The 72,089-nt window shown below is 39.3% G+C and overlaps 2 protein-coding genes, 1 long non-coding RNA gene and 1 other non-coding gene across 4 annotated transcripts; 2 read left to right on the top strand and 2 right to left on the bottom strand.

Annotated features, from left to right (window-relative positions):
• The first annotated feature begins 38,393 nt into the window (after positions 1 to 38,393).
• Positions 38,394 to 40,445, top strand: LOC118492159. Its single transcript, XM_035989969.1, has 3 exons — positions 38,394 to 38,631; positions 38,731 to 39,146; positions 40,383 to 40,445. Exons 1-3 carry the CDS (start codon positions 38,409 to 38,411, stop codon positions 40,443 to 40,445), a joined length of 702 nt encoding a protein of 233 aa, XP_035845862.1. The 5' UTR covers positions 38,394 to 38,408.
• Positions 40,446 to 42,377: 1,932 nt separating this feature from the next.
• LOC110941254 lies at positions 42,378 to 44,715 on the top strand. Its single transcript, XM_022182880.2, has 3 exons — positions 42,378 to 42,600; positions 43,385 to 43,785; positions 43,877 to 44,715. The coding sequence occupies exons 2-3, from the start codon at positions 43,393 to 43,395 to the stop codon at positions 44,438 to 44,440; spliced, it is 957 nt and encodes a 318-aa protein (XP_022038572.1). The 5' UTR covers positions 42,378 to 42,600; positions 43,385 to 43,392; the 3' UTR covers positions 44,441 to 44,715.
• Positions 44,716 to 49,313: 4,598 nt separating this feature from the next.
• LOC110939142 lies at positions 49,314 to 50,462 on the bottom strand. Its single transcript, XR_002592004.2, has 5 exons — positions 50,422 to 50,462; positions 50,203 to 50,241; positions 49,972 to 50,037; positions 49,687 to 49,864; positions 49,314 to 49,547 (listed from the first exon to the last, which is right to left on the bottom strand). It is a non-coding gene; the product is annotated as an uncharacterized LOC110939142 (long non-coding RNA).
• A 20,906-nt stretch (positions 50,463 to 71,368) lies between these two features.
• LOC118492793 lies at positions 71,369 to 71,475 on the bottom strand. Its single transcript, XR_004894795.1, has one exon. It is a non-coding gene; the product is annotated as a small nucleolar RNA R71 (small nucleolar RNA).
• Positions 71,476 to 72,089: the final 614 nt, after the last annotated feature.

The raw sequence follows: 72,089 nt of genomic DNA, 5'->3' as shown, positions 1-72,089 counted from the left end.
CCGGCTCGAGCTATCGATACCAAATCCTACGAAGATCAAGCAATGAAAGCAACTTACCCCCAAAACCCTCAAATCGAAAAGCAAACCCAACTTTGATAATTGAAATCCTAGGAAACCTTAATTACGATGCAATAAACAAGCCCGAGCTATCGGTCACCCAATCTACCCACCATTAATTAGCTAATAACCTAGCTCACCCTAATCGTCTTTCGAGTCACAAGATAAGGATGCAAATTTTAATATAGTGATTTTAATTATTAGTCAACTTGGTCAATTTCTCAACACAATATCTAACCCGAAAATCCAAAGATAACCGAATTAAATTAAATTCTAAGTCTAGGGGGAACTTCTTCGTGCCTAAACCGCTGAATTTATTGACTAATAAAATAACCAAAACATACCAACATGCAATATCAAGATCAAAATCAAAGAAAACTTATGTAAATCACATCAAATAACCGAAAACATGTCACAAACGCATTACAATCCTCTAGTTCATCAAAACCTAGGTAGTTATGAAGTTTAGCTACTCATAATATTCAAGAAATCAACGAAACAAGGTCTGAAACAAACTGAATTCATAGTTCAAGACGAAAAGAAACCGAAAAACTAATGTTTTACAAACCGAATACGTCCAAAACTCGAACCGAAAGCTTTTAAGCCTCTTGCACAGCTTCGAGATGCCTCAAATTCGTCCACAAGTGCTTCAAAATCGCCTGCCTTGCGTGAATGTCCCAACCCTAATCGGCTGCAATTGATTTATAATTGTTTTTGCGAAATTCGATAGCCTTACGGACCGTATGAACCTGGCTTTACGGTCCGTGAGGATCTAGGGTTTCTGGGCGCGCGTTTCCCCTTTGCGGACCGTATGGCCTGGTCCTTACGATCCGTAAAGTGTACTATTCAGCAATATTTTTCTTTTATTTCTCGTTTTCCGACACGTCTTTCCGTGTTCCTTTCGCTGCACCATTTTTCTTCTGTTTTCACCGCGAAATTAGCAGGTTCATCATCAACTCCTGCAAATCCATAATTTAAACAAATACGTATCCGAATCGCGAGAAAACCACATACAAACCAATCAAAATGTAAGGAATTCGATACAAAAAATATGTGTAATTATGAACATATCAGCTGCTCCTGGTGCAAGATCAATCTGAAATTCCACTTGACGGTGAGGAGGTAAACCAGGAAGTTCCTCAGGAAACACATCGGCAAATTCGCGTACAACTGGCATATCCTTGATCTTTCTTCCCCTGACGGAGTATCAGTAACAAGTGCTAAAATAGCAGGATACCCCTTTCGTAGACATTTCTGCGCTTGCATAGCTGAGATGATAGCAACCATCGCACCACTGCGATGCCCCTGAACCGATAATGACTCTCCACCAGGGAGAGGAATACGTACAATCTTCTCCTTACGCAGAATCTCAGCTTGGTGCTTAGACAGCCAATCCATACCAACCACTATATCAAAACTACCGAGGGTAACAGGAAGGAGATCAATATCAAACACTTGACCCACAAGATCTAGTTTACACCCAAAATGGACATGTGAAGCTTCAATCATTTTACCATCAGCTAATTCTACTACATGCTTAACTTCTAAAGGTGATGGGGCTAACCCTAATCGTTGACCAAACTCTAGGGACACATAACTCCAATCGGCATCGGAATCAAATAACACAGAAGCAATAAGATTGTTCACAGAAAACGTACCAGTCACGACATTGCCGTCGTTCCTAGCATCACCATCACTGATCGTAAACACCCTTCCACGAGCACCATTGCCTCCATTGTTGTCGTTATTGTTGTTGTTTCCAGCATTGTTGTTGTTGTTCTGGCGGTTGTTGTTGTCGTTAACATTCTGATTCAACTGAGGGCAATCCCGCTTAATGTGGTCCTCATCCCCACACTGGAAACACCCCTTCTTAAAGCCCTGGTTCTGATGGGGTTGTTGCCTTTGATGTCGCTGATACTGCTGATTTTGCTGCTGGTGCTGCTTTGGGTGTGGGGCCCTACAGTCTTTGGCCTCATGGCCCACCTTTTCGCACCTACGGCAAGTCCAGACACACTGTCCATAATGATGATAACCACACTTGTTGCACTGTGGCTTCTTTCCAACATAGGAGCCCTGATTCTGATTGCTGCCCTAGCCTTGGTTAACTGAGGACGACTAACTGAAGCTACGGCTATTGCTGTTGTCAGGCCTTTTCTGAGATTGACTAGCACTGGTTGCCTTATCAGTGTCGTTCCATTTTCGCTTGTTATCACTAGCAGGTGTAGTAGCTGTAGCAGGTGTAGTAGCTGTAGCAGCAGTGGTAGTAGCAGATTTACGAGGCGGTAATGAGCCACGCTTGACCTCTTGGTCAGTAATCTTATGTGCCAAACGAATGATCTGGGGCAGATTGTTAAGGTTTGCAGCAGTGACATACCCCTTTACAGCTGATTCTAGGCCCTTGAGATACAACTCAATTCGTCGATGTGGAGGTCGAGACAGGTTAGGGCACAAAATTGCTAGTTCATGAGATCGTTTCGTGTAAGCCTCGATCTCGGATCCTTCCATTTTCAAATCGTAGAACTCGTTCTCGAGCTTCTGAATCTCATCAGGAGGACAATACTCTTCTCGCGTTAACTCCTTAAAATCATCCCAAGTCGTAGTGTTAGCCATCTAGATGCCCAACATTTGCACCTGGGCATTCCACCAAGTTAAGGCACCATCCTCCAAAATGCCAGTAGCATACTTCACCCGGTCCCCCACGGGACAGTTACACATAGTGTCACACCCCGATTTCCACGTGTTTCACCGGTGGGCCCGATGGGGGATTACCGTGACGTAGTTGGCAACAAGATAGTCAAACCACAATATTTAAATGCACAGCGGAAGCATAAAGATAAATTATATTTCAACCACTGATTGTAATATCCATGTATCACGAGTAGTCGAAACAAATCCACAGGGGATCAAAATAAAATATAAAATATTGTTCGACGGATATTGGCATCCCAAGCTTGCGAGACTCTAACGATGCTAAGGAGTGGCCAGCCTATTACGAGTAGAACCTGCATTAATCTTTTTGGGGAAAATACGTCAGTTTACACTGGTAAATACATTCAACCGACACTTTTGTAAAATGTTTAATAAAATTGATTTGAATGCACATGGCACAAACTCTTTATAACTTGGGATAATTCATAATTAAATCTTGTAAAAGAATTACATGTTCACTATGCGTTCGGTCGCCCGGGTCGTGCCGGGTTAAAGGTTAATAGACACACCACATAGCATAAAACCGTGGCGGGAAAACCAACGGCTATACCTTTATAATTATGGACACATTGTCGGGTGTACGCCTACACCCGCGTGTCAAGGTCGTGGCTATTTCGTAAAATGCTGCCAAGGATATCCGAGACATGGTCATTAAGCTCCCAAAGGCGTAAAGCCAACAAAACCAATTTTTAAACGGGTCACATTGATAATACCCAACTACTAATGAGTTTGGGTCAATTGCCCGACCAAGCGGAATTTTAAATACCGTAACCCAAGCCCGTATAACGGAAAATAAGTTAAAAGTATTTACCTGAGCAAGTAATATCCTTAATAAACAAATGCAAGTTTCTTTTACTGGTCTCCTATTCTGGAACGAAGGTTTAAACAACCTATTAGAATCCTAACGGGTCTTTAATTTAGCCTTAGCTTAGACCGGCCAGTTTCAAAGGATACATACGGTTTAGTCGCGTGAAAGGCGAAAACCGGGAATGGAATGTGGTTTGGACCCAACAAGTTTGAAGACCTGTTTTATATGGGTATAATAACCACACTCTGGATTGAAGTGAAAACGATAAGGTTTGACCCATTTCGGCTAGTTTATGTAAACTAGTTACATAAACCGAACCGTGCGCGTAAAAAGGCGTAACGGGTAACCATAAGAGTCCTACACAAGTTTCCTAAGTCAATATGCTTTAAAGAGGTTGTGGTATCAGTAGGATACCTTCCATAATGCCCGTAACGTGTTTAAATCCATTATATGCCCCGTAGGGGTATTTCGGTCAATTTAAAGATTATAAAAGAGGTTTCTGAGTTCTACAGGAAATCTGAGTTTTCCGAACAGTTTACAAAGTCCAAAATACTCTATTTATTATTTAAAATCAGTAGCAACTGGAATCGGTTCAAAATACCGTGTAGAACTCAAGTTATGTCCGAAAAGGGCATATTCGGTATTTACCGAACCGATGCCATAACCGCAGGTTATGAGCAGGTTAAAAATAATTAAAAATCTTTAAAAATCCCAAAATGTTATTTTACATCAGTGTATAAAAGGTTTGGTGTCGAAATCTGGGTTTAGATAGGCGTTATGCTAATTGCGCCATTTAATTACTAAAGTTTCTGTAATTACGCTATTTAGCATAACTCCTATTCTGGACCTCGGATTGACGTGAAATTTTAGGGACATGCTTAGAAATCAGTAACTAAGGTTATTGTCCTTTCACATATTCAAAATTCTCGTTTTAAAGTAAAAAGGGCGTTACGGTCAACTTTTAAGCATTTAACGGATATGTGCTAAAGACTCGGATAAACAACGAACCTGTCACAGAGGGTTATACCATCATGTAACCTGGTCCTAAGAGAGTCCTAATGCATATCTAACTCATACCATAACGGGTCAGAACTGAAGTCAAAGCAAAAGTCAAAGCTTTGCGACTTTCGGTTCTGAACCGGGTCAAAATAGTAAATGGTCGGATCAAACAAGCTTAGACTAGTTAATATACTTATTATCATGTTATATGAGTGTTAAAACAGGTTACACGCTATCTACATTACCGATTATGCATAAAGTCGCAAAATAGCATTATGTTGACTTTTTCTAAGCAAGTTTGACTCGACATTCGGACAAGTTAGAGTGGGAATCAGAGGGTGCCCTTTTAGGGGTTTAATGCCCACATGATTACCAACATATAACTACTTTTGATTCGACAAACCACTGGACCATTTGTGATTTATGGTAAAGTCAATCGTTAATTACGACGGATTGACTTTTAAGCTAAAACTATGTAAAAACTAAACCACAAAGGTTAGGCATACTTACAGAAGCTTGGTACACGACCAGAGATGTTAGAAGAGAGTTCTTGTGCTTCAGAAAGCTCCAGGAGTGAAGAATGAAGGTGTGGTTACAATGTGCACAACTTATGGCCTTTTATAGTGAAAATTGGTGCATTAGATCATGACAACAAGGTCTATAATTGATCATGGATGTTCAACAACTGTCCCTAAGTGTTAGGGGACGTGTATGGGGCGCCCATGCTGCCATAATTGCATCCAAGGTCGGTTAAAACAACAAACAGTGAACCTTTGCATGTTTTCTGCAACTGGGGCCTTGACGCGGCCCGCGTTAAGGATCAGGCTACCTTTACGCGGGTCGCCTGGATCCTATTGTCAGTAAACGAATCTGCACTGCCCGCGCGGCCCGCGTAAGCTTCCTTGTATCATCGACGCGGCCCATCTGAGGTCTGATTTCCAAGATTTTCAAATCTTTTGCCATTATTACCCTGGCCTTTCGGTTTCGAAGCGGTAACTTTGCGTTTTGGGCCTCGTTTATTTACGAATAAGGGCCTCGTGACTTTTATCCGTGCCGTTAAGTCCCCGGTTAGTTTAATTACTATCCGAAAAGCCCTAACTTTCATTGTTGACGCTTCTAACCCCTCGCATACGAAATTGATCATAACTTTCTCATTTTAAAACGGAACTTCATGAAATTTATATCGTATATTCTAGTGAGCGTAAGTTACTGTTACAAAGCCTCGGGTATGTTAAAGGGTCACTCAGAGGTATAACTTAAACATGTTGCCACAATTAACCCATGTAGTTTGTAATCTCTCACTTTCTTCCGTATTTCGTTCCGTACGATCCATGATTTATTTGTTTGAAGGTACGAGCATCATTTAGGGTTACTATTCAGTATATTTATCCCTCGTTGACATTTTTAACCCTCGAATTTACATACTTTCAATATTTGTCAACTTTAGTCCTTTATTCAGTATTTAACACCACGTGTAAACTCAAGACACGTGTCAATACATTATTGGACGCAAAATTTCGACGTGTTACATCCTCACCCCCTTAAAAGAAATCTCGACCTCGAGATTTATTGGAATAGATGAGGGTACTTCTCCTTCATCGTGGACTCTACCTCCCACGTGTACTCGGGACCTCTACGGGCATCCCATTTTACTTTTACTATTGGTATGTACTTCCTGCGAAGTTTTTTAACCTGTCGATCCTCGATCGACACAGGTTTCTCAACGAATTTTAAGCTCTCGTCGATGTGTACATCTGTATGCGGTATAACCAGTGATTCGTCAGCGAAACACTTCTTCAGGTTACAGATGTGGAACACATTGTGGATACCACTGAGCTCTACCGGTAAGTTTAATTTGTAGGCAACCGATCCGACACGTTCGATTACCTCGAAAGGTCCAATATATCTCGGGCTTAGTTTGCCTTTCTTACCGAATCGCATCACCCCCTTCCAGGGTGATACCTTAAGCAAAACCTTGTCGCCTACTTCGAAATTGAAAGGCTTACGCTTCAAATCCGCGTAGCTCTTCTGCCTGTCCCGGGCAGCTTTCAATCGATCGCGAATTTGGACAATCTTGTCCGTCGTTTCAAAGATAATATCAGGTCCTGTCATTTGGACATCTCCAACTTCTGCCCAACAAACGGGCGTTCTACATTTTCTACCATATAGGGCTTCAAAAGGTGCAGCCTTAATGCTGGTATGGTAGCTATTGTTATAGGAGAATTCGACCAATGGTAGGTGGTTATCCCAACTGCCACCTAAGTCGATCGCACATGCACGAAGCATGTCTTCCAACGTTTGGATTGTACGCTCACTCTGTCCATCTGTCTGAGGGTGGTAAGTCGTACTGAAATTCAAACGTGTACCCAAAGATTGCTGGAAGCTCTTCCAAAAGTGTGACGTGTACCTGGTATCTCTATCAGAGATAATAGACACAGGCACGCCATGAAGGGCTACAATCTTGTCCACAAACAACTGGGCTAATATATCGGAGCTATGAGTCTCCTTTATGGGTAGGAAATGTGCTGACTTAGTCAGTCTATCCACTATTACCCATATTGTATCGTTTCCCTTCTTTGTTTTTGGCAACTTGGTGATGAAATCCATCGTCACCATTTCCCATTTCCACTCGGGAAGTTCAGGCTGTTGTAGCAAGCCTGACGGCTTTTGATGTTCAGCTTTTACTTGCGCACAAGTCAAACACTTTGCTACATAGGTGGCTATAGACTTTTTCAAGCCTATCCACCAAAAGTTTGCCTTCAAGTCCTGGTACATCATATCAGCACCAGGATGAACGGAATATGGGGAACTATGGGCTTCTTGAAGAATAACGTCACGAAGACCTCCATAAACAGGAACCCATATCCTTCCATTCAATCTCAGAATTCTGTCTTTGCCATAGGATAACTGCTCCTCAGTTACCCCTAGCTTTTCGTTTGGATAGTTAGCTTCTAACACAGCTTCTTTCTGTGCAGCTAACAATCGTTCATTCAGACTGTTCTTGATTTCAATGCTCTTGGCATTGATCCTTATTGGTTTCACTCTTTCTTTCCTGCTCAAGGCATCTGCGACTACATTGGCCTTGCCTGGATGGTATCTTATTTCACAGTCATAGTCGTTCAGAGTTTCCATCCAGCGTCGCTGCCTCATATTCAGATCTTTCTGATTGAACATGTGCTGGAGGCTTTTGTGATCAGAATAGATCACAAATTTAATGCCATACAAGTAATGCCTCCAAAGCTTTAGTGCAAACACAACGGAACCCAACTCCAAGTCATGGGTGGTGTAGTTCTTTTCATGCACTTTTAATTGTCGTGAAGCATAGGCAAACTTTGCCTCTCTGCATAAGCACACAACCCATCCTGGTGTGTGATGCATCACAATATACACAAATTCTTCCATTCCTCCCGGCAATGTCAACACTGGAGCATTGCTCAGCTTTTGTTTGAGGATATCAAAAGCTTCTTGCTATTTAGGGCCCCAATTGAACTTTATGCTCTCCCTAGTCAAGGAAGTTAGGGGTGCAGCAATTCTTGAAAAGTTTTCGATGAAGCGTCTGTAGTATCCTGCCAGACCTAGGAAACTGCGAATCTCCGTAGGTGTCTTCGGCTCCTGCCAATTCATGACAGCTTCAACTTTAGCGGGATCCACCTGGATACCACGCTCACTGACTACATGTCCAAGGAACTGGACTTCTCGTAGCCAAAATTCACATTTAGAGAATTTGGCGTAAAGCTTTTCTTGATGAAGCAGTTTGAGAATACATCGAAGATGTTTCTCGTGGTTAGCTTGACTTTTTGAATAGATGAGGATGTCATCGATGAAGACAATGAAAAATTTATCCAAGTAAGGTTTGCATACGCGATTCATGAGATCCATGAATGCGGCAGGTGCATTTGTGAGCCCGAAAGGCATCACTAGGAACTCGAAATGACCATATCGAGTCCTAAACGCAGTTTTGTGCACGTCTTCGTCCTTGACCTTCAATTGATCGTAGCCTGACCGTAGGTCAATCTTGGAAAAATAGCTCGCTCCTTGCAACTAATCAAACAAATCGTCGATCCTGGGCAAAGGATACCTATTCTTGATTGTAACTTTATTCAGCTCACGGTAATTGATGCATAGACGCATCGAACCATCTTTCTTCTTGATGAACAGGATTGGCGCTCCCTAAGGAGATGAACTTGGTCTAACAAAACCTTTGGCTAGCAGATCATCTAGCTGCGTCCTTACTTCTTTCATTTCCATGGGTGCCAATCTATAGGGTGCTCTCGCAATAGGCGCGGCTCCTGGAATGATGTCGATACTGAATTCCACTTGCCTGTCTGGTGGCAGACCAGGCAGTTCTTCCGAGAAAACCTCAGGATAGTCAGAGATGACTGGAATGTCTTCAATTCTGAGTTTCTCCTCACCGATAGTCACCTGTGCCATATAGATGACACATCCTTTCTTCAAACATCTGGATGCCTTTAGCATATATGCATGTGCAGGCAATCCATGTCGAGTATCTCCCTGGATGGTAAGTGGTTCTCCAGACGGAGTCTTGATTACCACTTGTTTCTGGTTGCACACGATTTGCGCTTGGTTATGCGATAACCAATCCATACCCAACACTACGTCGAAACCAGCTAGTTTAAAGGGTAATAGAGATAAAGGAAATGAGTGATTCCTAATGAATATAACATATCCATCTAAAACAGTTGAAACTGTCCCCATAGTCCCATCAACTAGTTCTACTTCATACTTTACACTCAAGGTTTTAACAGGCAATTTTAACAACTCGCAGAACTTATCATCCACAAAGGATTTATCTGCTCCAGAATCAAACAATACTTTTGTGAATACATCATTGATAAGAAACGTACCGGTTATAACGTTGTCGTTCTGGATAGCCTCTTTAATATCCATCTGAAAGACCCTCGCATTGGTCTTTTTCCCATCTTCAGCCTTCTTCACTATCTTCGGGCAGTTAGTCTTGATGTGCCCTTTCTCGTTGCAACTATAGCAAGTTGCATCCTTGAGTTTCTTGCACTCAAGATTCCTATGCTCAGAGGACTTGCATATCCCACAAGCCTTCGGTTGGGATTTCTTTTCAAATCTGCACCTTCCGAAGTGGTGCTTCTGACAAACCTTGTACAAGGGCTTATCGTCCGACTGTCGGTCATTCTTCTTGTTCTCTGACCCCTTCTTGTGGTCACGATTGCCCCGATGCTTCTTGTTAGATCTACGTGAATCATCATCTTCACGTTTCCTCTTCTCATTATCAGCATTTCTCAACGATCTCTGCCTCACTGCATCCAGCGTGAGAGACAGAGATATATCTGCCACGGATCTGAAGGTAGCAGGCCTAGAGGCCTTCACGCTAGCTTTTATTTCTGGGGCCAAACCCCCAATGAAGCGCGTGATCCGTTTGGGTTCCGGTGTTACAAGATACGGAACCAATCTCGACAGAGTGTTGAAAGTCGTGAGATATGCCTGGCAATCCAGGTTCTTCATGACCAACGATAAGAAGTCAGACTCTATCTTCTCAACCTCGTGCTGAGGGCAGTAATTTTCCTTGATGAGAGCAATAAATTCCTCCCACGTCATGCTATACAGAATAGCCTTCCCAGAGGCTTGAACCAGAGATCTCCACCATGCTAGGGCTTCACCCTTGAACGACTGTGATACAAACTTCACTACGTCTCTCTCAGCACAACCACTAATGTCCACAACTGTGTCCATTTCATCTAACCAGGTCATGCAATCTACAGCGCCCTTTTCCCCAGTGAAATCTCGGGGTTTGCAAGAAACGAAATACTTATATGTGCAACCCCTGGTGCGAGGTGCATCATCGACCATTTTCTTCTTAGGGTGGACACTATTCTCATTGGATGAGTGCCTATCGTCGTCCTTTTTAGGCTTAGACGGAGTCGAGGGTGGTTTGCTGTGAGATTTAGAGTGGGTTTTTGGCTTTGAGTGTGGTGTAGATAGGGTTCTGCTTCGGGACTCGGTGTATTCTTCGTACTGTCGATCCAAGGCTGCCTTAACAGCGCCGTCTACTAGAGCTTTCAATTCCGCACGCGTTATATGAATTTGGGCGTTATCATTGTCATCCTCCTTCGAATGACTATTAACTTCATTTGGGTCAGCCATTGCAAACTTGAATCTGCTACAGAAGATAATGACAAAGTTTTATTTAGGAGTTTATTATGGAATTGTCTTTTATGGCAATTCATTAACCATGGTAACCATAGACCATATTTGGTTAATTTGTTACTCACTTTTATTTTTAGGATTTGAATATAACTTATCCTAATTACAAATAATATTGTTAGTGGCACATAAGCCTAGTCACAAGGACGTTTTTATAATATAAGCCGGGATTACAGAGAATCAAGGCATGAAGGTTTGAACCATAGTTCTTTTACCTTTTCTGACAGGGAGTCATAGACTATAACTGCCTTTTGTCTTATATGACAATAAGTATGGCACGTAGGCACCACATCACTAATGGATGTTTAATAAATGATCATCTTTATTGACGATTTAACCCATGATTTACAGATCATTAACTTGGGTTTTCGAATCCTTTGATGGATTCGTATATAAGAATGACGCGTGTGATTTTAACGAATCACATCTGTCAAGAACGTTAACATGTTTACAGAGGTTAACTGGAATCTGAATCTTTTAATTAAGTCTTACCATCTTGGTCGGGTCTTATAATGACACCAGGCTAGGTTTCACTATTAAGATTCTTTATTTAGGCAGATTAATTTAAAAAGGAATGATTTTTGATTCATTTCATATAACAATGTATATAATAACAAGAATGAATTTTTTGTAACATAACATTCCATTAATCATATAATGATTACATACTGCCCTAAACGGGACTTTTTAAATAAACAAATACCTACGCAGAGGTTTACAGAAAACAAGTCCACGCAGGGACCAAATACATAGATAGATGTCCGCACAGGGACTAAAAGATAAGTCCACGCAGGGACTGAAATGCAATTGTCCACACAGGGACTAAACACGATAAATGTCCACGCAGGGACTAAAATACTCAAAACAAATGTCCTCGCAGGGACTTGATTGTAATAGTAAATACTATAGTACATAAAGAGACTAATGATCTCGTTTCTTCCTCCCTTTTAGTAGGTTTTCTAGGCCTTAAGGAATCCACGATTACTTTTACGTTCTTGCTCAAAGTCTCGTTCCACTCGGTTTAGACGGTGGAGGATTTCTTCTTGCTCCGGAGGAGAAAAACGTGGCAGCTGCGACGGTTGCTGAACCGGAGGTCTAGGAGGTGCTGGATACCCATGAGCTGAGTAATCTACTCCCCAAAGGTTTCCATAAGGTCTGTCGGGATGGAGGGCATTGTAATTCGCTGCTACCACGTATGGGTCGGCATCATAACTATAGTTGTAGTGCGTGTGAGTCGGCTGCTCAAACGGGTTGTACGCGGTGGAACCGGCGTGCGCTGGTATCGGATTGTCATATCCGAATGGTGGCAGAGGTGGTGCAACTGGTGCAGAATTCACCTCTGCAGGGTGACCAGAAGGTTCCCCTAACTGTGGTTCTTCAGGCACTGGCGGAAAGTGACTTGCACTCGAGTGGCGAGGGGTGCTAAAGTGGAATTCCCCTCCTCGGATAGACATCCGCGCGCCTGATCTCCTACGCCTTGGCGGATCAGGAGGTGCTGGTTGAACTGGTGGCGGTGGAGGCGGTGGCGGTGGAGGCGGTGGCGTAACTACCACGAAACGCGAATCCTCGGAGGGATCCTGTTGCTGTTGCTGCTCATGAGGCGAGAAGTGGTGAGAAGGTGTGAAGTACCAATAACACTGGTTAAACCTCGCCTGGTAACTGTCGGGACCTTGATAGGGTGTTCCATGAAATGATGACCCATCAGAGATCTCGATAGGGTGGTTGGGAGTACCTCGTGCAGGTTCTATGGGATCCGTGTCTTCATCCATATCTACCGCATTATCTTCGGAGAAATGGTCTTCGGGTCCTAAAGGGTTATAACCTATTGGTTCTTGGACATAATCAGCCGGATTAAATCAGCCTTGAAAGAAAGGAGTAGGATCGCCATAGGAACGGTGCGAAGTAGATCGCTGGAGAGGTATAAACGAAGGTTGAGGGTTACTGGGATTGTTTTTTGAATCTGGTCCAAAAGAGTGACGGTATGAAGATGTCGAACTGTGTGAGGTAGACCGTCTTGCTGGCTTAAAGAGGTTTCTTCTGCGTCTCTGAGGTTTTTCGCTCCTCGTGCTGGAAGGAGCTCGCATGTTCGAAGGTCTGGCCTCGTGATCATTATGAGTAGTGATCGGCCCTTTGCCTCTTCCTTCTCTTCTAATTGCTAGTGGCATATTTCCTGCTTAACAAATCTTTAAATCACAATAGACAATAAAAGACAAACTGGAATAACAAATTCGAATTTGTCCTATGTTCTTGTCTAGACTCAAGTATGTGCAATTGTGTCATTGAGATTAAACACATAAGGATAGTGTTTAATTCACTCAACGTTGGCTCTGATACCAACCTGTCACACCCTGATTTCCACGTGTTTCACCGGTGGGCCCGGTGGGGGATTACCGTGACGTAGTTGGCAACAAGATAGTCAAACCACAATATTTAAATGCACAGCGGAAGCATAAAGATAAATTATATTTCAACCACTGATTGTAATATCCATGTATCACGAGTAGTCAAAACAAATCCACAGGGGATCAAAATAAAATATAAAATATTGTTCGACAGATATTGGCATCCCAAGCTTGCGAGACTCTAACGATGCTAAGGAGTGGCCAGCCTATTACGAGTAGAACCTGCATTAATCTTTTTGGGGAAAATACGTCAGTTTACACTGGTAAATACATTCAACCGACACTTTTGTAAAATGTTTAATAAAATTGATTTGAATGCACATGGCACAAACTCTTTATAACTTGGGATAATTCATAATTAAATCTTGTAAAAGAATTACATGTTCACTATGCGTTCGGTCGCCCGGGTCGTGCCGGGTTAAAGGTTAATAGACACATCACATAGCATAAAACCGTGGCGGGAAAACCAACGGCTATACCTTTATAATTATGGACACATTGTCGGGTGTACGCCTACACCCGCGTGTCAAGGTCGTGGCCATTTCGTAAAATGTTGCCAAGGATATCCGGGACATGGTCATTAAGCTCCCAAAGGCGTAAAGCCAACAAAACCAATTTTTAAACGAGTCACATTGATAATACCCAACTACTAATGAGTTTAGGTCAATTGCCCGACCAAGCGGTATTTTAAATACCGTAACCCAAGCCCGTATAACGGAAAATAAGTTAAAAGTATTTACCTGAGCAAGTAATATCCTTAATAAACAAATGCAAGTTTCTTTTACTGGTCTCCTATTCTGGAACGAAGGTTTAAACAACCTATTAGAATCCTAACGGGTCTTTAATTTAGCCTTAGCTTAGACCGGTCGGTTTCAAAGGATATATACGGTTTAGTCGCGTGAAAGGCGAAAACCGGGAATGGAATGTGGTTTGGACCCAACAAGTTTGAAGACCTATTTTATATGGGTATAATAACCACACTATGGATTTTGAAGTGAAAACGATAAGGTTTGACCCGTTTCGGCTAGTTTATGTAAACTAGTTACATAAACCGAACCGTGCGCGCAAAAAGGCGTAACGGGTAACCGTAAGAGTCCTACACAAGTTTCCTAAGTCAATATGCTTTAAAGAGGTTGTGGTATCAGTAGGATACCTTCCATAATACCCGTAACGAGTTTAAATCCATTATATGCCCCGTAGGGGTATTTCGGTCATTTTAAAGATTATAAAAGAGGTTTCGGGGTTCTACAGGAAATCTGAGTTTTCCGAACAGTTTATAAACTCCAAAATACTCTATTTATTATTTAAAATCAGTAGCAACTGGAATCGGGTCAAAATACCATGTAGAACTCAAGTTATGTCCGAAAAGGGCATATTCGGTATTTACCGAACCGATGCCATAACCGCAGGTTATGAGCAGGTTAAAAATAACTAAAAATCTTTAAAAATCCCAAAGTGTTATTTTACATCAGTGTGTAAAAGATTTGGTGTCGAAATCTGGGTTTAGATAGGCGTTATGCTAATTGCGCCATTTAATTACTAAAGTTTCCGTAATTGCGCTATTTAGCATAACTCCTATTCTGGACCTCGGATTGACGTGAAATTTTAGGGACATGGTTAGAAATCAGTAACTAAGGTTATTGTCCTTTTACATATTCAAAATTCTTGTTTTAAAGTAAAAAGGGCGTTACGGTCAACTTTTAAGCATTTAACGGAAATGTGCTAAAGACTCGGATAAACAACGAACCGGTCACAGAGGGTTATACCATCATGTAACCTGGTCCTAAGAGAGTCCTAATGAATATCTAACTCATACCATAACGGGTCAGAACTGAAGTCAAAGCAAAAGTCAAAGCTTTGCGACTTTTGGTTCCGAACCGGGTCAAAATAGTAAATGGTCGGATCAAACAAGCTTAGACTAGTTAATATACTTATTATCATGTTATATGAGTGTTAAAACAGGTTACACGCTATCTACATTACCGATTATGCATAAAGTCACAAAATAGCATTTTGTTGACTTTTTCTAAGCAAGTTTGACTCGACATTCGGACAAGTTAGAGTGGGAATCAGAGGGTGCCCTTTTAGGGGTTTAATGCCCACATGATTACCAACATATAACTACTTTTGGTTCGACAAACCACTGGACCATTTGTGATTTATCGTAAAGTCAATCGTTAATTACGACGGATTGACTTTTAAGCTAAAACTATGTAAAAACTAAACCACAAAGGGTTAGGCATACTTACAGAAGCTTGGTACATGACCAGAGATGTTAGAAGAGAGTTCTTGTGCTTCAGAAAGCTCCAGGAGTGAAGAATGAAGGTGTGGTTACAATGTGCACAACTTATGGCCTTTTATAGTGAAAATTGGTGCATTAGATCATGACAACAAGGTCTATAATTGATCATGGATGTTCAACAACTGTGCCTGAGTGTTAGGGGACGTGTAGGGGGCGCCCATGCTGCCATAATTGCATCCAAGGTCGGTTAAAACAACAAACAGTGAACCTGTGCATGTTTTCTGCAACTGGGGCCTTGACGCGGCCCGCGTTAAGGATCAGGCTACCTTTACGCGGGTCGCCTGGATCCTATTGTCAGTAAACAAATCTGCACTGCCCGCGCGGCCCGCGTAAGCTTCCTTGTATCATCGACGCGGCCCGCCTGAGGTCTGATTTCCAAGATTTTCAAATCTTTTGCCATTATTACACTGGCCTTTCGGTTTCGAAGGGGTAACTTTGCGTTTTGGGCCTCGTTTATTTACGAATAAGGGCCTCGTGACTTTTACCCGCACCGTTAAGTCTCCGGTTAGTTTAATTACTATCCGAAAAGCCCTAACTTTCATTGTTGACGCTTCTAACCCCTCGCATACGAAATTGATCATAACTTTCTCGTTTTAAAACGGAACTTCGTGAAATTTATATCGTATATTCTAGTGAGCGTAATTTACTGTTACAAAGCCTCCGGTATGTTAAAGGGTCACTCAGAGGTATAACTTAAACATGTTGCCACAATTAACCCCTGTAGTTTGTAATCTCTCACTTTCTTCCGTATTTCGTTCCATACGATCCATGATTTATTTGTTTGAAGGTACGAGCATCATTTAGGGTTACTGTTCAGTATATTTATCCCTAGTTGACATTTTTAACCCTCGAATTTACATACTTTCAATGTTTGTCAACTTTAGTCCTTTATTCAGTATTTAACACCACGTGTAAACTCAAGACATGTGTCAATACATTATTGGACGCAAAATTTCGAGGTGTTACACATAGCAAACACTGATTCAGCCTTCTCAAACCAACGCAGTAACCCCACAGCCCCTTCAGTCCCTCTGAACGCCTGTGGCTTACAATCCATGAATGTCTTGAATGTGCAGGCAGGCGGATTGTTCTGATGCGCTGGCTGACCTAATGGATGAAAGAAAATACAACACGAGGGTAAGAGTTGTGTACGCGACACAAGATTAAAGAGTATTCGGCACATTTCGTACCAGCTTGGTAGGCTGACAAAGCCTCAGCCACACGTGTGTTGATTAAGTTTGTCAGCTCAGCTTGGGTCATCGCGATGTGACCACGTCCATGACCCCATCCACTCATGATTCTATATAAGGAGAGGGAACAAATTTAAGGGTCGAGATAAGGCAGGAGTCAAATATCACGTTGACATCTACAAGCTACATAGTTTACATCAAACAATAGGGCAGAACCCTTCTCACACTCGTTAAGCCTCACTGGGACTCACATGCACCTCACGTTATTATTATGTGTGCACCCATAATAATTAGGCAATTTTCATGCTCATCTCAGTGCCTCTTAACTTACGCTAAAAGTTTCCACCGCATTTAAATAGCAAAACAGTAGGTATTACAGGATTACGAATCACAAAAGTCGAAAAGTAGTGCCACACTATCAAGTCACAATAGTATCTAGTATGTCGTTTAATGCAAGCTGTGAGTGTGTGACTACTAAACAAGTAATGCATAAAGTAAACAGAAGACGAACCTTGCAATCTGGAGCTGAGTATCATGTTCGATTTTCGAAGTTGTTCGGTTATAGTCTGGTTTTATAAAAACGTTTTAAAACCTGGTTCACTATAACCAGTGTCTCTGATACTAAACTGTCACACCCCCAAAATACCACATGCGGTAACCCCCGCTAGGCGTGTGACGTACCAGGATCCAAGCCACCAATCACATTGAACTACGCATAATATTTAAATAAAACATTCCATTCATTTCAAAATATAAATCCAAATCATAAGTTAAATCAAGTAGATATTCAGCGGAAGCATAATGTAAGCTGTAAATCAAATGTTTCAAAACATGTGTTCATAATCAATGAAGCAAGTATCCAAGAGTCTCGACCCATGACCACTCCAGCACTCCCAGATAGCAAGTCCATATCAAGAATCTAACGACCTGCAAGCATGCAGACAAGTGTGTCAGACGACGCTGGTGAGTTCAAAGTTTTGTTAACGCGTTTAGTTACCAGATATGAGTATAAAACAGTTCAATGATTTGATTTGATGTTGTTATTAACTCGATTACCGTAGATGGCTACAAGATTTATTTGCCCAACCCCAATGTCTCTATCAAAACATTGGCCAAGTGGTTAAGGTAATTAGTTCACGCCCGTCCTCCCCGGTACGGTGTGAGGGTGCCAAACCTAATAGCGCTATCAACTAATAACCTCGTTGCCTCCCCGGCAACTAATCGGTAGATGTAAGGGGTCTTATCGATAGAAATAAGTGTAATAACTAACATCCCAATAACCTGACATTCCTCCCCGGAATGTTACCCGATATCCCTCCCTGGGATGCATGCTTGGAAAAAGAGCAGTGAACTCACCTCGGTTTGCCCGGTAAGATTAGTTACTTGTTCACACTTAAACAGTCACGCCCTATGGTATTCATGTATACATGATCAGTTTACATTCACATGGTTCAAGTATAAGTTATGATCATAGTGTGTACACAAGCAACATAGTAGTTATTTACTCATAAAGTTTCCACGATTCACATATACGTTTCACAAAAGTACTTAACAGTTTAAGTGTACTTTTCATGACAACTAAACCATGTTTTCCTCAGTCAATATGTATATTCTTAACAGATAATAACATACTTTCATTACATAGTTACTCATACTCAAACTCAGCATAAACATTCGTTCTATCTGGTTTTCCTATCGACGAAACAAAACATCTTTCGTCGAGTCCGTATTGACGAAACATAACATCTTTCGTCGAGTCCATGTTGACGAAACTTAACATCTTTCGTCGAGTCCATGTTGACGAAACTTGACACCTTTCGTCGAGTCCATGTTGATGAAACATAACATCTTTCGTCGAGGGCCTTCTTGACGAAACACAACACCTTTCGTCAAGGGCCTTCTTCCTCACAGTGCATCATGAACAATAATCACCCTAATCACTTACAGTTCCTAATTAATCATACAACACGTAACAAGGGCATTTAACAATTCAAATATGCATATCACCAATCAATTTATCATTCTGACTGAATCGTTTACATTATGACAACAACCTTAATATGCAACCCTAGCTTCTTATGTAACATACAGGCAACACTAAATCATCACAAACATATCAATCCATATGCACGTACACATTCATGACCTATTTAGCTTGTACATGAAATCATGAATCAACTATCAAACCTTATCATGAAATAATCAGATTCACTATTGTTAACAATCCCTAATCCATACAACATCATAGCGACAAAACCATAATCATCAACAATTAATCCAGTAACAATGATTATACACTAACCTTGATGTGGTATAGATCGGTGGTGCCTAGGGGATGAGAGTCTCGAATGGGAGATGAGGGAATTGTCGTCGCTAAGTTTAGGGAAAGTCTAGGGTTTCAACTGATCAATGGTGCGACTATTATATACACGTTCTAAAAGGGAGTGGGTTGGGCCCTTGCTGGGCTGCGTTTGGGCCATGGGTGACGAAACTTAACACCTTTCGTGGAACCCTTTGGTGGCAAAACACCCATGGAGAAAGACATAATCAACTTATGTTTTCATTAAACACTAATGTTAACTTTAAACACCTAACTTAAACTTTAAATAATAAATCACCAACTATGGATTCTTAATCATTCAAAATAATAAACTGATACAGTACAAGACAAACTACAAAACAGGTGACGCGTAAAGGAAAAGTATCGAAATCTCGGGTTGTCACAATACAAATATGTAAACAAACGTAAATATGAAGAAGTATGTCAATGACCATTTTCAACTTATATTTGTGATGTTTGACATTCAACATTTATATAGTTGGCTACTGCTTTATAGTTACTTTTAAGAGTTTGTTTATTAAAAAATTAATTGCTTCTCAAATATGATATATTAATACTCAAAAGTAAGCAAATGTACCAAAAATTACAAAACTGTGTATTTAAAACTTTTGCAATGTATCCAAACTCCCTTATAAACAAAATTATAATGATAATAATGCTTATCACCACATACAAACAGTCATGAAACTGAAGAAAAGAAATTTAAATTCCAAATCTGGTGATAACAACAATTTTGACACAAAAGGTCCATTAGATTTTATACCATGAAAGACAATCGATTATACGGCCACAAGTTTCACCTCTTCTCGACGTTGCTTTCTAGTTCCCTCTCCAGTGCAAAGAGAAATCGTTGTCACATCATCACCATCCTAATCGTCTTCACATTGTTGAGTTACTTCCTTTAAGGTAAAGTATAGAAAAGGGCAGTTTGAGTTTTAATTGGTTTCTGACTTCATAACATCAAATTGTAAGTTCACCCTAATCGTCTTCACTGTGTCACTTGCATTTGCCTGTAGTAACTTCACCCTTGTCAAAACAGCACGTCACCATACCTAAATCTTATTACAAATTCAAAGTTCTTTCAGCAAAAACAGTGAAAGGTAGCAAAGATGACGACAATGATGATGAAGAGTAAAAGCCAAAAGAAGAAAACGATTTTTTGAAGTGTTACAAAGGCTTTGGATTTTGCTCAAGTTACTTGGGCTGAAGATGAACAACTTCGTGAATATGTTAGGTACTTAAAACCCAATTTCAACATCATCATAGTAAATAGTAAGTAAATGATATGATTAATTCCAAAAGAAAGTTTCCAATTGCTGAGTTGAAGAGTGGATTTCAAAAACAGCCATGATCGAACAGGTACTTTATTTTAACTAACCTTGAGTTTTAAACAATTATATATTAACTTGTAAAAAAAACTCTAAAACATGAAAAATTGTTATCCAAGAGAGTGATGATACATTACCATCATTAATTTCAAACTCATCGTCATCTTCAAACAGTTCTAAGCTTCTTAAGTAGCAACTTTGGGTTGTTTAGTTCTTGCCATTCTTGCTTCACTTCCAAACACCTGGCAAAAGGCAACACAATGTAATAATTTAAACCCTAAATTTCTAACACTAGTTTATACTCCATTAAAATACATAATTTGAGTTTAAATGTAGATTTCAATCAAGTTGAATCATAGTCTCAAGAAATGAAGAATCGAACAAAAGAACATTCATTATGAAACTAACATGATAGCACATTCAACAAAATCGAACCTAGATACAATCTTCATATACTTACCAAGAACAATTAAAAGATCAATTGTCACACCCCAACCAATGGTGGAAACATCAGGGCGGGACGAACAAATCGCTCAAAGCATTATAACACTAATTGTGACAATATAATTAATTCAAATTTCATAAATACTAAACTGTCAAACATTGATCCAAAACACAAATACAGACAAAACAAGTTTCAACATTCTTTACTTAAGTAGGTGTGTTTCTAAGTCCACCCTAACTTGATTCTTGATTCACTGCGACTACCAACCTGCTACATATATTAAAATAATGTCAACAAAAATGTTGGCGAGTATACAAGTTTAATACATAGTATAAATAGTTAAAAAATGTGTAATTGCTCATATCCAACATGAAAAACATATTACAAGTTTCAGATATGCTAAGCTAATGTAATCAATATGTTAACCCAAGTTTCCAATGTGTTAACTGTGCCTTTCCTACATCGTCGCAACGAAGAGGAGGTAAAAGAATCAAACTTAAGAATACCCCAAGTCTCAAGGGTGGTGCGTCACCCCTATAGCGCTATAATTATTAAGCAGGCTAAACACAAGATTCAAATGTTCACATAGCATAAAAGACTCACAAGTATCATGTTTTCATGTTTAATAGTGGACAGAGTATGTTTATAAACAAGTTTCAAGTGTCGTGCGTTTATATAGAATACATGTTGCATCCCAAAGTGTTTAAAGCAAAAAGGGATCGAGTATACTCACAGTGGTTGCGTTTGGAGATTTCTCGAAATAACGCACAAGTAAAGATTGGAGAATTCCAGGAGAATGAACGAGAGCGATTAACCTAGGTATGAAATACCGCACGAGAGGTGATTACTATACGTTTAAATATCCTAATATTTTATGAATTGCATAATAGTGATCTATGTATTAACACGTTATTAATTATTAATGCTATAAAGTAAATAAAAATAGGATTAAGATCAATTGCTAGTTGTTTGCATTCTAAATAAATTGAGGGATTTAATTAATAAAACGAATTTAAAGGTTAGTTATTTTTAGAGTTCAAAAGAGAAAAAAAAGGATATTTGTTTTATAATTTAACATGTTTCGTCTTACGGATTTTTATGAAAAAATGGGCAAAGTTTCCTCTATTTTTGGACGATCCCAACAATCAAGTGTCGATATATTTGTCGAAACTCAACAATTAATCAACAATATAAATGAAATTTTCGTTAAATGCCAAAAGTGTAAATAATTACTAAATGCATCGGTTCGAGGCTTGGTTCGCAAAAAAAAATATGATATTTTTATAAACAATATGAATGAAATTTATGTCGCTAGAATTTTACCGAGTCTCGTGTTTAAACCGTTGTCCAGAGTTGACTAAGCCGTGACCCGAACTGAACCAGTTCAGTTCTGCCATTAACCAAGTTTGACCGGGTCGACCACGTTGACCCGAGTACCAATCTAACCAAGTTGACGGAACCGAGGCCCGAACCTGTCGAACCAAAACACGAGCCATGACCCGAGGCGAACCGATCGACGTGAACCCGAAACCCGAGGCGGAATGAACCAAACTCAAAACAGGACTGAAGTTGTTGACTGTTTTGACCGAACTCGAAACAGGACTGAACCTGTTGACGAGCCTGAACCGGGTGTGAACCGAGACCAGTTGATCACAGGTGAAACACGACAATAATCACCACCACCGCCATGACTCAGCTGCCATCGGTGAACCTTCACCGGAGAAACAAACAGAAAAACGTCTTTGGTCAATTATCTTGAGATCAAAAGAAAGTTTTTCAAAGAAACGAGAAAGTGAGAGGAGTTTACCGAAAGAAATTCGTCAGAAAGGAGGTCACTGCCGTCGCCGGCGTCTATTGCCGTCGCCGACATCCTTTTCTCTCTCTCTCCGCGTCTCTCTTCTCCCGTCTGTGTACGTGTCGCCGTACGCCACCACCGAAATGGTGGTGGTCGGCCGTTCATTCGAACAGAGGTGGAGGATTGGGTGGGGATTTAAGAAGAAGAAAGTGTTCAGCGGGTTGTGGTGCCTGTCGGATGACCCATCGTCGGAGAGCCAGCCGGAATCGGCGCCGGTCGCCGGAGGTGCAAGAGAGAGCAGGGAGATCGTAGGGGGGGCTAGGGTTTTCTGGAGGTATTCATAGTTAGGGTTAAAGGTGGGTTGGGCCCAAGGCCCGTTTCTTGTGTTTTACGAGGCCCGATACGGTTCCGAAGTCCGTTTTTGAGCCCGAACGGCGTGAAAAGTCGTAGTATATTATTTTAATTTGAAAACACGTAAAATGTGTGTCGGAAGTCGTTTTTGTGCGTATGATCGTCGTTCGCTGTAAAATCACGTAAAACGCGTCGTTTGTTATCCTTTTATCCGTTTTTCGATCCGGTTTCAACTACGAATAGTAAAATTTAATTATGAAGCTAAATTGATCATAATATTTCGGTGTATCGGTATTTCGCCCGGTGTCAGTTTGTTATTTACTGTTTAATGTTCAGCAGTTTTCCCACAAATCACCATTCGCGTATTATAAAATCGGATAGAAGTTCCTAGGCCTACCAAGAGTCCATTTAAGTTAGTTTACATCTAGATACGCTACGTATTAAGGTCTTAATGTTTGTTATGCGCGTAATTGCAAACCAAAAAGTACCGGTTTGCGTATAAATACGTATTTGAATGATTGAATACGTGAATATCAATTTGGTATAAAATACGAATTTTATTATGATTAACGCCTCGAAAATAGAATACGAATATGAAGTGCCTAAAATAGAAATACGAAAATACGAGGCGTTACATCAATGATGTATAAAGACATGACCTCTTTGCTGTGAGCAAGCTGGTTGCCATGATAGAACAGGTCTTCGCTGATTTGAAAGCAGAAGTGGCGGACATGCTTTAGGCCAGGATATCTCGATGGCAAACCAAACAACGGAGATGGCGGGATCCTCGTCAAGCGTAGGAACGACCGGTGGTGGTTGCGGTCTGCAACGGTGTCACACCCCTATTTTCCACGTGTCACCGGTGGGCCCGGTGGGGTTCCGTGACGTAGTTGATATCGTCATAGTCAAACAATACAAAATATAAATGCACAGCGGAAGCAAAAGAAAGATTTATTTCAACCAAATAAAATTGTAATATCCAGTATCACAAACAGTTGACATAGATCCACAGGCGGATCAAAACAAAGAGGAGACTTTTTTTCAACAAACTTCATGCATCCTAAGCTTGCGAGACTTTTACTGATGCTAAGGAGTGGCCAGCCTATTACGCGTAGTACCTGCACTTAGCCTTTTTGAAAAATACGTCAGTTTACACTGGTAAATACAATTTAACTGGCTCATTTTGAAAAGATTTAAAAATTGATTTGAATGCCCGCGGCACAAAACTTTTTATAACTTGGGATAACTAATTGCTTATAATCTTGTAAAAGAATTACATGTTTGTTATGCGTTCAGTTTTCCGGGTCGTACCGGGTTAAAGATTAATAGACACACCACATAGTATAGTTCCGCCGCGAGATATCTTCTCGTACCAACTGTTATACTTTATTGATTTTAATGCACTACGGTTGTACGCCTACACCCGTGTGCTAAGGTCAGGGCCATTCTTTGAATGATGCCAAGGATATCCGGGACATGGTTATTAAACCCCCAAAGGCGTTAAACAAACAAAGCAACATTTTCAAACGGGTCATTTGACTGCTCTTAACCACCGACCGGTTAAGGTCAATTACCCGACCAAGCGGTATTTTATATACCGTACCCCAAGCCCGTATAAGGGAAAATAAGTTAAAAGTATTTACCTGAGCAAAGTATAAATCAAATACAGCAAGTGCACGTAGCTTTTACTGGGCTCCTATATCTGGAATGAAGGTTTCAATAACCTATTAGAATCCTAACGGGAATTTTAATTTAGCCTAAGCTTAGACCGGTTAGTTATAAATGAAGATTACGGTTTAATCGCACGCTAAGGCGAAGACCGTTTTAGAATGTGGTTTTGACCCAACAAGCTTGCATACTTGTTTAATATGGGTAACTTAATCACATACTGGACTTTGAGACCGAAATGATATGGTTTGACTTGTTTCGGCTAAAATGGGTAAACTAGTTACATAAGCCGATCCGAATGCGTAAAGTGCGTAATGAGTTACCATAAGAGTCATATACAAGTTTCCTAAGTTAATATGCCTTAAACATGTTGTGATATCAGTAAGATACCTTCCATTATGCCCCAAATGGTTTTAAACCCAAACTATGCCTCATAGGGGCATTTTGGTCATTTTAAAGGGTGTAAAAGAGTTCAGATAATAACCTGAGTTACAGGTCTGAATAAATCAGTAAATATACTCATTTTATTAAGTTATAACAGTAGGGTATTAATCCTATGTGAAATTTATCAATCTTAACCATTCTAGGCACCGAAGGGGTGTCTTGGTAATTTCACAAATGCCTAAAAGGTCAAAACTGGAATTCTGAGTTTAACATATCCTCCTACTGTTAAAATATAAAAATTTACTGCTCATATCAGTAGGTTTCAACCCCATATGCTTAAAAAGGTTCTAGAGCATACTTATGTGCTAAAAACGCTTAAAAGACGATTTGGAGCCATTTCCGGGTTTGGTATAGAAAGCTGATATTTTTAAAATTCTAGAAGGCTCAAAATACTTTATTTAACATATTAGATCAGTAGAAAAAGGTTTAGGGTCAATAGGATTTATAAAACTCATTTTATAGCCCAAAAGGGCAAAACCGGCATTAGCCGAATTAAGCTTAGAACACTAAGTTATGCTCAGCCTAAAATTGAATAAAAATCTTTAAAAATCCCAAAATATTATTATATAACAGTGGGTACAAAGTTTTGTATAAAAATTTGGGTTTAGATAGGCTATATGCAATTTACGCTATTTAATTACTAAAGAAGCTTCTAATTACGCTAATGAGCATAACTCTTAATCTACACCTCAAACTGTTCTCAAATTTTAGGTGCAAGTTTATAAATCAGTAGCTAAGGTGTCTACCCTTTTAAATTTTCAAAAATCAGATTTTAAGGTCATTTGGGCATAATGGTCAACATATAAGCATTTAACGGAAACATGCATGCATAGGATGTCTAATGAACCAAGTTGTACAATCACAGAGGGTTATACTAACATGAATATAGGTCCAAAAGAAGCTCTAAGACAATCCTAATCTTATCGTAAACGGGTCAGAACTGAAAGTCAAAGTAGAAGTCAAACTATGCGACTTTCGGTTCCAAACCGAGCCTAAACTGAAAATTGTCGAGTTGAACATGTTCGGACATGTTCTTACATTACCAACCTATTTTAATGATCAAACATGTTACATGTATCCTACATTGCTAATTATGCATTAATTTGAAAATAAGCATTCTGTTGACTTTTTAAAGTAAGCTTTGACTCGACAATTAACATAGTTAGAGTGGGAATCTGGAAATACCCTTTTAAGGGTTTGTTACCCACATAATTACCTACTCAAATGTATTTTTAATTCGAGATTTGACTAAGTAATTATTAACTAATCTCGAAGTCAAACCTTAATTATGACGGTTTGACTTTTAGCTAATTAACTAAGCTAAAACGAATTTAGAAAGGTTAAGGACATTTACAAGAGTCCTAATTAGGATTAGGGATCACTAGGAAGGTTGCTTGCTGTCCAGAGAGCTCCAGAGAGTAAGTTGTAAACTTTGAAGGTGAATGCACAAAATGGTCACAACTTAGAGCTCCTTATATATTGATTCTAATCTCACAAGATGATGCCAAGCAATCCTACTGATGATATGGGATCATTACAGGTGCCCCCTATGCATGAAATATCATTGGGGCAGCCCCTGGTATGTAAAACAAGAGATTTAAGTCGGTTAACAGCCTTAACAGGCACCTGTCCACATTTTCTGATACTGGCACTCTCACGCGGGTCGCGTAACCCTTAAGGGTTTCTTACGCGGGCCGCCTGGCCAGCTATGACCAGCCAAACAAGTTTCAAACTTTGCACTTTTGGTCCCTGGTCCTTTGTAACGTGGTTTTAAGTCCTATTTTTTCACTTTTGACCTCTTAACCTTATTTTTAAGGGCTTTAGGACTTTTACTAACTTAGTTAAGTCCTTGACTAACTTTGAGATCATCCATAAGGCCTTAGAATTCAATGTTGACGCTTTTAACCCCTCCTACATGAATTTGATCATAACTTTCTCATACGATAACGAAACTTCATGAAATTTTTACCACATATTCTAGTGAGTGTAATTTACCGTTACAAAGCTTCGGGTCTGCTAAAAGGTCACTCAGAGGTATACTTTGCACATGTTGGCACATTTAGACCCTGTAGTTTGTAATTTCTCACTTTCTTTCATATTTGCTTCGTATGATTCATGATTTATTCGTTTGAAGGCATAAACATCTTGTAGGGATATTTTTAAATATAATTATCCATTGTTGACACTTTGGACCCTTATATTCACATAGTTTCCCGTTTGTCAACATTAGTCCCTCTAAAGTATTCTTACACACGTTCAGAGCTTATGACACGTGTTCATACATTATTGGACATAAATTTTCAAGGTGTTACATCCTCATCCTCTTAAAAGAAATCTCGTCCTCAAGATTTACAGAAACAATTGAGGGTATTTCTCTTTCATTGTGGACTCTAACTCCCACGTATACTCGGGACCTCTACGGCATCCCATTTCGCCTTGACAATAGGTACAAGCTTCCTTCGAAGCCTTTTACCTGTCGATCTTCAATCGACACAGGTTTCTCCACAAATTTCAAGCTCTCGTCTATGTGCACATCTGCGTGTGGTATGACTAGCGATTCGTCAGCTAGACATTTCTTCTGATTGCAGACGTGGAATACATTATGAATACCACTGAGCTCTTCAGGTAGGTTTAACTTATAAGCCACTGATCCAATACATTCAATGATCTCGAATGGTCCTATATACCTTGGGCTTAACTTACCTTTCTTACCAAATCGCATCACCCCTTTCCAGGGCGATACTTTGAGCAAAACTTTATCGCCAACCTCAAACTTGAGAGGTTTTCGCCTTTTATCAGCATAGCTCTTCTGCCTATCCCGGGCAGCTTTTAGGCGGTCGCGAATCTGGACAATCTTGTCCGTTGTCTCAAAGACTATATTAGGACCTGATAATTGAGTGTCTCCCACTTCTGCCCAACAGATGGGCGTTCTGCACTTCCTATCATATAATGCCTCAAAAGGTGCAGCCTGAATGCTGGTATGGTAGCTATTGTTGTAGGAGAACTCGACCAAAGGTAGGTGCTTATCCCAGCTACCTCCCAAATCAATCACACATGCACGCAGCATGTCTTCCAAAGTCTGAATAGTATGCTCACTTTGCCCATCCGTCTAATACAGTCGAAGCGGTTTCTATGGTTCCGTCAGCTAATTCCACTTCATATTTCACGCTTAAGGCTTTAATAGGCATTTTCAACAATTCACAAAACTTATCATCTACGAATGATTTATCTGCTCCTGAATCAAATAATACTCTTGCGTAGACATCATTAATAAGAAAAGTACCTGTTATGACATTGTCATCCTGAACAGCTTCCTTTGCATCCATGCGGAAGACCCTAGCATTGGTCTTCTTTCCTTCTTCAGCCTTCTTTGCAAGCTTTGGGCAGTTAGTCCTCAGATGCCCTTTTTCATTACAGTTATAGCATGTGGTATCCTTGATTTTCTTACAATCCAGTGCCTTGTGGTCCAATGACTTGCAAATCCCACACGCTTTTGGCTGGGACTGGGACTTCGACTCATACCTACACCTCCCAAAATGGTGCCTCTTACAAACTTTGCACTTGGGTTTATCACCCGTCTGCTGATCTCCTTTCTTGGATCCCGACCCTTTCTTGTGGTCGTTATTTCCCTTGCGCTTCTTGTCTGAGCGCCGTGAACCATCATCTTCTCGTTTCCTTTTCTCGGCATCCGCAGCTCTCAGCGATCTCTGTCTAACTGTGTCCAGCGTGAGGGACAGAGATATGTCAGCAGCTGATCGGAATGTAGCGGGCCGAGAGGCCTTGACACTTGCTTTTATTTCTGGGGCCAGACCCCCAATAAAACGAGCTATCCTCTTTGGTTCAGGCGTCACGAGGTAAGGAACTAACCTCGACATAGTATTGAAGCTTGTAAGATAAGCCTGGCAATCCAGGTTCTTCATGACCAGGGATAGAAAATCAGATTCTATCTTTTCAACCTCGTGCTGAGGGCAATAGTTCTCCTTGATGAGAGTAACAAATTGATTCCATGACATGTTATACAGCGGAATCTTCCCAGTAGCCTGAATTAATGACCTCCACCAGGCCAGGGCTTCACCTTTAAAAGACTGGGATACAAATTTCACAATATCCCTCTCCGCACAACCACTGATGTCCACTACAGTGTCCATTTCATCCAGCCAAGTCATGCAATCCACTGCCCCCTTCTCCCCAGTAAAATCCTGGGGCTTACAAGATACAAAATATTTATACGTACAGGACTTGGTACGTGGGGCATCATCAAATACTATCTTCTTACGTGAAACACTGTCATGGTTCGAGGAGTTTCTATCATCATCTTTCTTAGACTCATCCTTCTTAGATTTGGGCTGGACAGATGGTGGCTTGCTGTGACCCTCCGAATGAGTCTTTGACTTGGTGTGTAGTGTAGACAGGGTCCTACTCTGAGACTCGGAAGACTCACTATTCTGTCGATCTAAAGCCCTTGTAACAGCGTTATCAACTTGTGCTTGCAACTCTGCACCAGTCAGCTGTATCCTAGCATTGTTGTGGTTCTCCACCGGACGACTATTCACTTCGTCCGACCCCGCCATGTAGCTTCAATTGCTACATAATGACATAATAGGCAAGGTTTTATTTAAAGGCTTTTACAGAGATTTATAATTTATTAACCATGGTTTTAAATAGCCATTTCTGGTTAATTTGGTAATTATTTGTTTATTCAGGACCTTTATTAAAATCCTATATCACATTTAATATTAGCATAAAATTCTAGTCCCAAGGACGGTTATAACCAGGATTTTCACAGAATCGAGGTATGCGGGTCTGAATCACAGTTCATTACCCTTTTTAGACAGTGAGTTGCAGACTTCTACTGTCTCTTAGTCCCAGAGGACGTCAATTATTACCCATAGGCACTTCATCCCCAAAGGATGGTTATATAACTACAGGGAATTTAAATTAACCCAATTTTAAAGATGGCATGTGTGATTTATACTGCATCACAATTTGCCCAACATGCTAACGTACCTACAGATGTTAACAACATTTTGGAATCTTTTGGACAGGTTCTACCATCTTGGCCATGTCTACAATGACACGTGGCTAGGTCTTACCCCTAAGATTCTCTTTTAATATTAACGCAGAACAGTCCTAAGTTGAGATGTTAATTATAGATCTGAATCTAATTATGGAGATACCATCTTGGCCTTGTCTTAAAATGACACATGGCTAGGTCTTGTCCTTTTTAGATTTTGCCATTTTAATACAATGGTAGATCTTTTATAGGAATGTTATTTTCATTTTACTTTGCGTTTTAAGTTTATGCATATACTTAATAATAAACAATTATGAAAATTTAAATTCAACCATTCCATTACTAAATTTAACAAGTACAACAATTGCCCTAAACGGGACTTCTACAAAATAACATGCCCACGCAGGGGCGAAAACAAACAACAAACCCACGCAGGGGTTAACTAAAAGACATGCCCATGCAGGGGCAGAATACTGAAAGACAAGCCCACGCAGGGGCTGAGTACAGAAACAAAAGTCCACGCAGAGACTTGATTACAACTAAATAAAATAAACAACAAGGTCTTCAATGACCGCTTCTTTTGGACTTCCCCTTGAGCAAGTCTGACAGACCCTTGAAGAAGCCTTGACGTTCCCTGCGATCTTCTCGAACCACTTGCTCAACATGGTTCAACCTCTCGAGAACCTCTTGTTGGCGCTCCGACGGAATTAGCTGCGGCTGCGGCGGCTGGTACAGAGGTTGAGGAGGTGGCGGACGCTGGTACCCATAAGTTGGGTAACCAGTGGTCCAAAGACCACCATAGGGTCCCTCTGGGTGACGAGCATTGTAATCCCATGCTTCCTGGTATGGGTCCACGTTGGTATAGTCGTACTGAGTATGAGCCGGCTGCTCAAATGGGTTATACGCCGCTGAACCGGCGTAGGCAGGGATTAGGTTATCAAAACCCACTGGTGGGGCCATAGGCGCAGAGTTGATCTCTGTGATGGGGTTCGATGGTCCCCCTATCTGTGGCTCTTCTTCTTCTTGGAGTGGCAGGTAATGACTGCCACTCGAAGGCTGGGGAGTGCTGATGCGGACTCCCCCTCGCACGGACATCCGTGCGTTTGACCTTCTCCTCCTCGGTGGCTCCGGAGGCAGTTGCTGTTCCACTGGTGGTGGCGGAGTGACTGCCACAAATCGAGAATCCTCAGAAGGATCCTGCTGCTGCTGCTGCTGGTGTGGGGACGAGTGGTGAGAGGGAGTGAAATACCAGTCCCACTGGTTAAACCTCGCCTGATAGTTGTCAGGACCAAGGTAAGGTGATCCATGAAATGATGATCCATCGGATATTTCGATGGGGTGGTTCGGGGTCCCCGTTGCAGGCTGCATGGGATCCGTGTCTTCGTCCATGTCATCAGCGTGATCCCCTGAAAAATGATCCTCAGGTCCTAGTGGGTTAAAACCAACGGGTTCTTGAATGATATTAGTCGGGTTGAACCGGCTTTGAAAAACGGGGGTATGGTCACCAAAGGAATGGTGCGAGTTCGACCTCTGCAACGGTATGAAGGAAGGCAGAGGGTTGTCGGGCTCGTTTTCGGATTGCGGCCCGAAAGAATGCAAATAAGACGGTGAAGAGCTTAAGGAGACTGATCGCCTCCCGGGTTCAACGTAAACCCTCCACGGCTCCTGAGGGCTAGTGCTTATCGTGATAGACGGGGTACGCCGGTGCGAAGGCCCGGCTTCGTGGTCGTGGCTAGTGAAAGGAGCTTTTCCCCGTCCGCGTCTCATCCTTGGTGGCATGGTCAAGCCTGTCAACAAAACAATGATACAACAACAAATATATAATAAAATAAAGACCAAATAAAACAAAGCAAAACAGAGTTTGTCCTGTATTCTTTGTCTAGACTCGGAACTCGAGGAATGTGCATTTATTTAACTGAGATTAAACACAAAAGGCTAGTGTTTAATTCACTTAGTGTTGGCTCTGATACCAACCTGTCACACCCCTATTTTCCACGTGTCACCGGTGGGCCAGTGGGGGTTCCGTGACGTAGTTGATATCGTCATAGTCAAACAATACAAAATATAAATGCACAGCGGAAGCAAAAGAAAGATTTATTTCAACCAAATAAAATTGTAATATCCAGTATCACAAACAGTTGAAATAGATCCACAGGCGGATCCAAACAAAGAGGAGACTTTTTTTCAACAGACTTCACGCATCCTAAGCTTGCGAGACTTTTACTGATGCTAAGGAGTGGCCAGCCTATTACGCGTAGTACCTGCACTTAGCCTTTTTGGAAAATACGTTAGTTTGTACTGGTAAATACAATTTAACTGACTCATTTTGAAAAGGTTTAAAAATTGATTTGAATGCCCGCGGCACAAAACTTTTTATAACTTGGGATAATTAATTGCTTATAATCTTGTAAAAGAATTACATGTTTGTTATGCGTTCAGTTTTCCGGGTCGTACCGGGTTAAAGATTAATAGACACACCACATAGTATAGTTCCGCCGCGAGATTTCTTCTCGTACCGACTGTTATACTTTATTGATTTTAATGCACTACGGGTGTACGCCTACACCCGTGTGCTAAGGTCGTGGCCATTCTTTGAATGATGCCAAGGATATCCGGGACATGGTCATTAAACCCCCAAAGGCGTTAAACAAACAAAACAACATTTTCAAACGGGCCATTTGACTGCTCTTAACCACCGACCGGTTAAGGTCAATTACCCGACCAATCGGTATTTTATATACCGTACCCCAAGCCCGTATAAGGGAAAATAAGTTAAAAGTATTTACCTGAGCAAAGTATAAATCAAATACAGCAAGTGCACGTAGCTTTTACTGGGCTCCTATATCTGGAATGAAGGTTTTAATAAGCTATTAGAATCCTAACGGGTCTTTTAATTTAGCCTAAGCTTAGACCGGTTAGTTATAAATGAAGATTACGGTTTAATCGCACGCTAAGGCGAAGACCATTTTAGAATGTGGTTTTGACTCAACAAGCTTGCATACTTGTTTAATATGGGTAACTTAATCACATACTGGATTTTGAGACCGAAATGATATGGTTTGACTCGTTTCGGCTAAAATGGGTAAACTAGTTACATAAGCCGATCCGAACGCGTAAAGTGCGTAACGAGTGACCATAAGAGTCATATACAAGTTTCCTAAGTTAATATGCCTTAAACATGTTGTGATATCAGTAAGATACCTTCCGTTATGCCCCAAATGGTTTTAAACCGAAACTATGCCTCATAGGGGCATTTTGGTCATTTTAAAGGGTGTAAAAGAGTTTAGATAATAACCTGAGTTACAGGTCTGAATAAATCAGTAAATATACTCATTTTATTAAGTTATAATAGTAGGGTATTAATCCTATGTGAAATTTATCAATCTTAACCATTCAAGGCACCGAAGGGGTGTCTTGGTAATTTCACAAATGCCTAAAAGGTCAAAACTGGAATTCTGAGCTTAGGATATCCTCCTACTGTTAAAATATAAAAATTTACTGATCATATCAGTAGGTTTCAACCCCATATGCTTAAAAAGGTTCTAGAGCATACTTATGTGCTAAAAACGCTTAAAAGGCGATTTGGAGCCATTTCCGAGTTTGGTATAGAAAGCTGATATTTTTAAAATTCCAGAAGGCTCAAAATACTTTATTTAATATATTAGATCAGTAGAAAAAGGTTTGGGGTCAATAGGATTTATAAAACTCATTTTATAGCCCAAAAGGGCAAAACCGGCATTAGCCGAATTAAGCTTAGAACACTAAGTTATGCTCAGCCTAAAATTGAATAAAAATCTTTAAAAATCCCAAAATATTATTATATAACAGTGGGTACAAAGTTTTGTATAAAAATTTGGGTTTAGATAGGCTATATGCAATTTACGCTATTTAATTACTAAAGAAGCTTCTAATTACGCTAATGAGCATAACTCTTAATCCACACCTCAAACTGATCTCAAATTTTTTGTGCAAGTTTATAAATCAGTAGCTAAGGTGTCTACCCTTTTACATTTTCAAAAAGCATATTTTAAGGTCATTTGGGCATAATGGTCAACATATAAGCATTTAACGGAAACATGCATGCATAGGATGTCTAATGAACCAAGTTGTATAATCACAGAGGGTTATACTAACATGAATATAGGTCCAAAAGAAGCTCTAAGACAATCCTAATCTTGGCGTAAACAGGTCAGAACTGAAAGTCAAAGTAGAAGTCAAACTATGCGACTTTCGGTTCCAAACCGAGCCTAAACTGAAAATTGTCGAGTTGAACATGTTGGGACATGTTCTTACATTACCAACTTATTTTAATGATCAAATATGTTACATGTATCCTACATTGCTAATTATGCATTAATTTGAAAATAAGCATTATGTTGACTTTTTAAAGTAAGCTTTGACTCGACAAATAACATAGTTAGAGTGGGAATCTGGAAATACCCTTTTAAGGGTTTGTTACCCACATAATTACCTACTCAAAGGTATTTTTAATTCGAGATTTGACTGAGTAATTATTGACTAATCTCGAAGTCAAACCTTAATTACGACAGTTTGACTTTTAGCTAATTAACTAAGCTAAATCGAATTTAGAAAGGTTAAGGACACTTACAATAGTCCTAATTAAGATTAGGGATCACTAGGAAGGTTGCTTGCTGTCCAGAGAGCTCCAGAGAGTAAGTTGTAAACTTTGAAGGTGAATGCACAAAATGGTCACAATTAGAGCTCCTTATATATTGATTCTAATCTCACAAGATGATGCCAAGCAATCCTACTGATGATATGGGATCATTACAGGTGCCCCCTATGCATGAAATACCATTGGGGCAGCCCCTGGTATGTAAAACAAGAGATTTAAGTCGGTTAACAGCCTTAACAGACACCTGTCCACGTTTTCTGATACTGGCACTCTCACGCGGGCCGCGTAACCCTTAAGGGTTTCTTACGCGGGCCGCCTGGCCTGCTATGACCAGCCAAACAAGTTTCAAACTTTGCACTTTTGGTCCCAGGTCCTTTGTAACGTGGTTTTAAGTCCTATTTTTGCACTTTTGACCTCTTAACCTTATTTTTAAGGGCTTTAGGACTTTTACTAACTTAGTTAAGTCCTTGACTAACTTTGAGATCATCCATAAGGCCTTAGAATTCAATGTTGACGCTTTTAACCCCTCGTACACGAATTTGATCATAACTTTCTCATACGATAACGAAACTTCATGAAATTTTTACCACATATTCTAGTGAGTGTAATTTACCGTTACAAAGCTTCGGGTCTGCTAAAAGGTCACTCAGAGGTATACTTTGCACATGTTGGCACATTTAGCCCCTGTAGTTCGTAATTTCTCACTTTCTTTCATATTTGGCTTCGTATGATTCATGATTTATTCGTTTGAAGGCATAAACATCTTGTAGGGCTATTTTTAAATATAATTATCCATTGTTGACACTTTGGACCCTTATATTCACATAGTTTCCCCGTTTGTCAACATTAGTCCCTCTAAAGTATTCTTACACACGTTCAGAGCTTATGACACGTGTTCATACATTATTGGACATAAATTTTCAAGGTGTTACAAACGGGAAGTTTGCTTGATCTGTTCTCAGCAACGTGGATAACAATCGAGCAAGGGTAGAACAACCCTATATGCTTACTGGTGGAGAGAATGGCTAGGGACAGTTGTAGCAAAGCATATGGTAAAGTGCTGTATGGACATGTGGGGGAAAAGGACTAAACATCCTAAAACAAAAAGTTGAGGGGTGAAAGTCGGGCTGATGCATTGAGCACCGACCTTTTATTTTAAGATATAGATAATCTAATATTAATAAAAGAATCCAATAAATGCCACTTGACATTCTCTTATTTTATAAAATCTAATAAATGCCACATGGCATTCTCTTATTTTTTTAAAATCATTTAATTCTTTAATAATACATTAATTATATAATATAATATCTAATTCTAATTTATGATTAAATAAATACATAAATGATCTATAGTTAAAACCTATTATTTTAATACTTCTTAAAATAAAATAGTTTAAATAACAAAAAAGCTTATGATATTATATATAAACTCGATATATGAGTTTACTGAATAAAAGCTAAAAAGAGCAAGTAATCGGGAAGACATCTTGCAAAAAGACTAAAATTTACTGAAATCTGTTTTAAAATTATAGACGGAGATAATTTAATGTTTTGAAGTTATAGAAATGTGAAACCTTTCAATTTATATATAAGAGAATATTAAGGTTTCTTAGCCACACCGATTTGTGATAAATAAATGTGTTTTTAGTTTAATAGAGTTAAAAATATGCAATATATTTCCAACTTTTTTTAACGGGTAAAAATGGTACTACATAAACATTAACATTCTCTATAATGTTTTACGATACCTTTATTAATGGCAAATGATACTTCTACTCTGTTTTCATACTAATTATACTAAAATACTCATTTTACTCATGTTTGAATCTGAGACGTCCTCTCTAAGAGGCATATGTTTCTATACCAATCGGGCAAGACCCACATTGGCTCATACACACCTACATGGTTACAGACATAACAAATATATATAATCACACCAATTTTTCCCTTGCCCAAATCCCTTTGTAACCCTAAATAAAGGAATGTTTTATAAAGTAGAAAAAAAAAAGTAACTTCATCATCTTTCAATATTATTAATTTTCTTTTTTACCCATTTGTGAACATAGTAAGTTAACCTTTAAAAGCAAAAAGATTTTATTCATCATATATAAATGTTTAATGTATATCATAACTTTACAATAAATAATTATTAATTAAATTCGTATAACATTATTAATAAGAATAATAAATCTAATTTATGTTATACCAATAAATTTGGCTTTTTGCCGGTAAAGAGAAAAAGAATAACTTAATTAATGAATTTTATAAGTAAAACTGACTTAAAGATTTATTTTAAATAAAAGTTATATTTAAAAGATACACTACAATAAAAATTAATATTATTTTTATACACTATTATATGTAACGTAATTCATAAGCTCATATTCATATGATATATATTTGTATAGTACATGTTTTTCAGTATTCAACATATGTAATATAAAGGCTATCATGGTATTTCAGTGTCGTGTTGCTAATTAACATTTGTCGGTTTTTGGGATAAATTCAAGTTAGTTGTGTGAACTGTCATTATGGTAATGAAAATTCGTTTATTTAAAGTTTCATTACTAATTAACATAGGGCGTTAAATATAGAAAGTTATTTTTAAAGATTATATAATTCTATGGTTTATATTGTATAAACTCGTGTAATACGCGGGTCTATAAACTAGTCTTACTATATAATAAAGTAAACTCAATAGGGGACATATGTCACTCAATAAGAGCAATTTCAAAAAAAGTTCTCCTCCTTTTCCCCTTTAACTGATCCTCATAAGTTTTCCTTTTTGTTGATATATGAATATGAATTTGTGATAATTATGAAAAGTATATCCATCATTTTTGTTGATATATGAATATTAATTTTTGATAATTAGGAAAAGTATATCCATGATTCCTTGGTAGCCTTGCTCATATTCGTCATAATTGGCTAAGCTCAATAGTTGCCTTCCGAAGCCTACTAAACCATATTCAATAATCAAAAGCACACTAAACCATATTAAATAATCCAAAGCCTTCTTTATTTTTGTTTAGGAACTCACGGATGAAGAAAAAAAATCAATAAATGCCTCATTAATTTTGTTAATTATTCCCAATGCATATGTTTATTTGACAATTTATTATTAGATTGCCCGTAGTGGGGCGTTTTTTTAAAAAAAAAAAAATTGCATTATAACGCCGTAAAACGCCCAAACCCCCATTACATGGGGCGTTTTGGGGCGTTTTTTTGAAAAAAAATCCTCCCGGCGTGATTATTAAAACGCCAAAAAATTGTTGACCAACCAATCAAAGCCTTAACGGCTAGTTAACGGCTATAATCTTTTTTATTTATTTATTTTTTTTAACCTTTTTCCTTTATATATATATACAAACTCAATCAAATCTTACTCATTTTCAACCACAACTCTCAAAAACTCTCTAAAAAATACCACCATTTTATAAAAAATGGATTCTCCTAGTTCTTCATCCATGATAAATTTTTACTACAACGAGTATTTTGCGGATGGTGATGGTTCGACCGATGAGGAGCTTGAGCAAGAGGCGGTTACGAGTGCATGTCAACTAGCGGTGCGATATGTCAAGCATTCTCGTCGGCCCCAAGCACAAAAAAATAAAAGAGGCTATGTTGAACGAGACCGACGCGCGGCACACGATCGTTTGATGAAAGACTATTTTGACGAGGCGCCGAGATTCTCAAACGAATTTTTTAGGCGTCGTTTCCGAATGAGTAAGCGGTTGTTTCTACGCATAGTCAACGACTTGGAAGCGAACTACGATTATTTTAAACAAAAACCGGATGCGAGAGGGGCACTTGGATTTACCGGTATCCAAAAGTGTACGTCGGCATTACGAATCCTTGCTTATGGTAACACTACCGACATCAACGACGAGTATCTAAAAATGGCGGAGAAAACAACACGAGATAGCTTGGAACATTTTTGTCGCGGTATAATTCTTATACTTTACTTTTATTTTTTTTTAAACGACGAGTATGCTTAGAAATTTTTTTTTGAATCTTATGTTTATCTATATTTTTTTTATATAGGTATAATTGATGTGTACGGTGCGCGTTATCTTAGAACGCCTACATGGGAGGACCTTCAAAAGATCTACGAGGTACATAATGCCGAGCATGGTTTGCCTGGTATGATCGGGAGCATAGATTGCATGCATTGGCGTTGGGATAACTGCCCGACTGCATGGCGAGGCCAACACACACGTGGTGACCAAAAAGGACCCACTATTATTCTTCAGGCGGTTGTTTCACAGGACCTTTGGGTTTGGTCGGCTTACTTTGGCGTGGTCGGGTCATGCAATGATATCAATGTTTTTGAACAATCGCCGTTGTTAGAGGAGTGGATTTCTGGCAAAGCTCCAAAAGCGTCGTTTTACGCAAATCGAAACTACTACCCCCATGGATATTATTTGAGCGATGGAATTTATCCTAGGTATTCGATTTTCGTGAAGACGTTTAGTGATCCTATTGATGACAAAAGAGCATACTTTAAAAAGGTTCAAGAGTCTTCACGAAAAGAAATTGAGAGATGCTTTGGGGTTCTTAAACAACGCTGGCAATACTTGAGAAATCCTTGTCGTGCATGGAGCAAGCAAAAAATGAAAGATGCTATGTACGCTTGTATAATCATGCACAACATGATTTTGGAAGACGAAGGAAAGGCGATATGCCAGAATTATGTGCCAGAAGCCGTTCAACAGGAGCATCCGCAGGCGTCAATGGAAGAAAGAGTGAATAATGCGCGAGAGTTGCGTTACGAACCGTACCATTCCCAGTTAATGGTTGATTTGGTACACCACGCATGGTCGGTTCGGTACGTACCACCTGAGGGAGAGGAAGAAACGGAGGACGAGGAAGACGAAGTTGGCGAGGGTGAAGAAAGCGAAGACGAAAACTAGTTTTTTTTTTAATTTAATCGGATTTTTTTTTATTTCTAGTATTGTTTTTTTTATTTTCTGTTTTTTCAGTTTTTTTTATTTCAAATAATGTAATTTTTATTTTTAAATTAATGAAGTTTTTTTATGTTTTAAATTAAAAAAAATAATTGTGAAATGATCGTGAAATGATTGAATGGGGGTTATTGGCATAATGCCCCACTACGCCACTTTTGCTATAATGCCCCCTTGCTGACTAGGACGCCACGTGTCGTATAATGCCCCATGGTGGGGGCATTATAACCCTCTACCACTACACATGGTCTTATTATTATTATTATTATTATTATTATTATTATTATTATTATTATTATTATTATTATTATTATTATTATTATTATTATTATTATTATTATTATTTCATATCCAATTAAAAAAATAGACTTGACCCGGTTCCCTACCTCCCCCCCCCCCCCCCTCCCCCGTTTATACTACTTTTGCCTTAATTGGATCCTCCTTTCAAAGAAAACACAATCACACCCATCGTTTTTATCAGCCTCTCTACTCTTATTCTATTTCATATCTCTGATAATCTCGTGGAAGATGAAACTGATTTGTGTAAGTAAATCGGATTTGTGTAAGGTAATCTCAAAATCTTTGCTATAACCTGCATGTAAGTAAATTTCCACAATTCTTTTACATACAGATTGTTTTTTTTTTTTTTTGTTTTTTTATATTCGTATATCGAATCGAAGAGTCAGATTTAAGGTTTAAAATAGTGATTTCATATTTTTGTCTGGATTGAAGAGGCCGGATTTAGGCTTTAACTTATTGATTTCATGGATTGAAGCTATTAATTTCATGAATTAATATATATAATATATAACTAGGTTAGAACCCCGTGTATTACACGGGTTGAATAAATGCAATTTTATATACCAAATAATAAAAAATATATCTTTAAAAATCTCGTTTATTATACAGGTTGAATAAATGCAATTTTATATACCAACTAATAAAACAATATATATTTAAAAATCTCGTTTATTACATTGATTGAATAAATGTAATTTTGTATATTAAATAATAAAAAAAGTTATATCTTTAAGAACCCCGTGTATTGTATGAGTTGAGTAAATTTAATTTTATATAATAAATAATAAAAAAGTTACATTTTTAAGAACCTCGTCGAGCTGAGGAGCGAGACTAAGTTCGACCGTTAGGGAGACTAAAGCGGGAGGCTGTGTTATACGGGTTGAACACATGTAATTTTATATACCAAACAATAAAAAGTTATATCTTTATAAATCCTATGTATTATATGTATTGAATAAATGTAATTTTATATACTACATAATAAAAAAGTTATATTTTTAAAACCCCGAGTATTACACGAGTTGCATAAATGTAATTTTGTATAGTAAAAAATAAAAATGTTATATCTTTAAAAAAACTCGTTTATTACACGGGTTGAATGAATCTAATAAAAATTTATATCTTAAAAGAACTAACGGATATACTCGATATACGATGGATGGGGTGATTGCGGTGATTGTTCTTATAAATGTCACGTAAACATAGTGACTACCGTATTTGAGTTGAGAATTGAACACGAAAATATAAGTATAGAACCAATAAACACCTTTTAAACATTTTTGAAATAGATTCTACCCTTAACTATTTTAGGTTAATAAAATAAATAAATCATTTAAATTAACTGAGTTAGGGGCTGTTTGGTAACCTCTTAATGACCATTCAGATGCTACCTCTTAATGGTTTAAAACCTCTGAATGAATAAGAGGTAACCTCAAGTCTGAATGGTTAAGAGGTAACCTCTGAATGGTAAATTATCACATGTCACATTCTTCTACTTTCTCATTGGTAAAATTCTTAATGGTTCTATTAAGAGGTAGCCTCTTAATGACCATTCAGATGCTACCAAACAGCCCCTTAGGGTTAAAGGACATAACTTGCAAGGGTTTGCAAACATCGAGTATGTTTTCTATAATTATTGAAGACAAATGACACAGTTTGCAATAAGTGACAGACATAAAGGACGATTGTTGTAATTTACCCTATTTTAAAATATTATATATATTATCTCCTATATGAATTGTTTAAATTTATATTAAATTTAATTGTATAATTATCTTATAATTGATATTAATTATCTATAAAAATAGATGGCTTCAATGAATGACACGTGTCCAAAACTTGGTTTCTTTTATTATAGTAGATAGATGTGTGTGTATTAAATAAAATTCTGAAGAATAAACCAACTTTTATATTTTATTTCCTAGAAGATGAGTGATATTCAATTAAAAAACACAGAAAAAACAATTCACCGAGAAGAAAAAGACTTCATTCGATTCTATCATAGTCATGAGTAAATACATACTAAAATCAACGAAAACTCATTATCTAGTTCACATGATTTTGATCATCTATCTTAATAAACACCGTTATTAGGATTAATGACATGCTTTAGATTGATGAACCACTTCAAAACGATAAGGAGTATCTGCTGCATAGGTGAATTGAACCGTCGATCTCTGCGTTAGTGGCTGGTTATTGTTTATGATGCAGAAATCACCTTCTTTATAGATGATGTTTGGGTCAGTCTTTACGTTTAAGTTAAACCCTTTACAACTTAGGGTGTAAGAGCATTCACATTCAATCCACCATTTTAACCCCTACCTCTAAAATTTAAAAAAATGTCCTAAATATTCACTACATCCTATCCCCTATTTCATCTTTCTAACCCTATATTCTAAAAAGACTCCACAGTAACTTTTCATGTATGAAAAGCTACTGTAGCCCCCTCATCTTCAACTACTCATAATCACCCGCCAATCTAATATACTCCCGCCCATATCATCTCTTCTCCCGCTCACATCATCTTCTCCCGCCCTCATTAGGGCTTTTGTTCAGAACAATTGCAAGAAACTAAAGAAAGCAAACCCTAGGTTGCCCATTCTCATCCTCGAGTGCAGCGGCACCGACCCTCAGTTGTGGGCTGGATACGGTGCGTGCATCATTCCCCTTCGTCATCCCTAATTACATCAATCAGTAATTATTTGATGTTTTTATTTTTAAGTGTTATTTTGTTGTGTTGATGATGATTTTACGGTTGTGAGAGACTGAGAGTGCATCGGTAGGATATATAGGTGTAAAAGTATAACAGTCATGGAAGATAACCTAGCATTTAGTTATAATTAGAGAACATAAAGGCTAGTGAACAGAGGTGGATGTATGTACTAATCAAATCTATATTTTTCATCCTCAATTATGTCAATTGTTATTATCATCCAACCATGTATTAATTTATCATTTAGTAGAATATATATGTTCGTATAAATATCCTTCATGATGAATCAACATGTTAAATTGTTACTCATTGTTAAGAGATTCATTTGAAATCTTTATGATAAACATATCTCTCTGTATAATAGATTGTATCATGTTGATGGTTATAGAATATCTATTTATCAGAGGTCACGTTGATGGTCATTGTATCTCATGTGCAGAACATATTGAAGTTCACTTCGGAAACTGTATATATGAAGCTTCATGACATAGAATCAATATAACAGGATTTGTTTTTTTTTTTCGTTTGGTACACCGTACACTTTCTGAGATGTTTATGCCCGTTGGACACCTTTGTTTACATTATTTTTTTAGTATTCGAAGCAAATATCTTGGCTTATATATTCCTTGTCTGCTGTTCTAACTGGTATTGATTTGCAAGTAAATGCACTTTTTAAGTCTAGTATAAACATTAAATAAATGATCTTTGTGTCCTATTGTAGCTTTGAGTATGGATTCACAAGACCAAGGTATGTACTACACCAACCTTCTTCATGGAAACTCTATTGTAAGCCTTGACGACTCTCCACCCTTACCCACTAATCCAATCAGCATTAAGAAATCAACAAGGGGTGTGAATTTCATCCCGGAAGAAGACAAGCTACTTGTCTCTGCCTGGCTTAATCATAGCCTTGATGCCATTCAAGGAACGGATCAGAAATACTCTCAGTTATGGGAAAAAATCTTTGAGTACTTTCAACAACATAAAGAAACCACAACCGAGCGAACGATCAAGTCCTTGTCGAATCGATGGTCTTGTATTCAAAAGGCCACAAATAGCTTTTGTTCGTGCCTAGCTCAAGTTGAACGATTAAATCAAAGCGGCATGACTGAGCAGGATAAGGTAAAATAATCCACACTCAACTTGTTTTAATAGTATGTTATAATACTTTATTTTGTTCTTCTAAAATGTATTTTATTTGTTTAAATGCAAGTTTGACAAGGCGAAAATTATGTACCAATCAGAAGAAAAGTGCAACTTTCTGTTTGAGCATTGTTGGAACCTATTAAAGGACCAACCTAAATGGATTTTACGGGATGCCGCAAAGCAAAGAAAGACGATGGTCCCACCTCCGACCCCAACCACAACCCCATCCCCATCCCCAACGCGAAATGTGATTGAAGATGAAGTTGTCGAATTGGATCGACCAATGGGTAAGAAAGCTGTTGTACAAAAACGAAAGGCTGAAGGTAAGCAAACTGAGGAAATTATTCAACTCAAAAAGATGAAGTTTACACTTTTAGAGGAGGCGCAGGCTCAAGAGAAAGAGTATTTTCGCCTTAAGACCGAGAAGATGGAGTATGATAAGAAAGCAGAAGATGAAAGGTTGAGGTTACTGTCAGAAAAGTTAAGGATTGAAGCTGAGAAAACAGAGCTTGCAAAGAAGGAATCGGACCAGCGGATTATGATGATGGATATGAGCGGTATGACAGAAATCCAACGACTGTATTTTGAAGAACTTCAAAAGGAAATCGTAATGAGGCGCGACCATGCCTGAGATAATCAGCTTTGAACCGAACACTAGCGCGTTTTTTGGGTGCTACACGGAAATATTACCATCTATATTTTGGTGTTACAAGGAAGTATTACTACACATATTTTGTAGCTTTGTCTAACCTCATACTTATGTGTTTTTGGTGTTACGTGTAAATCCATTGTGTAGGCTGTTAAATAGGTCAAACTTGGCATGATTTGGTATTGATCTTAAACTGTTGTTTGTAGTCTGATGGTAGTGAAATAGATGGTATCATATTTGATTTGATCATTATTGTTTTCCCAAGTGAATGTATATTATAATGTGAAGATTTTGAAATAATAAAACCAATCAGCAGAGGTGCGTTTGGGCGAGTTTTTCTAGCCAAAATGGGCAACAGGTGACGTATTTGCCATAAAGGTGAGAGCTTCATACAACTTAGTTATTTTTTAAAAGGTTCATAATATCAGGAAAACATATATCGGGTCAAACCAACTCGACCCGTTTTACTTCGTATCTAAGGTTACTCAGTTTGACCTGTTAACCAAGTCAGTGGTTTTGTTTGTTGATCAGAACTTGTCTCAGCTGTTGATCTATTCTTATATTTGACCTGTTAACTGGATTCGTCTTCTCCGACGCCGTCGTTGTCTCCGTCGTATTACCAGGTTTGTGCTTTTCATATATATTAGCATACACTGCTGATGACGGGAGACCTTCATCTCCGCCAGATAGCGAGGAGGAGTTAACTGATGATGGGACTGTGTACAAGTGGGTACCTCGATCATGCTTCTATTTTTCGACTTTGTTTGCATGATTTATGACTAATCACATGTTAGTGTTCATTGATCTCATTTATATGTTAACTTACAGTTCCTTCATCACTTGTTATTGATGATGAGTTTGAAAGGTTGCAAAATGAGGTGAAAAGCGCAAAGGCGAAGGTTATAAACAACGAGGTTACTGCCGATGACGGGAGACCTGTTTAGCAATTAAAGCAAATAGGAAGAGGAGGTTGCCTGAGAAACCTGCTGAGAAAAAGGTATTTTTCTTATGCATTCTCACTACTGATTGGCAGAGGTGGCAACATAAGTGTGTTGGGTCAGTTAAATAATTGGCCAAAATGGGTTCAAGACAAAACAATGGGTTATTCAATGTGTGTCAAAATGGGTTGTTGCTGTTTGTTAATGCATATTGTTGTCTTGATCTAGCTAGCAAGCATCTTGTCTTTCTTTATTGTCAGTGAAAATAAACAAACTGTGGTGAATATCATTGGGAATTTCAAGTAGTATTATTCTATATCAACAGAATAAAAATATTATGATCATAGTTTCAAGACTTTTTAGTTATGATATAATTATAATTATATATAAAGATTCAGTCATGTTTAATTTAATATTTTGGGTAGTTAAGATTGTAAAGGAAAGAAAGAAAAAAAATTAATAAAAAAAGAATATAGAGATAAGTATAAAGGATAGGATGTGGAGAGTTTTTTAAAATGGGAGGTAAATTTTAAAAAGTAGTGACTTTTTGTTAAATTATATGGTTAAAGATAATGGAGTGGATGTGAATGCTCTAAGGGGTGCTCACCTAATAGGTGAGTCCCCCTCTTACACACAACCAATCACATGGTGTCATGTCAACTCCCCTAATACACTCTCCTAATACCGATTTTTGATGGCGGCACTCCCCTATTAGGTGAGTTCAAAATTAATTTTTTTTTTTTTGGTAAAATTATGGATGTTTAAAAATTAAATAAAAGACATTTCATTAAATTTAAATAAAAATACATTCAAAGTAGAAAATAAAAAAGACATTCAAAGTAGAAAATAAAAAACACATTCAAAGTAGAAAATAAAAATTACATTAAAACTAGAAAACTAAAATTTTAGAAATCGCATGGCCACCCGTACTTGTTAGCGATTTCTCGCTTTCGGGCGAGGATGATCGGCAACATACTTGGCGGAACATCGTCCTGCGGCTTAAGGAATGTTTTCATATCTCGATCGAAATTGTAGTTTTTCATCATCTCGAGTTGTGCCGATATGAGCTCGCGAGCCTCCGACTCTCTTTTTTTCCTCAATTCGATCGCCTCCAATTCTACCGCTTGCTTCGCTTCTTTCATGGCGGTGTACACTTTGAATTGTGCCGCCAACTCGGCCGAGCTTCCCTCGGACGATGTAGCTTGACGCTTGTCTCGCCGTTGTGCTCTTTGTGGCGAGGGATCTTCGTTCATATCCGGTATCGAAAAGTCCACGTCAACGGGCTTTCTTTTATGTGCCGAACCTTCACCTTCCTCACCCATCAATGGGACTTGGGCCCATTTCTCGTGTCTTCGAACGACCTCCCACGCCTCGATGTGTTGAAAACCGCTTGGAAATCTTTCTTTAAATTCTTTTAACGCGACTTTCATCACGTCGAGATCCTTACATCCGCTTGCTCGTGTGCGATCCTACATGTTATAAAATAAAAAAAATTAGAAAGTGTTAAAAAAGTATGAACTTAGAAAAAAAATTAAAAATATGCAATGTTAAAAAAAATATAATTTTTACCGCTTGTTGGTATAGGCCGTTGAAAAAGTTTATTTTCGCATGCATCGGGTTCCATTTAGACCGTACTTGATGAACGGTCCGGTTACTTCCACCGATAGTTTTGTTAAAGTGCTCTAAAATTTTACCCCAAAAACTTTCGCGACTTTGTTGATTGCCCTTTTTTTTGTTGGTAGAACAATGTACCCACGCCTTCGCCAACGCCTCTTCTTGTTCTTTTGTCCATTTTTCGCTCACCGTTTTCCCTTTTTTTTCTCGAGCCTCATCTTCTTCGTTGCCCGCGTCTTCGTCCACATTATATTCATCTTCCTCGTCGTCGTCGCCCAAATTTTGAGTTTCGGGCACTACCTCATCCTCGTCGTCGTCGTCGTCAATAGGTAGAGGACGTTCGACATTTCCTCGTGTAGAAGGAACTTGTGGAGAACGATAAGCATATGGGTCGAAGGCGGGGGATTGAGGAGGAGCGTCCATTGATAACAAATTTTGAAAATAGCCGAAATTGGGTTGTTGGGTGTTGTAAAACGAGGGGTGTGGAGGTTGTTGGAAAAAAAACGGGGGTTGTGAAGTGTATCCGAAAGGGGGTTGTGGTTGAGCATTTGCACCGCTCGAACCATCTCGAGACGGTTTCGAGACCCGTTCCTTAGTTTTTTTCTTGGCCTCGCGGGGTCGGTTCTCCATTGCTCGGTGTATAAAAAATAAAAAGTGAAGGGGGTTTGGTTGGAGAGTATAAAAAATAAAAAGTGAAATGGGTGTGGTTGGAGAGTTTAAAAAAATAGAGAGAATGAGATGGGTTGAGTATAAAAAAATGGTGAGAATGAGATGGTTATTTATATTAGTTTAAAAAAAGTGAATTTTTTTTTTATTAAAAATCCGACCGTTACCATACGACCGTTCCTCTTTTTTCGTGCTTTTCACTCGGTGAACCCACACCCAAAACCCACCCCGATTCGGGACCCCGCGGTGATGGCGGCGGTGTTCCCGATCGGGAAAAGGCCTCACCGATTGCCCTCACCGCGTACACCCCGTCCACCCTTAATTTTACTTGCCCTATGCTACATGAATAGCATAGGTTTCCAATCCACACACGCCAATATCCCGAGGGAGCTGGAGTAACGTCCTCTCTCTGGAGGATTGTGATCTTGCAATCTTCGATCTCTTGGCCATATACATCTGTAAAATTAATTATAGACAATAATATAATCTATTATCGATTGTAAATGAGTCCTCATGACCTTAGTTCTACAACTGAACATAATTTTGTTTTATTGTTACAAAAGAAACTAAAAACATCGCTCGATTGTATAAGGGTGGGTTGACTCTCTTGAACTCAGTTAGTTCTAGCACCGAACTAACTGAAAAAAAAAATACAACTAAATTGTAATATATAAAGTGGGCATACCTTTGCTCATCAAGGAAATTAAAAGAAGTAAAGAAATGAGTTTAACCATGGGTGTCATTTGGGTAGGAGTAGGATTAGTGACTTTTGGTTGATACTTTGAGGATGAAAATTGATTGAGACTTGAAAATGAAGAGACATATATATGTATATGAACACAACCGGTATGCAGTAAATGAATATGTATATTTAATTTGGTGATACGAAGAGTTTTTTATGGATACTTTTATGGTAACTAGAGGGTAGGCCCGTGCGATGCACGGCATGACCAACAGTTAGTGTCCTTCATTTTGTGGTACGTTTGGGAAAAATGTTTATGCATGGATAAAAGGTGATTAGCCAAAAGACAATGTAAGAGAAGCCATACAAAACGTCATAAGAGCTTGTACCATAAGCCAGCCACACAAAATTTAAGGCGTGCATAGCACAGGAAACTTTGTTTGCGGAATGTGTTTAAGAACAAACTTGTATGCCAAGTCTAAAAACATACATTACAGGGAAAAAACTTAAAGGAGTTCATAAAGCTTCCGGTTTATTCAATAATTCACGAAATCTTCTGCCGCTAATGCATGCCCATGTAGTCGCCCTTCCCCTTAGTAGTTTCTTGTCTACAACAGGTTTAAGCAAGTAAACATAAGCAACGGCTATGAGTTAGTCAAATCAAATATCTTAACATATGTGCACGCATGACTCTCCATACATGACTAACCCATAAAAATCATTGAGAGAACTCACTACCATATGAAAACCTTAAATCATATTACAATATGCTACAATAAATTAAATAAAACCAGACTAAATTGTAACTGCCTAAAAACATGAAATGACTATTAAACGAACTTAAACATAGATAAATGAAGGTAAATGAACACACATAAACAAATTTTTAAGTGAACTAACTTATGAGTGTAGCGACTGCAGTATGCACGTAAAGAAACATGAAACAGTAACAAAATAGATTACAACCAGTCTGCCATTATTAACATCATAGATTTCTTATACATAAACTTTAACGCTAAGTAAAAATATCAACAACTACCATGAATATAAACAAAAGGTATTATAAGACCAATAAAGTATAGAAACAAAATGGAAGCGAGCGAAGCAAAGCAGGTTAATTGGGCGAGGGAAGACTCTGTGTACTAACTTGCTTCTTTTATTCGGTAGGTGGGCACTCGTCATGAACCACCTAAGATTTAGAATGCAACAATGAGTGAAAGATATATGGTGTCAAAGTGTACATGCCAAAAGCTATTCATCTTATTTGCTTAAAAAATTTATATTGTAGAGTTGGCATAGTATAGCACTATAGCAGTATGATTTGCAACCTTATTGTGATCAAGTGTGAATGAGACCACTGAATGAATAATGGGAGTAGCAACAACAAATTTGTAGATTTGGCCGTCATAGGATGCCATCCTTGCCTTTCACGACCTTTGCTTGATGAGATACCCATGAAGTGTGAGTTAAACTCCTATCTGTGGGTTCTCCTTCAAGGCCTTTTTGCTGATTATTTTAAGCCAGTTTACAAATGATGAACATAATGGTAAGCGAAGTTAGTTGCTTGTATTTCTTGAAGATAGAATACAAATATACTGATAATATGAACATACTGCAAGTAATGTTGCGGTATAATGTTCATAAGGCATGCAATTATGCTCCTTTGAATTATCAGCCAGCTTCAAAAAAATGAAAAGATCTGTTAGTAACAATCTTCTTTGTCATTCATTAACACATTCAACAAAAAAGCTCTCATTCATTAAAAGGCCACAAACAGGATGAAATCATGAAATAAATCAACACAAAATAAACAAATCATTAAATAAGCTAAAATATATACTCACAATAGGACAATCCCGCCAAAACTCAGATAATGATTTCCTCTGCAGGCAAGGAAAAAGACAACTAATTAAGAAGAAATTAGACCAGAAATAGCAGAGCACAACAATTCTTCCACAATTAGAACAAAGAGACCACAAATTTAGTAACTAAAACATTATGATTATGCATTCTTATTCATATACATCAAATAAAATGAAAACCAATGAAAGTATGAAACTCACATTTCTCAAATAGCTGAACTGAAACGGAGGCAATGCACCTGTATCCACACGGTTATTGGTGTTCCTCAGTGAAAGCAAAATATCCATTTGTAACACCACCGAATACGTTATTATTTCCACGAACTCTTTCTACATCAAAACTCAAAATAATGCGACTAAACAAACTGGAAATAAAAACGTACTTGAACCAAATCAGAATACGAAAAGAAAAAACCCTTGCAATCAGACCTATGACACGAATAAAAAAGATCTGAACCCAATCAGAGGCGAGATGTATATGAGTATTTAAACAAACAAACCAACTAATCGTGCACGACTATCTCCATATAAGCGACATCCGGTCAGAATTGTGGCCGGAACCCTTTCCTTATCTTTCAGATGGTCCGTAATTGCTCATCAAAGTAACATTCCAAAATACATAAAACAGTTAAAGGAATTGCATATAACCATATTCAATACATATATTTGCATGAAACTTTTTTATAACCATCCAATTATTAAAGACGTATGAAGCTCTAAATCAGATAAAGACAAAAGAAAAAAAACATACCAGTTGAGAGAAATAGCAGGGAATAGAGCAACCGCACCTCGAAAAGTGATAAGGAGTCCCTTGCCGGAGGAGTAGAGGAGAAGAGCAGGCGGAAAATGCGGATGACACTTCGTATACCACCTTCGATCCTCCGTTACCTTACCTTGACTGAAGTCGTTACCCCATCACATCACCCGGTTCGTTCTTCGGAACCCTAGTCGTCACTCAAAGATGTGGCTGCTGACCACCGGCGAACTACCGTCACCATCGTCACTATATGTCACCCTTGAGCGGTGATGTTACCCCCATCACCCTCGTCGTCATCTCCTGAGTAACAGATGATCACCGGGTAATGTAGCCGGCGACCGTCCACTCTCTCTCCAGGCCCCTCTCTCTCTCTTTCTTTAACCCTGGATGTATCTAACTTTGTAGACGTAGTGTTATGTGAATGCGAATGTGAAAAGGAAGTAAATAATAGTTGATAAATTGATAAATAAATAAATTTAATTAAAAGCAAACGATTCAATTGCAATTGCAAGTTGTAGGAAACTCTTTAGTTTCCAAGGAGTTATTGAGAAAAAAGGGTAAACAGGGATTAATGTTAAAGTTAAATAGGTAAATTACTTCTCTTTGAATTCCATTTAATATTTTTTAACTTAAAGACTTCTAATTTACCTCTATTTCATTATTTGTAAACTTTTAGATTATGATTTTGGAATATATTTTTTAATCAATATTGTTTAAAGTGTTGAATTTATAACATCATTAATTTTGACTTTAAAATAGAATATGCAACTAAATTTTTGATTATATATAGATATAGATACCTAATGAAAGGAAAGAAATTATGTTCAAGTGTTATCGTAATGAAACGGAAGAAATTATATTTAACTGGTGAATCAACATTATTAAAGGAAAGAGTAGATTTGATTTGTCAATACTCAATACCGAAATTATTACATATCATGCTAAATCACTTTTATAATAGTTTACAAGTTTATTACCTCAACAGTATATGAAAGAAATATAAAGAAATCAACACTTTTCAGAAAAAAATACTAGACATTTATCAAAACACACCGGTTGGTAAACTCATTACTATCAAGGGACTCAATAGTATCAAGGTGATACATGTGTTTCCCTCGAGATAAAGTCTTATCATAGAGATACAGATTCTAAATTAAGTTGAAGGTAAGTTTCGAAATTGAAGTACACGACATATGCGTGACGAAGACTGTAAAGTAATGTTATGAGCTCGAGATCTATGGACGTAGTTTTTAAAAGACTTAGCTTTGTTATTCAAAAAGGAGTAACAACACAGCTTGTTGCCCGTTTACCAACTATCACGATTTAATTTTTTTTATTTACATTAATCCCATACATAATAAATAATAATAATGCGTGATTTTCTTTTCTTTTCTTTTCTTTTCTTTTTTTATAATATGCGTGATTAGGGTACTTATGCGTGTTTTTGTTTTTAGCATATACGTGAATAGGGTTTGAATTTACTTTCGTTTCACACATTATACGTTAACCTTCTCCGAAATTAAAAATAAGTATACAAACTATATACCAAAGAAAACAAAAGAAATAATTAAAGTTATATCACCGGAACGGTTACACGCCCAATTCTAGCACTTTTGATTCTCTATATACCAAAGAAAACAAAAGAAATAATTAAAGTTATATCACCGGAAGAGTTACACGCCCAATTCTAGCACTTTTGATTCTCGTATAATTGTTTTGGTGTGTTCCTAGAGTTCTTAACGGTAATATTTTTTTATGAAATCTATTTATTCATATTATCTTGTCGGTCACATATTCTATCAATTATTTTTAGTAACAAGATATTTCAAATAGTTAACTTTCGTGAGTGTTTTTACTAGTTTTTATTATAACCTTTTAAAGAAACTATTAATAAGAGAAAAACTGATATCGGGTTGGCTATGAATATGAAATCGGATCGCAATAAAGAAAAAGAACCAAAAATAAGCACTATATTGTATAGTTAATCCAAGAAATTATCCCTTTTTTATATCAAATACAAGAATAAATAACATAAATATAAACATATATATAATTTTTTTTTGAACGACTAATTTCTTTTAACCCATGTTTTCTCTATGATTTGAACTTAAAATCTCCGATTCTCAAACCTATGTGTTTAAAGGTTGTATCTTTACAAATAGACCACCAACCTATTGATATAAACATAAATAACTAATAGATATATAGGGTAGAATTCTAAAGTGAACACTAATGTATTTGCGAACTGAGTGAATAAATCTTGGCCATTGATTTACAAACGTGGATGGCTATGATTTAATCATCAAATTGTAAAATAAACTAGTGTATTTCATCATCAAATCCTGGCCATTGATCTACACATATGTATGGTCAGGATTAGTTCGCCCAGTTCGCAAACTACGCTATAGTGTTCACTCTTGAACCTAATCCATACGAGCTAAACATACTCATATAAATAATGAGATAATTAAAATAACATTTGAATTCAAACTCTTAAATAAGCCACCACTCCTAACATTATTGGTTAGCGGGCCAATGGGAGAAGCAATGCTTCTAGGAGCACCTAAGGTGAGGAAGTCACGGATTGAAGTCCACAATAGTAGTAAAAAGAGATAAAATTTGTCGTTAAAAAAAAGCCACCACTCCTATCCTCAAGCACGTGGATATTAGACCAGGTCTTGCGTCAGGTATAGAACATTCGGGTCTTAATCGAGCTCGGGTGGGTCATGACTAACCACATCATTCTCCACATCTTCGAACATCTTCGAAAAAATCTCATCCTTAAGTCTTAGTATGCATTTATTGTTGAGCCGCTTGAGAGCTCTAAAGGGAAAATCGACTCCTTTGTTCATTTTTTCGCAACTGTGTTCTTAAATGAACGTGAAGACTATGAAAACTTGAAGCATAACTTGAATGTGAACCCATTAGATCCTCGCCCACGTTGCATCATGACATAGACCATGTAACAATACCGAGAATATTAACATGGACCATTATAACACCTTAGGCAAATCTCATATCAGTCATAGGCAGGAGAGACCTCGGTACATAAGTAATCCCCTGCCTCTTAAAATCACCAACGCATTTAGAATTTTGTTGGTTGTGGAACACATGAAAACTCCACATGGTGGAAGTAGTACTAGGATGGGTGACCTGCTAGAATGTCTCTACCGGGACAACCAAAAATAAATCTGTCAGTTCCAAGATGGGCAACTCATCGAGGGAAAAGCGGACATTATTAGTGGAGTGAGAGGCCAGATGTTAAAAATGGTATTAAAGTCTCTCCTGTGTCATTCAGGATGGTAGGCCAAACTTCATCGAGGACGGTAAGTCCCTAAGGGGGTGATTGTAACAATACCGAGAAGATTAACATGGACCATTGTAACACCCTAGGCAAATCCTACATTGGTCGTAGCTAGGGGAGATCTTGGTTCATAAGAAGCGTCATGCCTCTTAAAATCACCAATGCATTTTGGGCTTAGTTGGTTGTATGGCACATGAAAATTCCACAGTTAAGCGTGCTCAGGTAGGAGTGGTCCTAGGATGGATAACCTCCTGAGAAGTCTTCACTAGAAAACCAAAAACAAATCCGTGAATTCTTGGATGAATAACCTATCAGGAGAAAAAACGAATAATATTATAGAACACCTCTCCCACTATATAACTCTTTAAAATAAGTGGCCTAATATATTGATAGGCTCTTAGTCACTACCAGCTTATTAATTTCTAATGTTAAATTGGTATTTCTATGAAGATTAATTTTGGTATTGTCATGAAGATTGTCCACAACTTTTTAAAGCATGCTCAATGACTTCAATGGGAATTTTCAAATAGATAGGATACATGTTTAGCGAAGGAACATTAAAGCTCTCAACGGGGTTGTAGGCTCTTTGGCAAGAATCGTCATACTTTGAATATGTCCTGCCAAATAATTGTCGCCCTTGGCCTCCATGACACCCTTTGTAGCGACCTGATTACCACCATTAGCAACCTCATTTTCACTCAACAACTATGCCATATATTTGTCCGTCCCTTTGAATGCTAAGTCTGCTATGAACTTTTCGCACCCCTAAGAATTCTTCTTCATCATCTTGAGCACCACATTTTGATTCTATCCGTAAAAACTCCTAATTAAATTTTTCATCATATTTGGACTCGAGGAAGCAGGGGTGGGGATGGCTAGAAGGATGCCCTGTGTCACAGTATAAAATAGATGTAATATGTATTGCTGATACAATATGACAGTCACTTATGCGCTGTGTCACACTATAAAATAACACCCTATTTTTTATAAAATATATCAATATTATACCAATATTAAAGAGTTTACAAATTTTATATTATAATTTAGAAAAGATAGCTAATTGTACTAAACTTCTTATAGTTTAATAGTTATTGGTGAAACTTTAATTTTAATGAAAAAGAAGTCAACATTGAGTGCCAAATCACTCTTTTACACTTAAAAAAATCTGAAATATCTGAAACCCGCATCCGAAATATTCGAAATTTCGGATTTTGATGTGAAATTTAAAAAATTCTGGCTAATCGGATTATCCGAATCCAAAAACTTTAAATAAATATTTATTAATATATTATCTAATTACTTATGGGTCGACCCAACCCATTCATTTACCCAACTAACCTTAAGACCCCACACTCAATCATTCATTAGTCGGCACTCACAAAAAAAAAAAACTTGGGTTTCTTTTTCTACCACACCGTCGCCCCTCTCCCACCCTCCATCGCCGGCGCAGTCCCTTCTAACCATGTTTCTGGTTAACGAAGTGCTCTACTTCTTAGTTTATCCTTTAATTTTTTTTATTGTGATACGGGAGTTCATCACATATACATTAGTGTTCACTCTAGAACCTTATATATATATGTGTGTGTGTGTGTTTGTAGGGAATGATTAAAATAAGAAAAAGAAGTTGCCAAAATTTGAGAACTCAAGAACTCCTTGAAGATTAAAAAAAAAATCAAATTTTTTAACATTATGTAACTTTTCCAAAACAAAAAAAAAAGTATGCGAAGGTTTACATTAGTGTAAAAATGGTAACCCGTACAAAATGTTTTTTTCTTCAGATTTCTAAGTTACATATTCAACTACTCAACTGCGTTTTTGGAAAAAATGGTTAAAACTTGCACGTGAGGTAGGATTTTTATTGGAATTCTTAGTTCTCGCAACTTCAAGGAGCTCTCATCCAAACTTGATCGTATGTGTTGGGTAATATTGACATAGATGTGAGTTATTAAGTCAAGCAGGTTATTACGTTTTTTTAACAGAAAGGAGAATTTCATTCAACCAAAAAGCTAGCCAGTAGCTAGCAAAAAAACGTACAGACCCTATATCCTCTACTCCATAATCATATATTTGGGCCCATATTACACCATTCCTCATAACCAATACATTCTAAATTTGCTCTGTTCTTGAGCCATAAATAAGTGCTTTCCATAACATCCTCCAGAATTCCGCAATTTGTTGAGAAGATAAACACTTTTTCGTTTCTGTACAGCCAGATTTTCCACAATGCAGCCACCGTGACACACTTTGCGGCCATTTTCCTTTTCTTTGTTAATGCTGCATTTTCCATCAGAAGCAATAAGTCCCTTACCGAGCCACTCGAACACAATCCATCCATTCGAATCCAAGTACCAATCAACCACCAAAGAGCTCTCGTTGTAGCACAGGATACTAGCATGTGGTCAACCGTTTCCTCCATCTGACCGCAATTTGGGCAGAGTATGTTGCCCACCTGCACCCCTCGTTTGCTAAGTTCGACCCGTGTGGGGATCCTGCCTTGGACACTTCTCCACGCCAACAAGTTGGCCTTTGGGATTGCCCAGTTGCACCACTTAATCCTATCCAGATTGGTGATTTGAGGACCGAGCGCGTTAAGATCGGCTTTAACTACTTTGACTGTGAAGGCTTCGACTAAGTCCGTCATCCAGCCCCAAACATCTTTGCCACCTGTTATTTGGTAGCTCCCCAGTCGCTCCATCATAGAATTAAATTCTGCCCGGCACTGTGCATTTTCCGGGTCAACGATCCACTTGCAATCCCACACCACCCCTTCGGTTGTCGATTTGTAATTTTCTTTAACGAACGCCCTTTTATTTTCAGCCAGCCTGTATAGACTAGGATACGAACCCTTCAATCTGCAATTTGAAAACCAAACGTCTTCCCAGAATCTAACCTTTTCGCCGCCGCCCATCTTACACACCATTTTTTTGTAAACGTCGATGCCTTTCTTTTCAAAATCCTTATGTATTGCTGCTATGTTTTTCCATATGCTCGGTTGGTTTTTGTTTACTGGAATCAGCTTTTCTTTCCAGTTCCTGCCATGTAACGTTAAGATGACCTTGGCCCACAGATGCTCGTTATCATCCCTAAGCCTCCACCACCATTTGAGAAGTAGTGCCATGTTTGCTTCTTTTATGCTTCTAAGCCCCAACTCGCCCCTCTTTTTTGTCGTAATCAACCTCTCCCAACCAACCCATTTTATTTTGCCGTTGGATTGCCCGCATCCCCATATGAACTTGCGTCTTATCCCTTCCAGAGTATTTACAACTGTCATTGGAGCCTTGTAGAGAGATAAATAGTATGTCGACAGGTTACCAAGTACCACTTTCGCTAGAATAACCCGACCCGCAAAGGACATGAATCTGCCTTTCCATCTTGATAATACACCGTTGAACTGGTCCACCACCGGTTTCCAGCTAACAACCCTATTCATATTACCTCCCACAACCATCCCCTAGATAATTGAAAGGCATAACACCATGGCTACACCCGAGGGTCGTGGCCACTTCCGACATCTGAGAATCGTCTAACCCCACACCGTATACCTTACTTTTAGACCGGCTAATTTGAGACCAGAAGCAAGAAAAAAACAACGCAGAATTCTTGCAAGGTTATTAGCTTGTTCACTGTTACTGTTACCCACAAACACCACATCATCCGCGTAAAACAAGTGGGACACCGTGGGTCCCCTATTCGGGAGTTTAATGCCGCTAAACAGCCCCGACTCTACCGCATGCTCCATAATTAAATTGAGAGATTCTAATGCCAAGATAAAAAGGAACGGAGACAGCGGGTCTCCTTGTCTAAGACCCCTTTCAAATGCAAAACCGGGCGAAGGGGAACCATTGACTAAGACCATCGCTGAACCCGCATAGAGGATGCCCATTATCCAACACCTCCATTTGGCTGGAAAGCCCATGGGCATAAGGACCGTAATTAAAAACTTCCAATTTAGGCAATCGTACGCCTCTCTAAAATCTATCAGGAACCCATGTCACACCCCCAAAATCCACACGCGGAGTACCACCGCTTGGAGGCGTGACATGACCAGGATCAAGCCACCAATCATATTGAACGTATATGTAAATAGTAAATGTCATTCTTCAATACGAAAGGTGTTTTCAAAACCAAACATAAACAAGTGTGTAGCGGAAGCATTAATGTAAAAACCCAATATAAGTATTAAGTTGATATGTCAAAAAGTGTTTATCATAATATCCACAATCCGTGCCCACAACGACTGCGCCTCCTGTGCAAGCTCCATGAATACCTAAGGTCCTGCAAGGCATGTAACAGAGAGTCAACAACTAGTTGAGCGAGTTCACAGTTGGTTGTTCAGTTATAGTAATCGTATTGTAAAATCATATGCTCGTTTAGTAAGCCATGTATCGTATGTATTTGTATCGCAACTCTCTAGGCATGTGTGCGAAGATTAGTGGGAGTTTTCCCAAGTATTCTAGACTAGGTATATTTGTATCGCAGCCCACCCGGCATGTGTGCGAAGTTTAGTGTATGGTTCGCAGCCATTCTAGGCATGTGTGCGAAGATTAGTTCTATTATCGCAGCCATTCCTGGCGTGTGTGCGAAGGGAAGTATATGTATCACTAGTCTAGCAGTATCTATCAATAATCCTCCCTCTCCCGAGGCCAATAGCACGTAATCCCGATAACAACTTAAGTATAGGAAATCTTCCAAACCCATTCCCGACCCTGGGAATCCCATGCCTTGGTAAGAGTGTGAACTTACCTTGGTTTGCTCGGCGGATACACAGAAAAGTCAATCAAGCTATATGGTGGTCAACCACGTCCTACCATGGTTACCATACAAGTCAGGTTCATATTCAAGTAGTGCACGTATATTCTACACGTATTGTACACAAGTAACGACCATAGCATACACGTATAATCACGGCAGTTCAACAGCAGTGCTAGTTCAACAGTACAGACACGTAAACAAAGCCCAAGTACGCGGCCCAAATGGTTGGGCTCGTAACAGTGTGCAAGTCCAACAGTGTGCATGTGTTCGTGGTCTCGAGTTGAGACTAGAGATCTCGAGTCGAGACAGTGCGGTCTCGAGTTGTAGTCCTGGAGTTCTCGAGGCGCAACAAAGGAGGTCTTGGGTCATACTTTCATCACTCGAGACTAGGCGGTCTCGAGTCGCAATAGGGACCCGCAACCATGGTCTCGAGTTGTGCTGTTTGTGTCGGTGTTGTTGTCTCGAGTCGAGACAGTGGGGTCTCGACTCGCAATCCCTTGTCGAGACTATGAAGTGTAACCGATTTCCTGATTTCCTTAATTTGCAGCTCAATCAATTTCGTAATATCAGCAAACAACTTTTGGCAGTTTCATATCGGATCAAATCATCAATCATTCTAAAATCATGCATAATCATTCAACCTTAACTACCATCTAGTCAAGAACAACAACAATTTACCAATCATCATATGAACATGAAATCGGGTCATCTGATTAACCAATTCCAAGGACTAACATGCAACCTATTTCTTATAAATCACGAATCAAACTAATCGAAGTTTTAAACTCGAGAATCACAATTCCAGTAACATCAATCATGATGTATAACATATGAACTATTGAATCATGCGATTATAAATCAATAACAAAATAGTTTCTTTGCATGTGACCACATCATGTTAAACTCATATTTCCGGATTCATGATTAAACACATTATAATAAACATCAATCGATCAACAACCAAATAAGGACAAGACGCTAACCTGAAGTGTGATATGATTTGCTTGATTGAGATGGACTTCGAGTGGGGCTGCCGTCCGGTTCCAAGGGAAAACGAGAGAGAGAGAGAGGTGATTAGGGTTGTGTGTGATTTCTTATGTTTGTAAGTTATGAGAACAAGTCCCATAATGGGTATGTTTTACGCACACAAGGGGAGTGGGCCGAACCCCTTAATGGGTTGCCCTCATGGTCTCGAGTACAAGGATGTGTGGGCCGAATGAGTTTGTGTAATCGGATTAAGGTTCAAACATTCACAAAAACATAGCATTCACTTAATCAACAAAATTCACGTAATCACATAGAGTTCATACAGGTTAACACGTAGTACAAGAGACGGTTCCGAAATACGAGTTGTCACATTATCCCCAACTTGAAAGAAATTTCGTCCCGAAATTTGGTACGTACTCACTGAGGAAGCTAGGTAAGTTGTATCGTTTACTGGTTTTCCTAGGGTGTCACATCCTCCCCCCGTTGATCTGTCCCGAAATTCCGTGGTAGCTTCAGCCTCAGTAGTGGTTGTACTGTTTGCGAACAGTTGGGGATACTTCTGTTCCATTTGATCTTCTCGTTCCCAGCTGAACTCTGGGCCACGACGGGAGTTCCAACGAACTCGAACAAGAGGGATTCTAGTGTTCTTGAGGACCTTGACATCCCGGTCCGTGATTTCAACTGGTTCCTCGAAGAATCGCAACTGTTCGTCGATAGTGAGCTCCTTCAAAGGAACTATGAGGGTCTCATCTGACAAACACTTCTTCAGATTCGACACGTGGAAAACGTTGTGAACTGCACCGAGTTCTGCTGGTAGGTTCAGTTTGTAGGCCACCTTGCCTATTCTTTCTATGATCTCGAATGGTCCGACATACCGCGGATTGAGTTTGCCCCGTTTACCAAAACGTACCACACCCTTCCAGGGTGAGACTTTGAGTAGCACCCGATCCCCAACTTGGAACTCAAGTGGTTTCCTGCACTTATCAGTGTAGCTTTTCTGACGGTCACGAGCCGCCGCCATGCGTTGCCGTATCTGTGCAATCCGTTCAGTAACATCAACTACCATTTCTGGTCCTGTGATTTGACTATCCCCCACCTCTGCCCAACAGAGAGGTGACCGGCATTTACGTCCGTACAATGCCTCGAATGGAGCGGCTTGGATGCTGGTATGGTAACTGTTATTGTACGAAAACTCCACTAGAAGGAGATGCTTTTCCCAGCTGTTGCCGAAATCAATAACACATGCCTGAAGCATGTCTTCTAGGGTTTGAATCGTGCGCTCAGACTGCCCATCCGTCTGAGGGTGATATGCTGTGCTCATGTCTAATCGAGAGCCAAAAGATTTGTGCATCGCTTGCCATAGTTCTGAAGTAAATCGTGCATCACGATCCGAAATAATAGAGGTTGGCACCCCGTGCCTTGAGACAGCTTCCTTGAGATATACGTCTGCTAGAGTGGAGAACTTGTCCGTTTCCTTAATAGCCAGGAAGTGTGCAGACTTTGTGAGTCGATCCACAATCACCCAAATGGTATCGTTTCCTCGTTGAGATCTAGGCAGGCCAGTAACAAAATCCATGGAAATTTCCTCCCATTTCCACTGTGGTATCTTGGGTTGCTGAAGTAGGCCTGATGGTTTCTGGTATTCCGTCTTGACCCTCGCGCAGGTCAAACACTTGCCGATGTAAGTTGCTATGTGGGCCTTCATGCTAGGCCACCAATACGTAGTTCTGAGATCGTGGTACATTTTATCCGAACCTGGATGTACCGAGTAGCGAGACTTATGTGCTTCGTCCATTACAAGTTCGCGTAAGTTGCCATATAGTGGAACCCAAATACGCCCCGTTACATAGTAGGCGCCGTCTTCCTTCTGTTCTAGTCGTTTCCTTAGCCGCGTAAGGCTTCAGCCCTTACGTTTTCTGGTTTCAATGCTTCTACCTGAGCATCTCGTATCTGTGCAGGAAGACCAGACTGGATAGTAAGTTGTAATGCTCGCACGCGTCTAGGTAGAGTGTCCTTTCGACTGAGGGCGTCAGCCACAACGTTGGCTTTGCCTCGATGGTACTTGATGGCGCATTCGTAATCGTTAAATAGTTCAACCCATCGACGTTGACGCATGTTCAATTCCTTCTGCTTGAAGATATGCTCGAGACTCCTGTGATCGGTGTAGATAGTGCACTTGGTACCGTACAGGTAGTGTCGCCATATCTTGAGCGCGAAAACAACAGCTCCCAGCTCTAAATCGTGCGTTGTGTAGTTCCGTTCGTGAACCTTGAGTTGGCGCGAAGCGTAAGCAATAACTTTATCCCGTTGCATCAATACACAACCAAACCCCTGTATCGATGCGTCACAATAGACCACAAAATCGTCCGTGCCCTCTGGCAACGAGAGGATAGGTGCACTGCAAAGTCTATCCTTTAAGTGTTGAAAAGCGGTTTCCTGAGTATTACCCCAACGGTAGGTGACACCTTTCTGTGTCAGTAGTGTAAGCGGCTGTGCAATCTTTGAGAAATCTTTAATGAATCGTCTGTAATAACCCGCCAAACCCAAGAATTGGCGTATTTCCGTTGGTGTACGTGGTGCAGGCCAGTTCCTGATCGAATCTACCTTGGATGGATCGACATGGATCCCATCCTTGTTTACCACATGGCCTAGAAAATGGACTTCACGAAGCCAGAAGTCGCATTTCGAAAACTTGGCGTACAATTGCTATGTTCGAAGAAGCTTCAAAATAAGTCGCAAATGCTGCTCATGTTCTTCCTGGCTCTTGGAATAGATCAGGATGTCGTCGATGAATACAATCACAAACTTGTCTAGGTAGGGTTTGCACACCCGGTTCATAAGATCCATAAAGACTGTCGGTGCGTTTGTCAACCCGAATGGCATAACTAGAAACTCGTAGTGGCCGTAGTGAGTTCTGAATGCGGTTTTGGAGACGTCCTCATCCCGGACTCTCAGCTGATGATAACCTGACCTCAAGTCTATCTTGGAGTAGTAGCTCGACCCTTGCAACTGGTCGAATAAGTCATCAATACGTGGAAGAGGGTAGCGGTTCTTTACTGTCACCTTGTTCAGTTCACGGTAATCGATGCACATTCAGAAGGTACCGTCCTTCTTTTTCACAAATAATACTGGAGCTCCCCAAGGCGAAGAGCTAGGTCGGATAAATCCCTTATCCAAGAGTTCTTGTAGCTGTGCAGAGAGTTCTTCCAACTCTGATGGAGCTAAGCGATACGGTGCACGTGCTATCGGTGCTGCTCCTGGTGCTAGCTCGATTTGAAACTCGACCTGGCGATGAGGCGGTAGACCAGGTAAATCTTCAGGGAACACCTGAGGAAAGTCGCGTACAACTGGAATATCTTCCAATTTCTTTTCTTTTGCTGATGCATCGGTAACAAGTGCCAGAATGGCAGTGTGGCCCTTACGCAAACACTTCTGAGCCTTTAGAAAGGAGATGATGCCTACCACAGCACCACTCTTGTCGCCTTGAATCACGAGAGGTTCTTTACAAGAACGAGGAATACGAACGATCTTCTCTTTACATAAGATCTCTGGGCGCTGTTGGGATAACCAGTCCATTCCAAAGACGATGTCGAAACTACCCAAAACTATGGGAATGAGGTCGATAGAGAAAGTCTGACCAGCGAGGATAAGATTACAACCCTGTACTATGTGTGTGGCCTCTAGACTTTTACCGTTAGCTAACTCTACGACATGCTTGGTGTTTAAGGGAGTTGGTGCACGTTTTAACATTTGGCTAACTTTTAGAGACATATAACTTGTATCCGCACCCGAATCAAACAAAACAGTAACATAAAAGTCGTCGAGAAGAAACTTACCCATGACTACGTTGGGATCATTCCTTGCTTCTCCCTGCCCAGCACAAATGCACGTCCCCTAGCTTCATTGCCATTATTGTTTCCACCGTTGTGGTTACCATTCCCCTGATTGTTGTTGTTGTTGCGATTCTGGTTCAACTGGGGGCAATCCCGCTTGAAGTGACCTTCAGCACCACACTGAAAACATCCCCTGTTGCCTCGCTGTTGCTGCTGCTGTTGGTTTTGAGGAGCTGGTGGTTGTTGTTGGTTCTGATTTGCAGGTCGTGAGCTCCTGCAATCTTTAGCTTCGTGCCCTATCTTGAGACATCTCTGACAGCGGCCCTTGCGGCACTGACCACTGTGGTGTCTGTTGCACCTGTTACACAGTGGGTGAATTCCCCGATATCCACCCTGCCCCTGACCACCAGAAGATTGCTGACCCAGGCTCTAGTAATTGTCAGTCTTTCGCTGCTGAACCTGAGACTAAACTGAAGCTGAACCCTTGCTGGAATCCCCATCCCATTTCCGCTTGTTGTCACTAGGAGTAGCAGGAGTAGCAGAAGTGGTAGCGGTAGTAGTTGCACTGATACGTTTAGGCAGCCTATTCTGTTCCACTGCCTGATCCGTGAGGCGATGAGCAAGACGTTGAATGTCCTGGATGTTGTCGAGGTTAGCCGATGTCATATGACTCTGAATTTCTGATGCTAAACCCTTGAGATAGAACTCAATGCACTTGATTGAAGGGTCTACCATGGTTGGACACAAGATGGCCAGCTCGTTTGACCGTTTCGTATAAGCTTTGATTTCCGATCCTGTCATTTTCAGATGATAGAGCTCCACCTCCAACTTGTGGATGTCATCACGTGTGCAGTATTCTCGCTTGAACAGTTCCTTGAAATCGTTCCAAGGGGTGGCGTTAGCAGCTGCCAGCCGTAGAATCTGAACTTACGCATTCCACCAAGTCAGCGCAATTCCTTCTAAAGTACCAGTGGCGTATTTCACCCTGCGAGCCTCAGGGCATTCACACATTTCAAACACCGACTCGAGCTTCTCAAACCAATGGAGGAGTCCCACTGCTCCCTCAGTGCCACTGAATGTGCTTGGACGACAGTCCATGAAGTTCTTGAAAGTGCAAACAGGTTGCTGTGCGTGTTGACCTCCTGCCTGTGCGGCTGCAAGTGCCACAGCAACTTGTTCGTTAATGAGAGCCGTCAACTAGGCTTGGGTCATGTTAATACGTCCAGACATGATCTTGATAGCAAAGGTAACATAAGTGAGAGAGGTTCGCGAAAAGTGCGATGACAGAAGAGAGTAAGCACACAAGTGTTCTCAAGCAATAGTGGTTATGTGTATCTAAGCATACTATGAGCAAAGTCCTATGTAACCAGCAAGTAGGTAATAAATCATAAACCATATTACCTAGGATGATGAGTCTTGCACGTGGAGCGAAGCATCGTTGTGGATCGTTGAGAGCACTGTTCTGGTTATAGTCTGGTTTTAATAAAAATGTTTTCCCCTTATTAAAACCAAGTTCTCTATAACCAATGGCTCTGATACCAATCTGTCACACCCCCAAAATCCACATGCGGAGTACCACCGCTTGGAGGCGTGACATGACCAGGATCAAGCCACCAATCATATTGAACGTATATGTAAATAGTAAATGTCATTCTTCAATACGAAAGGTGTTTTCAAAACCAAACATAAACAAGTGTGTAGCGGAAGCATTAATGTAAAAACCCAACATAAGTATTAAGTTGATATTTCAAAAAGTGTTTATCATAATATCCACAATCCGTGCCCACAACGACTGCACCTCCCGTGCAAGCTCGATGAATACCTAAGGTCCTGCAAGGCATGTAACAGAGAGTCAACAACTAGTTGAGCGAGTTCATAGTTGGTTGTTCAGTTATAGTAATCATATTGTAAAATCATATGCTCCTTTAGTAAGCCATTTATCGTATGTATTTGTATCGCAGCCCTCTAGGCATGTGTGCGAAGATTAGTGGGAGTTTTCCCAAGTATTCTAGACTAGGTATATTTGTATCGCAGCCCACCCGACATGTGTGCGAAGTTTAGTGTATGGTTCGCAGTCATTCTAGGCATGTGTGCAAAGATTAGTTCTATTATCGCAGCCATTCCCGGCGTGTGTGCGAAGGGAAGTATATGTATCACTAGTCTAGCAGTATCTATCAATAATCCTCCCTCTCCCGAGGCCCATAGTACGTAATCCCGATAACAACTTAAGTATAGGAAATCTTCCAAACCCATTCCCGAACCTGGGAATCCCATGCCTTGGTAAGAGTGTGAACTCACCTTGGTTTGCTCGGCGGATACACAGAAAAGTCAATCAAGCTATATGGTGGTCAACCACGTCCTACCATGGTTACCATACAAGTTAGGTTCATATTCAAGTAGTGCACGTATATTCTACACGTATTGTACACAAGTAACTGTGACAACCCTCACTAAATCAGGTATCCGTATGACTTAATTAATAATTAATTACTGCTTAATTACTGTGCTTACTTGAAATTGTGGATAAACTGCTACCTGAGTACTGATACATGTACATACTTGCATCATACTTTATTTGCTGTCACTCCATTATTTACATACTGAACTCTAGTGACAACCTTGATGCACAAAAGCACAGTAGCACGATGAACGGATAACCTATTAAACATGCTGATATAGCCAGCATCAGGCAGACACTGCCTCTAAGGCCTGTATGAGCCTGAGATAGTTTACTACACTAGTAGTGAGTGTAGGGATACGAGGGTTGTAGAACTGCGTCACTAGGTATAAGTTACAGTGACCGGATGTGCCTAAAACGTACTCTAAGTACAAAATTCAGCACTTTAATTAAAAATTCAGCATCTAGTTAACTAATAAAGTGCCAAAACATGAGAAAAATATTACTAGACACTTTCCAAAGTGTCGGGAATAAGTTGTGTCACTAAAAATAGTAATAACGACACTTTAAAGCATTGTTAAGCACTTTAACGGATCACTATCCAACCGAACAACCGGACTTTACCCGGAACATAAAAATATTGCCAACAACATTGTTTCTCTTTTTCTGAACCAGTTAGGGTCCCTGAATACCCTAACACCCGCTATAATGCATAACACGTTAGTAACCGAGTTAACCTTCTAATCACTTAACTAAATGGCTAACTGTTAGTTGAATTCTAACCGGGATACCCCCCCCCCCCCCCAACCGAATACGGTCACATTGTGACCCTCCCCTTGTACTTTGATGATTAAAATAATCATCCATGTCCCATATCAATGAGACATATAATCCTATGGTTAATGATCATGAAGTTTGCCTATAAGTTCCAAGCTTAAACCAACATAACTATCACAACACTTATCCACAAAACTCTCTCTCCCTCTCCTTGCTTCCTTTCGGCCGAACACCCCCACAACCATCCATTTTCGATTTTGATCTTGCAAGTTTCAAAGGCATACAAGTGTTAAGGATCTCACACAAGGAAGCTTGGTGCATTCGGAACGTGAAGAACCTCACCTCATTGCTTTTATCCACTCAATCTTCGACTAGTTTCTTCCCTAGCCTCGAGCTAGTAGTAAGTTGCTATAAACGCCTTCTCGATCTACTTTAAAGTGGTTAAAATGAAATATGACGGTTAAAACTCATGAACTTACAAGATGTTATGTTAAAAGTTTACTAAAATGATGAATGTGTTGGTTAAAAGCACAAGGGTTGTGTAAATCTTGTAAGACTTGTTTGGTGTAATTATTTAGTGCCGATCTATATTGTGGTAGCACGGGTCATCATCTAACCCGGATTAGTCATGTTCATGGATCATGACATAGAGTATGTTTTAGTGTAAAAAGGGGTTAAATGATGAACACTACCACTTACGAAGCATGAACTTGTGTAAAAATGATTTTACTTATGAAATAGTGTTCAAAACTAGTAGATCTACGGATCTACAAGTGGTATTTTCAAAGAACCAAGTGTCAAGTGAAATCATATTTTCTAAACCGGATCTTTACTAAACAAAAGTGATTTTTAAACACACAAGTGTGTAAACACTTGTGTAACACTAAGTTTCGACAAAGAACTATTTTTGTCAAATTTTACAAGAAGATGTGAAAATATATTTTCTTTAAAAACAAGATTTTCAAGAAACCAAGTAGATTATTGCAAAGATCCACTGAAAGTAATGGAAATTACTACATATTATGGACAAACCACAAGTTCATGTAATTTTTGCGATTTACATATATATTGACTAGTTTGATGGTTTGGGAATTGTTATTGTGAATGAGAAAATTGTTGATTTGAATTATAAAAGAAAATGATACGCTTGAAAGCGTGGCCACCTCCAGTTACAGGGGAAACTCTGGCGAAATTTTTCCAAAAACCTAACACTTGGAAATATTTTCATCACAAGTGTTATAAATGTATTTTTGACTTGTTTTCAAAGTGTAAATTTCGCCACGACTTTATTTACAAAATATCGGAGGTGGGATTTTCACAAAATAAAACGGGGTAAATATATATGTGATATATATATATTTTTTTTTCATAGTGTCACTTGTATAAATGATTATGATTATTTTGTGAACTATACAAATATTATTTTTAGGGTAAGAATGATATTACCAAATGTTAACGATTCCAAAATAATACGAACGCCTTCACAATAATTATTTAAGTTACACCGGTAATTATTAATTTATTATTACCACTCGATCTTTAAAACGTAACTTACGCATTTTAAGAAATATTTATGAACGCGTATTTTGTCAAGGTATAATTTTGGGAAAATCATATGTACTAAAATATAATATTTTTGGGAAAAATATTTATATTTTGGAGTTAGAAATAAAATATATTTTAAGTGAGACTTAATGATATATTTCAAATTTTACGAACGCACATGTATTAAATCCCCCATCCTTGGGAAGGAGTGATGTGTGTAAAATGCAACATATAAATCACATCAATTAAGGCATAAAACTAACCCTTTTTAAGTACTAATGTTGGAAAAAGAGTGTTTTTGTCTTCTTTTTGTATTTTCAGGATGAAATGAGCTCAAAATCACAAAAGAAGCAAAAAGACAACTAATTCTAGCATAAATACAAGAAAAGGAACAAAAGTAGACTGCCCGGACCCTCAACGGCACCTCCCAAGGCAAAGAAGAGAAAACAGAGACTGAACACGCCCCGTGTCCAGCGAACACGGGGGCGTGCCCAGGAAGCAGCAGAAAAGACAAACCAGTAGAAGCTTCCATTGCCCACCACGGGGCCGTGTCCAGCGAACACGGGGGCGTGGTGAAAGTACAGCAGGCGCATTAATTGTAATTGCGAATTACAATTAATGAAGAGAGAGAATGTCAGACGGGCACGGGGCGTGTCCAGCGGACACGGGGCCGTGCCCAGCCTTCTGTTCAGCCTATAAATAGGGGTGCTTGGCTTCATTCCATCTCATCCCTTGGCACACCACCTCTCTCACACTTCATCCACCACCCACCACCACCATAACACCATCATCCACCACCATCATCCATTGTCCATCATAGAGTGTGTGAGTCGTCTCGGGATCCAAGATTGATCGTAAGAGTTCTTGACAATCAAGGCCATGTTTGCCTAAGTCTCTTACATCACTTGGTGAAGACAAGTGTTTAGTATAATACTTTTTATTTTTAATCTTTTGCATTTTTTATTTGGTTTTGTATTAATGACTTTAATAACTAGTTACTTATGTTGAAGGTGATCTTTCCTTATCGTTTGTCCGTGGTGTCTTGGCGTTATTTTACTGTCTATATAAAATAAAAGATTTTCACCATTCATATCTCCACGGTCTATATGGAGGTATGTTGGCTACCTGGTCGGGGGTTAAGGGAACGGTTTGGTAAGGGTCTTGCCCTTGTTCAGCGTTTAGAGGTCCTGCTTGGGACCTGGGTCAAATTTAGTAGGATCTCCTTCAATACCCATAGGTATTGGATGGCGGGGATCCAAACTCTTTGACCCCCTCATAAGTTAACTACTATTAATACTATAACCCGGCTATTTAGGACTGTATCCCTGCTGACTCAGACTACTTAGCCGAGGGTAACGTCACCGCCGAAAGCGGGGCCTACCACAATTTGCATTAATAACTTAATTCATTATCTTCCAATAATCCGACCCTTTAGGATTGTATCCTTGCTGACTCAAACTACTGGGTTGAGGGTAACGTCGCCTTCAAAAGAGGGGCCTACTACAATAACTAAGATAATCTCTTAAACAAGTGCAAAAGTGCGAAAATAATCAAAGGTTATACTAATACACGTGTCGGATCCAAGTGATTCATCTTGTCTATCTATTTTTATTTTATTTTATTTTTCAGCATTTAGTTAGTTTTTATTTTTCTTAGTTTAAAACATTTTTCTCACTTTTTGATTTGCTTAGACGTTGAGGATAAACCGGTATTAAAAGCTCTTGTGTCCTTGGACGACCTCGGTATCTTACCAACACTATACTACGTCCACGATGGGTGCACTTGCCCATATGTGTGTTTAGTGTTAGTAAATATCGTGTCTTATAAATTTAAAACTTGGCTAAAAGTGTAAAAAGGGGCTTAAATATATATCAAAATTATATACACACCAACACACATCAAGTTTTTGGCGCCGCTGCCGGGGACACAAGGATTTTAAGAAAGTTAGGAATCAACGGCCTAATCATATTTTTATTTTTTTTTTTTAATTTTTTAGGATTTTTTCTTAGATTTTCAGCTTCTGCAGAGCTCAGCACGGGGCCGTGCCTGGTCGGACACGGGCCGTGCCCAGCATCGTTACTGGTAGTTTTTGTTTTCCAAGTTACAGAAGGCTGACCACGGGGCCGTGCCGGTGCAACACGGGGCCGTGTCCAACTTCCAGTAACTGGGATCTGGAAAACAATCACTGAAATTCCGACCACGGGCCGTGTTCACTCAACACGGGGCCGTGGTGAACCTTCTGACCAACATTCTTTTCTGTTTTTATTGCAGGACTTGGAACCCGACGCCAACCTCACGTAGTGTATGAGCTCCAGTTCCAATAAAGACATAAAAGAACCACTAGAAGAACCCGAACGCTTTCTCAGAAAAAGGTTAAAAGCCAAAAACCAAGAGAAGGTTTCGGGTGATCCACCTCCAATGGCGGACCAACGTACCCTTATGGATTATCTACGACCCACGTAGGTAATCTAGGCGCCGCTATCAATGCTCCGAATGTCGAAGCCAATAACTTCGAACTTCGGCCACATTTGATACAAATGCTCCAAAACTCCGCAACCTTCCATGGGCTTGCGGACGAGGATCCCCATCTACATATAACAAATTTCTTGGAAATATGTGATACCTTTCGGATCAATGGAGCATCAAACGACGCCATCCGCCTCCGTATGTTTCCCTTCTCACTAAAAGACCGAGCGAAAGCTTGGCTCAACACCCTCCCAGCTGGATCGGTAAACACCTGGGATGAACTAGCCCAAAAATTTCTATATAAGTATTTCCCTCCTTCTAAAACTGCTAAGTTAATGGCTGAAATTAATACATATTCACAAGAGGACGGGGAATCCTTATATGAAACTTGGGAAAGGTTCAAGGAGCTATTACGCAAGTGTCCCCATCACGGCCTCGCAATATGGCAACAAGTATCCACTTTCTATAATGGATTGTTGCCACACACTAGGCAGACACTTGATTCTAGCTCCGGGGGACTTTTAGGTAATCGACGCCCACACGAAATATATAATCAAATTGAGGAAATTGCTCAAACCAATTTTCAATAGCACACCCCCCGGGGAAATAAGTCTATCGCCCCGGGCGCCCATAAGGTCGATGAAAGCATTTCTTTACAAGCCCAAATCGAGGCCCTTTCTTCAAAGATAAAAAACTGGAAATGACAAAAACAGTCTCGGTTATGGCTTGTGAAGGGTGTGGTGGGTCACATGAAAATTGGAGTTGCATGAAAGAAACAGACGATCAACAAGAAATGGTAAACTACATTGATAATAGACCTAGGCCGTCGGGTCCCCCAACGGGAACTTACAACCAAGGATGGCGAAACCACCCAAACCTTGGTTGGAGGGAACCCGGCAATAGTAGTAACCAACAAACCCAACGAACAAACTTTCAGCAACCAAGAAATGAGTCACAAAATTTCACTCAACAACAAGGTGGACGAGAAAGGCTCGAAGATACTATATCTCGCCTCGTCTCTGACACTGATAAGAAAAACTCGGAAAGATT

The sequence above is a fragment of the Helianthus annuus genome, chromosome 5, assembly GCF_002127325.2.
Source record: "Helianthus annuus cultivar XRQ/B chromosome 5, HanXRQr2.0-SUNRISE, whole genome shotgun sequence".
NCBI classification, from domain to species: domain Eukaryota; kingdom Viridiplantae; phylum Streptophyta; class Magnoliopsida; order Asterales; family Asteraceae; genus Helianthus; species Helianthus annuus.
Note: the sequence above shows the minus strand (reverse complement) of the source record. Positions and strands in the feature narration are given on the sequence as shown.

What these genes read in the sequence shown, in the direction of transcription:
- LOC118492159 (XM_035989969.1), top strand. Translation starts at nt 38,409, where the DNA reads ATGAGTAAGCGGTTGTTTCTACGCATAGTCAACGACTTGGAAGCGAAC. An exon ending in CTTGGAACATTTTTGTCGCG is followed by an intron (nt 38,632 to 38,730) that starts GTATAATTCTTA and finishes TTTTTTATATAG; the next exon opens with GTATAATTGATGTGTACGGT. An exon ending in ATCCTAGGTATTCGATTTTC is followed by an intron (nt 39,147 to 40,382) that starts GTGAAGACGTTT and finishes TCTGGATTGAAG; the next exon opens with AGGCCGGATTTAGGCTTTAA.
- LOC110941254 (XM_022182880.2), top strand. Translation starts at nt 43,393, where the DNA reads ATGGATTCACAAGACCAAGGTATGTACTACACCAACCTTCTTCATGGA. An exon ending in GCATGACTGAGCAGGATAAG is followed by an intron (nt 43,786 to 43,876) that starts GTAAAATAATCC and finishes TTTAAATGCAAG; the next exon opens with TTTGACAAGGCGAAAATTAT.